General features: G+C 38.9%; 2 protein-coding genes across 2 annotated transcripts; both read left to right on the forward strand.

Moving 5' to 3' along the window:
* Positions 1-48898: 48898 nt before the first annotated feature.
* On the forward strand, positions 48899-51275 carry HOXA13 (homeobox A13; the record flags this gene model as incomplete). The annotated part of the gene is made up of 2 exons (XM_081344622.1): positions 48899-49640; positions 51031-51275. 2 exons carry the CDS (start codon positions 48899-48901, stop codon positions 51273-51275), a joined length of 987 nt encoding a protein of 328 aa, XP_081200748.1.
* A 16706-nt stretch (positions 51276-67981) lies between these two features.
* On the forward strand, positions 67982-70698 carry HOXA11 (homeobox A11; the record flags this gene model as incomplete). The annotated part of the gene is made up of 2 exons (XM_081346347.1): positions 67982-68711; positions 70466-70698. Exons 1-2 carry the CDS (start codon positions 67985-67987, stop codon positions 70696-70698), a joined length of 960 nt encoding a protein of 319 aa, XP_081202473.1. The 5' UTR covers positions 67982-67984.
* Positions 70699-72089: the final 1391 nt, after the last annotated feature.

The following is a 72089-nucleotide window of genomic DNA, read 5'->3' on the forward strand; positions in this document are numbered from 1 at the left end:
CCACTCCTCTCTGTCTTTTTGGAAAACCAGCTAAGTGATTTTCCTCCCATTCTTTCCAGCCGCGGCTGGTGAAAAAGCTTGCGTCGCGGTAAGCGGCTGGCCTCAGGTGGCGAGGCTTTAATCGTTACTCATGAGCGTCTCGAAAGAGGCCTTTTTCTCCCGTTCAGCCTAACGGCTCTGATGAAACCCCGTTTATGTCCCAGCGGTTCTCGCCGTGGATCGTGGCCTTTATCCAAAAAGAGACCCAAAGCCAGCGCTTGCTCAGAAAAAGCTGCTCCGACTTAGACGGTCTCCAGCAGCTGAGGGAAGGACGTCAGTTCAGAACTCGGCCCAGAATGCCGGAGCTGCGTCCCTTCTTTCTTCTTTCCGCGAAGAACTGAAGCCAGCCATGCAAAAGAGAACCGTTTCTACCAAGACTGCAGAATCCTGGTCCAGAGGTGGCATTATTGTGTAATACTTTCACATTGTTCCGAAATGGACTAAAAAGAAAAAGAAGATTTTAAAGCAAAAGTCAAAACACCTACTGTGCGTGACAGGTTAACTTTGCTGACCATGGCCAAGTTTGTATCTATTGTGTAATCCCTCTGTCAGGTTACCAAATGTCTATCAAAAGGAGTACAGTATGCCTCTCATGTCCTTTGTCCAGAAGGCAGAGCCTTAGAATCAAATACTGTCCCACCTCTCTTTTTTCCACTGTTTCCACAGCAGTACTCATTGAAACATTTGGGTGTTGTGACCTTGTAAATTGTCTGCTTTCTTCTTTCCTTCATGAATCTTTGACAGATTCATCAGTTAAGATTTACTTCATTTATTTCTTGATTCCAGCAATTAGTTTTAAATCTACCAGCACTGAAATCTGGAGATCACAGGATTCATCGTATGTAGTTGATTTTACATTATACTGTATTATATTGTTATAAAATATATTATAAAATATATTACTATATAGTCACTTAGAGTTGGTCAGCGTATAAATATAAGTTGTTGTTTGGTATAATAGTTAAAGCATCAGCTAAGAACAGGACTGCCTGTTCTAGTGCCTTAGGCACTAAGCCAGCTGGGTGACCCTGGTCTGTTTGCGCTCTCTGAGCTCCAGGAAGCAAGCAAGGGCAAACCACTTCCAAAAAAAACCTTGCCAAAAAAAATCTGCAGGGACTTGTTCAGTTAGTTGCTAGGAATCAAAACTGGCTCAGAATCACACATACAAAAAAAGTTATTGAAAATAAAGATTTGTTGGAAAATACATAAGAATGATTGAAACGTCATTTTTTATGTTGCTGAAAAAGTAATTTCATATACACGTAGGCATATTTTTCCCCCTGCAGGTTTCAATTGTAATGTTTGTCATGGATGCCAAGAATGTTAAAGAATGTGTCCTCCTTTTTCTCCCATTGGTCCTTCTTTCCAATTGTCCATGTCCTCCTTTGCCTTTTGGATAAAGGGGGAATTTTACCTCTGGCAGTTTTGACACATATATTTCTTACATTTCTCAGAGATCTGAGTTTCATGAAGCTCAACTTTTAAAAAAACAGCCAGCATTAGATAAGCTACAAAAATAATAGTACATTTAGACAAGAACTCCCTTTACTATGAGATTAGTGAATGCTCAGCTTATTATTTGTATTTTTTCCCTTTTACTTAACAGAAGGGCTTTGGCCTCCCAACTAATTGCCCCCAAATATAATGGAATTGAGGCTGAAAAACAGTGGGCCAGATAAGGAGAAGCTTGGGAGGTGTGTGGAATCTTTGTCCAAACAATTTGTTCCTCGGTTTCTTCAATTCCTTGAAATCCAAACGTTTGTGTGTGTGTGTGTGTGTGTGTGTGTGGTAGACCTGCAATGGTAATCTCAATATGATGAATCTCAAGAAGGTTCCTGGATTCTTTTTATTTTTGGAAAGAAAAGCGGAAACTTCATTCAATTCTGTTGGACTGACCCCTTCCATCGTATCAGTTTTTATAGACATTTACAGGCTGTGTTAATCTTTTGCACAGAACCATCAAAAAATGTTGTGGCAACCTAAGTGACAACAGCTTGTTAACAAACCCACTGCTTTGTTTTTCTTCTTCCTCCCCCCCCCCCAATTTGTATTTTGTTTGGAAAAAAGTTAAGATACAAAACTCCAAGAAATTTTTTTAAGGTAAATAACTTTTTTTATAAAAAAAACACAGAACAAACAAGACATTTAAAAAGATGCATTAGTAAAGAAAGAAAGACCCAACACATACACATATTTTCACCCCAATTGATTACTACATTACTGATTAATACATTACTACAATAAGGTTTCCACCCCTTGTGAAACAACCCCAAAAATATTTTTAATACTAAATCTTTTTATAAATTATTGACTTGTCACTTACTGTATATATTATATCAATAACAAAATAGTTAATAGAAAAAAGTAATAATAAAAAGGCAAGGTTAACTTTCAAAACTCTCTGTTAACAAATTGTTATTGTGGAAAATATCTATCTATATCTTACCTAAAAGTTAAGAGTAATGTGTCCTGGATCAAATATTCACATTTGTTTCTTAATACCACCTCTTATCTATTGTTGTCTAATCAAATATAATAAATTCAATCTCCACAATTGGTCTATCTTTTCAAAAAAGTCTACATGAAAGTGGTTTTTGATTAAGTGTGATAAATACATTGCCTAATCTTCACCAGTCAACCTGGGGAAAACCCATTTCTCACTTTTCTATTCAATCAGGCTACTGCTAATGTAAAAGAGTGCAGGCTTGAATTTCAGAAAAGTGTACGCAATCAACTCAGTTCTAAGTCTGTGCAACCTATATCTCTTTCCAGTGGGTCTGTAGTTTTCAAAAGATAATGCTTTGGTGAAATTAATTTATCTAGAACTCATGCAGCTGATTTTTTTTCCAGAGCATTATCATTTTATCAAAAATTTTAAAAAAAACTTTCAACTTAGAATTGTACATCACCAAAAGGTCTTTTTCTATATATCAGCCATTCTTGCTTGTTTCTGTGTAGGAAACAAAGAACGTGAAGCAAAGAGAAGCAGGGAAGATATTTTCTGGATATTTCAATTCAAGATTAAAAGAGAAATTAAAACAAATAGTGCTCCAAATATTCTGCAAATTAAAAAATATTTATAAACTCTGTGGTGAGAATCCAATATTAATATAAATCAAATTAAAACACTTTCATCATCCAAAACCGCATCGTGTTTCCTTGTGGAAAAAAGAAAGTTTTTTTTAAAAATAACAACAAAAATGAAAGGGGTGGGAAAGAAATAGCCAGAGGAAGAGAGAGAAAAAGAACAGCTAGAGTCCATCAGTGGGTTAAAATAAATCAACATTCTATTATTGGTTGATCAATTTTTAAAGATAAAAAGCAAAGTAAAACAGAAGATTCAAAAGTTAAGTTAAAACCCAGTTTTGCTTAAAAAATCAAACTGCTAAAAGGAAGATGGATGACCAATGAGTTTCCAATCACTTCAACAGGGAACTGGGATCCTCAAGACTTCAATTCCCAGCTGGATCCACAGCTGTCCAAAAGTCATTTTAAGTTATCCCTATGTGATCCCATTCAAATCCAGGGAATAGCACTGCTAGGGAACCAGCTTTAGCAGTAAAATCAGCAGATCATTGGCAAGACAGAACAAAATCCCTTACCTTCATCAGCCATCTTGGGGAGGAGTTCGTTGCTTTGTTTTTATGATGCTATATTATTTCATTTCTATAATCTTTTTTATTTCTCTTCCCAGACCTGAGGCTAAAACAGATGATACTATTCAAATGGATAGACTGCTTGTTTTTTGAGTACCTTACATCAGGAGTTCCAAGCCCCCAGGCTGTGGCCCATTACCAGGCTACAGCCTGTTTCAAACTGGGCCATGTGAGCGATGAACAAGCGCACACAGGCAAAGCTCCACTCGTTTGAGCGGCATACAAGTTTTTGCGAAGTTCAACTTGCGTGAGTGGTGGGTCCTTGCGGTGGGCCCTTGCATTCATGCACAAATATCCACTCACGTGAGTGGAGGACACTTGAGTGAAGGATGTCTGTGCTCTCATGCAGAGCTTCACTCGTGTGAGCAGACAGCACTCACGCATGAAATGCCATTTGTGCAAATAGAGCTTTGCAGACAAGCACTCTCTGCTTGCATGAGCTTCACACATGAACACAAGCATCCTCTTCTCATGTGAGTGGAGCTTCATGCATGAGCACACTCTTTATTCGTGCAAATGGATCTTTGTGCACAAGCACACCCTCCATTCATGTGAATGGATCCTCAGTTCACACACAAACCTCCATTCATGCAAGTGGAGAGAGTGTGTGCCCTCTGCTCACACCAATGGAGCTGTGTGCACTCATGTTTGCCAGCCACTCACATTCCTTCTCCCACACTGGCTGGGCCACCCAGGTGGAATGGTTGGGGACCACTGCTACATCTGTTCCTATAGCTGGTGGCTGTGAAAAGTTCATGGAGAGTAAACCCCAATCACTTATTTCAGATTTGTTTTTGAAGAGAGAGATATAGTAAATGAAAACACGCAATACTGCACAAATGTATTCCGAAGCTACACCTGTGGAGCTACTACCACCAAAGGAGCTATGAGTTGCAACCATAATTTCATTAAGATGGTTTACTAGATAATAAGTACCAGGAAGCTCAGTAGGAATTGTAAAAGCTGTGGTATGAATCATATCCCAATTTAATATGAATGGAATTATTTATTTAGTATCATTCTCCTTTATTGTCTATGGGAACATTTCTTCCTCCAGGAAGATCAACTACAAGCCCTCCACAGATAAGCTCTAATTAGGATGTTTCCTGCTCCATGACATGACATTCTAACTCATATTTCACTATGCTAATGCAGGATGTGCATCTCTCCCTCCTCCTAAAATAAACAAATAGAAATGAAGAAACTCAGACCAGAGATTCCAAGAAACAAAACTTTATAAACTGTTAAATGTAAAATGTAAATTCATTTTTGAAAACTTGGAAGGTTTACAAAAATGAACTTAAGAAAATCCAAGCCAGGCAAATCAAGGCTATCCAAGAAGCAGGATCAAAATATTAACATGGTAGCCATAGTGGTATAATTAAAGCTCCACCTTTTTATGTGCATTCATTTAAAATAGGCATAGTTTTGGTCTCACCATCATGGCTATCATCTTGATCACTGGTGCCCAAATCTGCAGACATCCTTGAAACAAACCCCATTGAAGCAACCAGCTAAAATGGCAAAATAAAACTGACCAACAAGGCTGAGCATTGTCCAAGTTTCTGGAATTTTGAAATGAGAGGAAGAAGAAGAAGAAGAAGAAGAAGAAGAAGGAGGAGGAGGAGGAGGAGGAGGAGGAGGAGGAGGAGGAGGAGGAGGAGGAGGAGGAAGAGGAGGAGGAGGAGGAGGAGGAGTGGGGGGAATGAAGAACCTTGGCTGGTTGGCTGGGAGCCTGACAGGAGTTCCAGTTTTAGGAAGAGAGATTACACTGAAGTCTTTACTTGTTGGGTGCTGGGGCAGCATTTTGCTTTATTTGATATTCTGCTAAGTATTCTTGTTTACATAAGGGTAACATATTCACTCATATATCAACAGAAATTTTGGAAAACTAAAAGGCCTAAAAGAAAGATTGTACACGTAGGAATAAAGATTGTTGCAAACATGTGCTTGTTTCTGCTTGATAACCCACAATATAGTCATTCTGGACAATTGTACTCCCTTTAGGCAGAATAAAGCAGCTGCCTCAGGCAAGAAATGTTGGAAGGAATCAATGGATTCCTTTCAGCAAGAAGTCATGTCATCTCATACACAATGACCAAAGTCTCGTCACTAGGTTATTTAGATAGGGTGTAGGTCTAGCACTGAAGTATCAAAATAAAAGAGAGAAAGAGAATTAGCTACTAAGCTAATTATTAACTTCTGTGTATAGATTAGGTAATGGGGTCCATTCAGACCCTGAAGAGCAATGTAGCTCTTCTCAGATTACTGTGAGTTAACTTACTATATGAAGATGTGAGTAGGCTAGTTCTATGTATATAATTCAGCATGGCAAATACCAGTCTGGCCTTTGAGGGATAGGCTAAGGTAAAGAATTAATTTAAAATGTTTAAATTTCATTAAAATCATATTATTTTGATACGTTTGGCAAATGTTCCTTTTCTTGCCTTTGAAATTACACTTAGGTCCCATAAACATTCCTGACTTGGTGTGAAATTCATGCTAACTGCAAGATAGCCTTTTCTGTTTGGGTCTGTGATACTTTTTCTGCTACTGCAGGTAATCCTCAATGTATGACCACAATTGAGCCCAAAATTCCCTTTGTTAAGCAAGACAGTTGTTAAGTGAGTTTTTCCCCATTTTACAACCATTCTTTTCATGGTCGTTAAGTGAATCACTGCAATTGTTAAATTAGTATCATGATTGTTAAGTGAATCTGTCTTCTCATTGATTTTGCTTGTCAGAAGGTCAAAAAAGGTGATCACGTGATCATAAATATATTGCAGTTTCCAAGCATCCAAATTTTGATTAAATGACCATGGAGATACTACAACAGTTGTAAGTGTGAAAAACAGTCATAAGTCACTTTTTTCAGGGCCATTATAACTTTGAACAGTTACTAAACAAATGTTTGTAAGTTGAAGATTACTTCTACTAAGGTAAAGGTAAAGGTTCCCCTGCACATGCGTGCTAGCCGTTTCCAACTCTAGGGGCCGGTGCTCATCTCTGTTTCAAAGCCGAAGAGCCAGCGCTTGTCCGAGGATGTCTCTGTGGTCATGTGGCCGGCATGACTAGACGCCAAAGGCACATGGAACGGTGTTACCTTCCCACCGTAGTGGTCTCTATTTTTCTACTTGCATTTTTACATGCTTTCGAACTGCTAGGTTGGCAGAAGCTGAGATGAGTAAGAGGCGCTCACTCTGTTATGTGGCACTCAGGATTCGACCCGCCAAACTGCTGACCTTCTGATCGACAAGCTCAGCGTCCTAACCCACTGAGCCACCGCATCCCTTTTTTACCTTTACTTCTACTACCCCAATATATTAAGGCATCCTAAGCTCATAAGAAGATTACATGCATATGAAGGCCAACACAGCTAAAGAAGTGCAGCTCTGATTTCACATTTTTGTGAATATTTATTATTTAATACAGGGGTCCCCAAACTGTGGGCCATGGCCCACATGACCTATTGGCCACCAGGCTGCATGAGTGGCTGGCCGGTGCATGCACACAGCCACACAGCCCTACTAGCACGAGCATTACTGTGAGCATCATGAATGCAGCCCCACTCACATGAGCATCGCCACTAGAGTCGCAAGTGGTCGCAGCCCCACTTGCATGAGTTTCACAGAGGTTCATGGCCCCATGTGTGCAAGTGTCATTACAGGCGTATGTGGCTCCACTCGCACAAGGGTTGCCACAAGCATCGCAGGCAGTCATGGCCCTACTGCATGAGCATCACCACAAGTATCATGGGCATTTGCTGCCCCACTCACAAGAGCACTGATGGCTCACTTGCATGGGCAATGGGAGTTCACGTGCACCCAAGCATGCCTGCATGCATTTACCCCACATACACAAACTATCCCTTCTTTTCCCTCTCCCCCTGGTCCAGGCCACCAACCCTGAAGGATTGGGGAACTCTGATATAATGATATTGATATTATCGATATCAATAATAATACCAAAAACCAAAAAACCAAATGAGGAATCTTCCAAGGTGACTTATGGTCATCTCGGTTATTTATACTTTCAATGGCACCACTAACAAGCACTTTGAACAAAACAAACTGTGGCCATGAATTGACTAAAAAAGGCTTGAAAATTTCCCATTTGCTCTATATGGATGATTTAAAACTATTTGGATAAACAAAAGCTGAAAAGCACTGAGGAGTTTAGCAGACAAATTGAAATGTGCAACAATTACTGTTAAGGCAGGAAAAACTGTTGAAGATGATGGATTCCAACTTGATAATGAAGAGCTGATAAAAGCAGTATCATGTTACCCCGAAAGTAAGCCCTAGCCCAAAAATAAACCCTAGTTTTGGCCGAGGCACACACCTAAAAAATCAAGCTAGGGCGGAGGTGGGGGTGTGGAGCTACCCCACCCACCCCACACCCTCTTATCTTGCAGCCAGACCTCTCCTTTCCAACCCACGTCTTCTTCTGAGGCCTGCATTTCTCAATCACAGGGCTTTCCATAAGGTCTGTGCAGCCAAGAACCAAGTTATGGATTCAATCCGTAGCTCAGTTCTGCAAGACCTCAGCAGCCAAGCACCAAGCTATGGGTTGAATCCATAGCTCGGTACTTGGCTGGTTAGGCCTTCTGGAAAGACCTGACTGCAAAATGCAGGCCCAAAAGCAACTACAGAACTTCCCCAGAAAAAGTGGACCAGCTTGGTGGGGTTGTCGGCCTACCTCAAAAATAAGACCTGGTGCCTCTTTTGGAGGCCAGAAAAAAGACCCAGTCTTATTTTCGGGGAAACATGGTAGTACCAGAAGAGGGGTACAAGTACTTAGAAATTTTGGAAGCTTCTGACCTGTTGCACAACAAAGTCAAGGAAGCTACTTCAACAAAATACATAAAGCAAGTCAGGAAAATTGAGGTCAAAAGCTGAGCGGAGGGAATGTCATAAAGACAATTATCACCTGGGCAGTGCCTGTAATATGATGCTCAGATGGAATAACTGATTGGACTCAGCTACAACTTTATAACTTGGATCAAAAGAAAAGAAAACTAATGACAATGCATCATGCCCCTGCACCCAAAAAGTGATGTTAATTGATTGCATTTGCAAAATCTCAGGGTGGAAGAGGTGTCTTACTGTGGAAGAGGAAAAACACTTCTTAAATGACTACACAAAAAAGCAAAGAGCCTCTGCTGAGGGAGATAAACAAGGGAAACCTCTTGAAAACAACAAGATTGAAAGCAGAATATTGAAAGGAAACAATTGAGCATCCGGTTTTTAACTGAAAAAAAAAGGCTATGCACAGTCAATATCTGAAGGACATTAAAGGAAACATAGATACAAAGCTAACATGGAGCTGGTTGAGATCAGGAGTGCTGAAGAAAGAAACTGAAGGCTTCATTTTGGCTGCCCAAGACCAAGCCTTGTAGACCAATTCCATGAAAGCAAAAATTCAACATGTCAGCAACAACAGCAGATATTGCTTATGAAACAAGAAAGAAGAAACATTGGATCACCTTATCAGTGGCTGCATCAAAATCTCACAGACTGGTTATCTACAATGTAATGATCAAGTTGCCAAAATCATACATTGTAAGCTTTGCTAGAAGTTTGGGTTCAAATGCAGCAAAAATTACTGAGAACACCAAACTGACAAAGTTCTTGAAAATGAGCAAGTCAAGAACCTGTCGAACTTTCAGATCCAAACAGCCTGACATCGCTATTGTGGAAAAGAAAAAAGCCTGGTTTATTGATATTGCAATACCAGGTTATGCACGAATTTTAAGAAAAACAGCTAAAAGAAAATCACGAAATATTGTGATTTGTAAATTAAAGTTGAGCAACTATGGAGGAAGAAATCAATGATTGTACTAATAGTATTAGGAGTCCTTGCAGCAATAGCCAAAGGACTGCCCAGATACATGGAAAATTTTGAACTTATTAGACCAGAATATTCTGGTCTTTGAAAGAAAACTTTTGGGGGGAAAAACCCACCCTATTCAGAACTGCCTATATACTCAGACACTACCTTAACAGCTCTTAGGTCCTTGATTAGGACTTGAACTGTTAAGTTTTTACCAGTCCCAGACTGTGAAGCGAATTGAAGATTAAATCTTAAATAATAAGTACAATCCTAAAATAACTGGAGCATGACTTGAACACCATTGTCATTGACAAAATAACCACTATTACCTACAAAAAGTAGCTTTACTCAGAACAGCTACTCCTGCAATGATACCAATAGGAATAGCACTTAGATTTATGTACCGCTTCATAATGCTTTACAGCCCTCTCTAAATGGTTTACAGAGTCAACATATTGCCCCCAACAACCTGGGTCCTCATTTTACTGACTTTGGCAAGGTGGAAGGCTGAGTGGGACTTGAGCTGTTGGGACCTGAACTGCTGGCAGCCAGCAATCAGCAGAAGTAGCTGCAGTACTGCATTCTAACCACCTTCAACACCATCAAACATCCACATCTGCCTATCCCAAGTCTCGGAATGGGACAATTCATCACAGCCAATGTGCCATGACCAACTCACCATGGGACAATTCGCCATGGGACAACTCACCACAGAAAAACTCGTCTTAATCCAATTAAACAATTTTATTTCATTATTTAAAATAATTTTTAAAAATACCTTAATTTTTGTCATTCGCATTTCATTTTGTCCTTCCTTTTGTATCCTTTCTTTAATGATTCTATTTTACCATTTCTTTGCTATTAAGTAACTTTTATCCCACAGCAAGTTGTCCCATGGTGAGTTGGCCATGGCAAATTGTCCCATAGCAGGTTGGCTGTGTGAGCTGGCCATAGTGAGGTGTCTGTGGCATTTTGTCCTAGACCTCCTGGTCTTTGGGAAGGACTCAATAGATGGATAAAAATGTCAAATCCAGTCTGGACATCTGGCTGACTGTGCAACAAGCCATAACAAAATAGACAAAGTAATAGAAAATTTAAACAGAATTCAAACAGGCAAGCACCTGCAACATTATACCTCAGACTTAACAATTATTAATAAGAAAGACAAAAAAACCTAGATAGTGGATGCTGCAGTATCTGAGGAAAGCAGAATAGAAGACAAAGAATTGGAGAAAGTTACAAAATATAAAGACCTACAAATATAGAGAGAACAACTGTGGCAAAAGAAAGCAAAGATAATACAAATAATAATAGGCATCTTTGCTTGCTTTTCTTAAACATCTGGAGCACTACTTGATGGTGTTTACCATCAAAATTACAAAAGGTAGCTCTACTTGGAACAGTTTACATCCTGGAGCAATACTTTGGAACACTACTGGCATTGACAAAATCACCATCAGTCAATTACAAAAAGCACTTTACTCAGAACAGCGTACATCCTGCAATTATACATTTAACATCATCATCATAAAAAAAGCAATAGCTGCCTATCCCAGTACTTGGGAAAAACTCAACATGCCAAATCCCATTTAAACATCTGGCTGACTTTCTGACCAACCACAATAATTATAAATAATAGTTTCCATGGAGTGGTAAGCATTTTGGATCTCTAAAATAGGGAAGACATACCTAAGGAAAGTCCACCCTCTATGCATCTAATTCAACCCTGTAGGAGAAGGTGTCAATTAGTTCTCACCACATTTTGTCTGAAATTGACAGGCCTAAATCCCAAATCTACTATTCACTGTTGCTGATGTTAAAGAAGAAAGTAGCCATGCAATTTGAGAACCTTCCAAAAATTCACATTACTAAAATCTACATTATTACATTTCTGCTAAATATAAAACCCGATTAAGAATATTACCTAAAAATTGTTCAACCTCTGCCTTAAATTACTTGGACAGATGGAGAGCCTCCAAACATGCAGGCTGTGTCTTATTAGCAATAACACAAGCAAATCTTTTCCATTTTTGGTAATATAAATTCCAGCTGTTGAACTCAATGTTTCTAATCAGCTTGCCTAATGAATAGCTGTTGGCATTCAGAAATTTGCAATGCTTCTCATTACGTTTAAGGAGCATAAATAGAAACTATTCTGTTCTACTAAGAAAGTTCTTGTATTCAGGCTCAAAGCTTGAAAAGTTTATAACCAATGCTTCTTGATATAGAGAAGAAGAAAAAGAAGGAGGAGGAGGAGGAGGAGGAGGAGGAGGAGGAGGAGGAGGAGGAGGAGGAGTGGGGGGAATGAAGAACCTTGGCTGGTTGGCTGGGAGTCTGACAGGAGTTCCAGTTTTAGGAACAGAGATTACACTGAAGTCTTTACTTGTTGGGTGCTGGGGCAGCATTTTGCTTTATTTGATATTCTGCAAAGAAGAAGAAGAAGAAGAAGAAGAAGAAGAAGAAGAAGAAGAAGAAGAAGAAGAAGAAGAAGAAGAAGAAGAAGAAGAAGAAGAAGAAGAAGAAGAAGAAGAAAAAGAAAAAGAAGAAGAAGAAGAAGAAGAAGAAGAAGAAGAAGAAGAAGAAGAAGAAGAAGAAGAAGAAGAAGAAGAGGAAGAAGAAGAAGAAGAAAATGATTCTGTTATTGCATAAGCTGCTTCTTGATATCACATAGGGTGGGAACATGTGTCCATGAAAAAGGAAGCATAGCCAGTTCATACCAACACTTTTGCAAATCCCTGTTGTAGTAATAAACTCAGGGAACTTTTACCAGCTTGTCTCAGTTATATTATAGTAAAAATGGGCGTTGTTAGCTCCTGAGCTGTGTATAATTAATCTTATCAGCAAAATAGCTTAATTCCTTAAGCAGCATTTGCTTCTGCTTGTAATCAAACTTAAATAAATGCATATTAATGTTTAAAATAGGCAGGATGATATGAAGCTGTTTGCATTATAATTCAACAAAATCTCTTCTGTCAGAAGCATCAAGATGAATCTAGAGGTGAAGTAAGAAAATGTAAAATACAATTTCCTCTATCTTTTTAAATGATTCTGAATTACCCCCTCAAAAAACAAATCCCTGTAAATGCTCTTTGCTATAAGCCCCATAATATCAGTTGTTATCTTTTATTGCTGGGATTTCATAGAAAACTTTTCCCAGTCACTTTACAAAGGCTGACCTCTTTCTGCTAAAACTAAGCCTTGCATGATAAAATGTCTGCCTGGACACACACAGCAGATTCATCCCAAACAGACTTAAGCTGAAAATGGGCTTTCTCCTTAGTTCATAATGAGCAAAGAACAGCAGGAAGAGTGATATGTTTAGGCATAAAAGAATGATTTGGAAAAAAAAATTCTCAAGCCAGGAGTTAAATACTCCTGATATTCCAGCAAAGTTCTGTGTTGTTTCAACAGAGACACATAGCTTTTCATTCGCACAGGGTGGCCCAATGGCCTCACCACCCTTTTTGGAAATTTTGTTAGGCTCTTCCTTCTTCCTGGCTCTAGGGCCCCATGACTAATTCCCCACACTGAAAGCACAGCATTTCTTGGCATATTTTTAAATGTAGTTTAAAAAAGGAAAAGAACTATGTATCCTACACCTGTTGAAATTACTTCTATGTAAACTAGATTTTTCTGACTCAGAGGTTTTAAAAGCACTATTTCAAAGTCTTGTTATTTACATTTCAGATATCACTCTATTTTTAATGGTTTCCTCTTTTTTTTAAAATAGTAATGTTTCTCACCAGTCAGTGGATGAAGAATTTTTTGTAAAATCCCTGACATATTTGAAAGAAACAACATGACCAGATTGTTAATGCTGCGTGGTATTAATATTTTTACTTTGAGACTATACTTCTTTTAATTTCTTAATCTAGTTATAATATTTGCTAACCTTCATTCAACAGGCATAGGAAGACAGGCCTGTCATCCACAAAATCAAGAAAAGTAGAGCATATGAAACTTAAGTGGTGGATTATCAGCTAAATAAAAAGTCAGATGATTTTAATAGGTAATTAGTACATTTCAGCAGTTAAAAATGCTTCATGCTTATAACTCAATTGTTTCTGCAAAGCAGCATGCTAGTTCCCCTCATTTTTTCAGACAAAATAGGATGGAGTCCATCCACCACAGTTGTCTTAGAGATTTAAACCTTTTACTTTGCCCAAAATTTTTGCTATATCTGACATTACTTATAATATATGTATAGCTGGAATATTCAAGGTGCTAAAAGTGGATCAATACTTTAGTGTACTCCCATTTATTCATGATTTGAATAATAATAATAATAATAATAATAATAATAATAATAATAATAATAATAATAATAATAATAATAATAATAATAATAATAATAATAATAATAATAATAAGAAGAAGAAGAAGAAGAAGAAGAAGAAGAAGAAGAAGAAGAAGAAGAAGAAGAAGAAGAAGAAGGCTTTATTGTGACAATAAATACTTTCCCCTCTAACAGTTGTATGTTTTTCATATATTCTCTGTTTCACTTTTGCTGAGGCAGGATTGGTTTATCAATCGTTTCTTCTTCAACCATTTGAGTTCCACCTTTAGAATCTGCAAAGGGAACTTTAATAAGAGACTTCCCTATTGGTGGTGCAACTAGGGAAAACCTAGGTTGGGGACTGGAGTCAGCCAAAGCAATTCTTTCTTTTCTTCCTCTTTATTTGACTTCACAGTTTTATTACTGTGGTAAGAAAGTTCCTTTGAAAGGTCTCTTTTTTTTATTCCTACCAATGTTCTCATTCATTCAATCAATCTATAAATGCTGGTTCAAATACTGAAAAGCTACGAACTCCCTTTGGAAACTTCCTACAAAAGTAGCCTACTCTTTCATCTTACCTGCCACAACTGTTTCTTTTTCCTTATAAATGGAAGAATAATAAATAATAAATGCAGGCTTGTCTCTTAGAACTTCAACTTTGTCCCCCAGTGATTCTTTTGAGATCTGGAACTTTCAAACCCAGTTTAACTTCTGATATCTGCCAAGATCTGCTAGGTGCTGCCCCCTACTGAGAGAGCCAGGAGCAATCTAATGTGGGCAAGAAGGGAGCGGGGAGGCCAGTACTGGAGTGAGAGGTTGGCAGGGGGGAGGGGGAGGTTGGACTGCCAAAGCAGTTGGGAACATTAGGGGGTTACAGAGATTAAAGGACAGAAGAAACGTGCACTTGGGGTATCTGTGTACAAATGACTGGACAGGGTGAGATGATTCTGGAGAAGCCTTTGTGTACCTGCATTAGTCCTGCCAGATGGTGGGGGACAATAAGTATGGGACAATAAGAATGTGGAGTGAGGTGGGAGAGAGGAAAGGTAACAATAAAGGAAAATATTTGTAGCTCGGGGTCCTTGGTGCTTTCTGAACTTGGTTTGTTTTCTTACAAATGTTTCATTCCTTAGTTTGGGTAATGAAATATCTGCAAGAAAACAACCAAGCTCAGAGAGCACCAAGGACCCCCCAAGAAGGAAATACATTGGGTTTGAGAAATTAATCCTGAGCGCGAGGAAGGCTTGTTCTCTGCCTTTGGGTATATACAGAATACCTGCCTCTGTTAAGCCAACCCCCCCATTCCTGGGCCAGGTATATCTTGCAACAAAAGGAATGAACGAAACAGGATCTGGCTGTGTATAAGTAGATGCAGATGGATAAACGTAGGCTGTGGTCCTATCAACGTGTGATGTATTAAGATGTGAAACAGACAATGTTTATTAGGTAGAGCATAGCTATTCAGCCATTGTGTATATGTTAGATGCTACAGTTTTTGGTGTAATGAAATAAGGGAAATTTGGGTTGTGAATATTATTTGGGATGTTAAAGGCTAAATTTGAATGCTATAATTAAAATTAGGTAAAATTTAATAACAGGACATAGATATATCTCAATGAAATTGAATTGACAAATTATTTAACTGACCATGCTATTTCTAGAAATTCATTAGTTTAAACTTGTTGTATGAAACGTTAAGGGAAATAGAGAGGGATGTTTTGATAATTTAACCTGAATTATGTACTGAAAACTCTGTTAGTGAATCTCTGATTACTCAGTCACCATGATGCTTTCTCAATATGTAGATTTTAACCGGAAAACCAATAAAACTTGTTTGTTTGTTGGTTTGTTTTAAAAAAAACAATGAATTACATCCATTTTCTCCCGATGATAGAGTCAACTATTTGCAACAGAAAGGAAGTGTTTTTATAAGAAAAACAGTAATGAGTTGCAAGAAAGGCATAATAAAATTTAAAAACAACAACAACATTCTTCTATAAAAGGAAACAGAAATGCTGTCCAGATTCCTTTTATTATTTCCTTTTCTAGCTGGTTTTCAAAAAGGCCGGCTTCTCTGCTGTAGGCAAGCCTGAACTAAACCACGAGCACAAACAGAGATGTACCAAAATAGGGGGGGGAGGGAGGCTTCTTTCATAATGAAGCTAAATATTAAGGAGAGAAAAAAAGTCAATAGCAATGGGAGCTCCAGCCTGTGAGGTCAGGTCTGTTTTGACTGGGTAGCCCTGGTTTAAATTAGCACTCTTCTGAAAGGGAAGATAATCAGCATGGCCTTTTTGAGCACCTACAACAAAAAAAGTTTCAACTGGAGCACCTAAAAGCTTTTTCTTTGCATTACCCGAATTTATTACTTGGAAACTAAATATTTGTTCAAAGTACCTCTGGAGGTGTCCAAGTACACATGCAGTTTCCTCTGCTCCTGCCTTATTCAGAGAGACAGAGGAGGAGGAGGAGGAGAAAGCTTAGAGAAAGTTCTTTATCATGGCATGTTCTCAAATCCTTTGATAAACACAAGGCATTTTTCAGCAGAGTGCTCTTCGGTGGTGAATTTTTATGACTACTGCAAGATCCTTTTTCAAAGGCATTACAGTGCCCTTTTCGCTTATGCACTTTAGGAGAAATGAACCTATTATCCCCATTTTTCATTTGGGAAACTGAGGCTGTATTGTCCTTTTCATTATTTTTTTATCCTACCTTTTATCCCAGCATACCAAGGGACGCGGTGGCTCAGTGGGTTAGGACGCTGAGCTTGTCGATCAGAAGGTCGGCAGTTTGGCGGGTCGAATCCCGAGTGCCGCGTAGCAGAGTGAGCGCCTGTTACTCGTCCCAGCTTCTGCCAACTTAGCAGTTCGAAAGCACGTAAAAATGCAAGTAAAAAAATAGGGACCACTGCGGTGGGAAGGTAACAGCGTTCCGTGCGCCTTTGGCATCTAGTCATGCCGGCCACATGACCACGGAGACGTCCTCGGACAAGTGCTGCTCTTCAGCTTTGAAACGGAGATGAGCACCGGCCCCTAGAGTCGGAAATGACTAGCATGCATGTGCAGAGGAACCTTTACCTTTACCTATCCCAGCATGAAGCAATGCCAGGTGATCATCTGGGTAACTGACATCCAGTTATAAAGCCAGTGGTGTACCCCCATAGAAGTTTTGTATATAATTACATGGATTGTGTGTATATGTTTACTTCTCTTCTGTCATATTCTCATCATATGCTAAATAAATAATAATAATAATAGTCCCACAACTTAAATCACCATCTATGTTCTCTGCCTCTTCCTTCCACTCAACAATCTTATAAGGAGCGGTTAAGATGGTGATGTATCTCAGCAAGAAACCTTTGGATGGATGCTCTCCATTGGATCTCTCACCTCTCCAGTCATGGTCCAATATGTTAACCACTTTGTAGAATCTTATTGGTGTGCACACACATGCGCACATGCTTTTTCTGTGATGTGGTCAACATACTAGACAAAAAGGGAAATTTTAAATATATAACAGCATAATCTGAAAGTAATATTAATTATATTTAATGTTATTTTAAAATAAATACAATAAATGAAATAGGGGGATAGTTTATTGATAAGCAGAGGGATAGTGGTAACTATTAATCTGAAAAAAACCTGTGGGAAACCCATAGTAGTAAAGAATGCAATCTATTTTCCATTACCTAGGAATACCTTGGACAATTTTTTCTGGCTCTACTGACCTTATGTTTTCCTCCTTACCTCCAAAATAGTTTTGTAATAGGACTGAAACTCTAAAAGATTCAATGGTCTGAAGATTTTTTTAAATTGTCAAGGTGATTATATTTGCATCTTGACACAACTGAGGCATAAAATGGCCCTACCACCACCACCATTCCCTTTTTTCATTGGAGAAAAACTTTGGCATGAAGCAGGCAGTTAAATATATTATGATTGGTTGCAGTCAGCCAGATGTTTAGATTGAATTTGGCATTTTTGGCATTTATCAAACTATCAAGTCCTTCTTAAAGACTTGGGACAGGCAGATTCGTTGTTTAATCATGTTGGAGTTATTATTGCAGTATGTAAACTGTTCCAACTAGAACTCCTTTTTGCAATTGACTGATGGGGTTCAAGTGGTGCTCCAACTATTTTGGGATTGCTGTAATAGTGCCTATTATTAGTAGTACTATTTTGCTTGCTTTTGCCATCATCATTATCTGCTTGAATCCTAAAGTCCTAGAGCACTTTAGCTTCTTCATTTTCTAATACATGGTTCATGTTGTGGCCTCACCCGTTCCTGATTGCACACAAGTGATATTTCTTCCAGATCTTCCAATACACTGATTGCTACTTTGTCATATTATTATTTGTAGTCAGTCTCTGTGAAATTCTTGCAGCAGTTAACTAAATAGTGTACTGTTTATTCAACTTATTATTATTTCTAAAATGAGGTAGGTATATATGAATGCTTAGAGTCAGATAGATACTATTTATTTATCTGTAATATTTATTTATTTATTTATTTATTTATTTATTTATTTATTTATTTATTTATTTATTTATTTATTTATTTATTTGATTTATATGCCGCCCTTCTCCCGAAGGACTCAGGGCGGTGTACAGGGCAATAAAAATAAGAATACAGGATACAAGATTTAAAGTTAAATGATTGTGCCCAATGTAGTAAGTTAGTTAAAAAAAATGTTAAAACCCCAAACCCATCAGACCAGGCCGGCTTGTTCGAATAGATAAGTTTTTAGATCAGGCCGGAAGGAGCAAAGGTCGGGGGCCATCCGTAGTTCAGCCGGTAAGCGGTTCCAAAGGACTGGTGCGCCCACCGAGAACGCTCTCCCCCTGGGGGTCACCAGTCGACATTCTCTGACCGGTGGTACCCTGAGGAGGTCCTCTCTGTGGGAGCGTACAGGACGGAGGGAAGTTGATGCCGGCAGTAGGTGCTCCCGTAGGTAATCCGGACCTATGCCATGTAGGGCTTTATATGTCATCACCAGCACCTTGAATCTCACCCGGAAGGCAACTGGAAGCCAATGCAGCTCACGGAGCAGAGGTGTAACATGGGAGTATCGGGAGACCCCCAAAAGAACTCGCGCGGCTGCATTCTGTACCAGCTGAAGCTTCTGAGTGGTCCTCAAGGGCAGCCCCATGTAGAGAGCATTGCAGTAGTCTAAACGAGAGGCCACAAGTGCATGAGTGACTGTACGCAAGGCATCCAGGTCCAGATAGGGTCGCAACTGGCGCACCAGATGAACCTGGGCGAAGGCCCCTCTAGTCACAGCTCCTATATGATCTTCTAAGGAGAGCTCCATCTTTCTTCTGGGAACTCAGGGCTGCATAGGTAGGCAATAATGCGCCCTTATTGTCTCACCACCCCCATATTGCTGTGGGATAGGTTGGGCTTGAAGAAATGATTGGTCCAAGACTTGCAATATATTTCAGGTGGATATTAAATCCACTGTGACATAAGCACTATTTGAACATATCTTAAGTTCAACCTGACCAGAACAGAGTTCTTTCTGTTGCTGTGGAAATTCCCATGTTCTAACCAGAACCACTAGTATGTCAAAGAGTACTGCCACATTGTAAAACAAAAGAAAAAGTAAATATGGTTGTCCTTCCAATCATAAAAAGTGCATAGGAAAAGGGAGAAACTTTACAGTCATTGTGAATAAATGAGTTCATTATAATTGCTAGAGATGTTTTTATGTTCTTGGCAGAAGGATTTTAGTACATTGAATTAAGCACCTGACATGTGGGCTTTGGCCCTTTCTAGCAGACACACCTGTATGGAAATTTGATGATGCCAAAGTTTCACTTGCTATATTTATTTTTTCAGGTGTAAAATACATAGAAATCTTGGACACAGAAAAATCTCTCCATGGAACTTTCATACACAATGTCAGGTTTTAGTCAACCAATAATATTTAATAAAAACCTTATGCTTTTTTTAACATTTTCATTTGCTGATCCTTGTGGGTGCAGATTTGGTTTCCCACAGTTGCCCATCCATTTTATGTGTTAAATTCTTGTATCTTTCAATTCATAGTAGCCTTTACTAACACGTTTTATTGTTCTAATTACTTCATTGTCTAATGATTTATAGGATCATTAAATCATCACTGTTGATATAATAGTAATAAAGACAAATCTTACATTGCCACACAGTGATAGTTTGCTGGCTCCAGAAGAGGTACTATATTGAGGATTTAATTTAGGCATCCCCCAAGGTTTTCTCCAAATGGAATAATCTGATTTTCTGAAGCTAAGCCTCCTCACATGCTCCTCCTTTTTTAGAAATGCCCAAGGCTGACTACTTTTGAAGGAAGAAGGAAGTCATCAAAGAATGATAGGAGAAGGAGTCCTGGTACTTCCAACTTCCTTATGCAGGCCAATTCTATTTCTGATCTTATATTTATCTTGGTTTCTATCCATTCATTCCGCACTAGAATGAAACAGAAATAATAAGAAACTATTAATTTAAAGGAGTTGCCATTTTTTTAATGTTTTCTTTCCAAATAATTATCTCAATTGCAAGGAACCTCACAATTATTGGGAATTGGGGGGGATTAGTTTTGCTCAGAATACATGTTTGAATGGGGAAAGTTTAAAAGTAATAGAAATTTAATATTGTAAGTGGACTATTCTTGAACATGGGGGGATGACTGGTCAAAAAAAGAACCTTCAGTTTCTATCCAGTTGCTGCAGATGGAGTGTTAGAAAAATGAGTATAAATCCTGCTTGCAGAATATCTATTTATTTGTCAAATCCATACCTCACATTTTTTAACAGTCAAAACTAGAAATTAATATGGCTTTTATAATGGAAAATAAATCCAAAGACTTAAAGAGTGAGTTTCTTCAACAAAGACACTGCATGTTTAATCCAATTACTAAATTAACTCATTTTGAGGTTTGGAAAATACACTGAACCATATATTAACCAAAATTGTTGGGCTGACACAGCTTAGTTCCCACTAGCAGCTCATTCAGAGCCTTGGTGGAGCAGTGGGCTAATGCCTCCTTAAGTAACACCAGCTGCCTGCAATTAGTGCAGGTTCGAGTCCCACCAGGCTCAAGGTTGACTCAGCCTTCCATCCTTCCGAGGTAGGTAAAATGAGGACCCAGATTGTTGGGGGCAATTAAGCTGACTTTGTAATAATGCCGCTTGGGGGGGGGGGAAAGCCCTAATAAGCAGGCATATACATAGAATGAAGGCTATTGCTAAGCTTGTAAGCCGCCCTGAGTCTTCGGAGAAGGGCGGGATATAAATGGAATAAAAATAAAAATAAAAAAATTCAGCTCCTACCATGGAAATCCTTCACTGATAATGCAAAACTTTGCTTTAATTGCATAGGGCTTACCTTGGAATTATATACCCTATAGATGGCCAGCTGATGGATTCTTCTAATTTCATAGATCAGTGCTTTTAAATTCTCTGAATGGAAGTAACTCCTTTTGAAATGTCAACAGTTCTTTACCATGTAATGATTTTAAGAGCAAGTAAAAAGAGAGGAACGTATAACAGAATATTTTGTTGGCACATTTGGCAGGACCTCCGTTGTGCACAACAGAGAGCATACTCTTATTTTAATTGAAAAAAAGAGAAATTCCACCTTCAGACTATCAACCCAGCTCAGATTTATCAGGAAGCACCAGTGAAGTTAGGGGAGTTTTATCCTAACCCATGTCAAGCTAGTTCTGGTGACCTTGTGTGCTTGAAGTTCTCTTTCCAACAATACGGAAGTAGCTTGTCATTGTCTTTTCTGGGATATTTTTTTTCAAATTTCTAGTCTAACTTTTCTGGTATTTCCTGATAGTTTCCCTTCCAAGTACTGATCATGACCAACTCTCCCTAAATTAAATATAAACAGGATTGAGTTGTAAATTTCTCCTTTGACATCAGTTAGAAACGCAGCCAGTTCTTGAATATACAGTATTTATTTCAAGTCAGTCTCAACAGATCCCCTAAGTTTTTACTTTTTTTAGAAATTTAATTAGCAATTAAATTAGCAATTTTAACTGAATCTGTTGGTCAGAATTGTACAGCTGTGTTTTTTCTATTAAAACAAGTACAATAAAAACTCTTTTATATTCTAATATGTGAAGTTAAAGGATCTAGCTGTGCAGGATCCTGAGAAAGCTATTTGTAACACCCCTTTCTCCCAAAAAAGTTAACGTGGTGATGGGATAACAGGAGGAAGAAGTAAAATATATATAAGGAAAATGAAATAAATCTTCTGTTACAAAGTATTTTGTTTTTCCTTCAAATTTACGTGATATATTGTATGCTAATTGATTTACCACCTTTCTGGAAAATAAATGTTTACTTTTCCTGTTTATTACTTACATATTGTCTTTTTCCACAATTCATTTTTCACTTGTCCTTATGAATGTAGCGGAAGCAAAGATTGCTAATGTTGTATTATACTGTTTTACTTTCATTCATTTATTTTACTATGAAACATTTGTGTACATGAGGGAACATTGGTCAATCCTTCATTCCTTTAATTAGTACATCTTGGAAAATTAGTGCAGGGACAGAGTATTCCAATAGGTTTTTGCATTTTGCTCAGTATTACAAATACGTTTATATTTCCATATTATGTAAAGAAACATTTCTCTTACTTACATCAGCTCTCTCCAGCTGGTCCCCGTCAGGCTTGCTGAACTATAATCAGGATCATCCTATCATGGAATTTGCAGAGTACGACTTCTCTTAATGTTTTACTTCTCAGCCTGTACAAATGCAAAGTGAGCCCATAGAATAGCGTGGGAGAAGGAGCTAACCTAAGAGCTCTACTATTAATGCACTGAATTAATGCACTTTACTTTGATCTTGTTCCTAACAAATCTCTTAGCAAAGTCTGAGCTGCTAATTGCCTTGGCTTTAAACCCTAACTGTGCTTGGATCTTAACTGTGAGTGAATTTATGAAGTCTGATACAGAAGTAAATATGGCCTCATAGTAAAAAGCTAGACTGAAATCACAGCTTGGCTACTACCCCTATTAAAGAGAGTCAGCACTCAGTGAATTATTTCTTTTATTGCTTGAATGCTATTCACTTACAAACAGTGGATAACTTAACTTACCACCTTTTGAAAAGTATTTTTTTTTTTACAAAATACGGTGTCTTTAAACATTATCCTGCTACTTAATTAACCCGAACAAGAAATATTTTGATCTGGAATACACTTTAAATAGCACCTCTATTATCCAAATTTAGATAGACTACTAGGATACTAGGATAGACATCTGTGACTTGGATCTAAATTTATTCATAGTGTTGATTAGAGACTACTGGGGAAAAAGCAGAAACAGACTGTGATCATTATAGATGTAATAACAACACTAAACAAAGTCTGATATTCAAGCTAAAAGATCTTTTTTAATTCATTAGACTTGCTCATACTTAAACCCAAATAAATAAAAACTTATTTACTTTTTCTTTGTTTCAATGGATTCACTGATTGCTTACAATGAAGCATGGGTCTTAGACCAATATTTCAATATGTGATTAATTGATTTAAATGTAACTATGTAATCATAGATTTAAGATCTATGTTCTAATTTGTATAGTGGGGAATTCTTCCTATACTTTGCTATTTTAAAAGTATATATATTTTCCAATGCTTTGAATAACATTGCTGACTCCCAAAGATGGCCATGCATGCCAGTAAGCATATTGTATAGCACAGACATGTCAAACACAAGGCCCGGGGGCCAGATCCGGCCCGCGAAGTGGTTTCATGTGGCCCGCGAAACCATCCTGGAAACAGTGAGGGAATGGCCCCCACTGCCTTGGCCCTGGCCCAGAGACCCTCCTTCTGCCAGAGACCCTCAGATCTGTCCCACTCCTGCCCAGGCCCCCATAGGCACCCTTGATGCGAATGATGTATAGCTGGCCACGCCCACCCAGTAGGCCATACGCACTCTAGCCACGCCTACCCAGTAGGCCATGCCCACCCTGGCCACACCCACCCGGCCCCCTGAGGGCAACCGCAATGCTGATGCGGCCCTCAATGAAATTGAGTTTGACACCCCTGGTATAGCATGTGGCCTCCCACTATGGTGGACGTAACACTGAACTGAACTGAAAAGAAGCAGAACCCCAAACTAAAAGAGGGAAAACCTGGTTCAAATCATTCTCAGCTTTAAGACAAATATGGATTAAAAATGGAGACTACAAAGAATAAGGGAAGCTGGGCCCACTCTTAAAAATAAATAGTTCAGCTTGATGGGTATGATGGATATTGTTACCATAACTTGGGTGGGGCAGAATTTTCGAAACGCTAAGAACAATAACACCAGGCAATTACTTAATATGTGGACTTTTTTGCACCACTTGAAACCAAACTGTGGAATAGTTGTTTTTCTGTCAGCTATCAAGGGTACAAAATTTCAGACAGAAATGGCATATATCTGCAATGCAAGTACATACCACAAGCATGAGCATACAAGAATCAAAGAAATCATTACTAACACGAATGGAGGTGAATATAGATAGATGAGAGAGAGAGAGAGAGAGAGAGAGAGAGAGAGAGAGAGAGAGAGAGAGAGAGAGAGAGAGAGAGAGAGAGAGAGAGAGAGCTTTTTTGTAAAAGAAAAAGGTGCTGGAACTCACACGTCATACAACCCGCCTTGCCTACCCTACAAGGTTCCATCCAAAAAAGGTGCCGGAACTCCGTTCTGAGCATTCTATGACAAAAAAAGCCCTGGGTATAGATATAGATATAGATATAGATATAGATATAGATATAGATATAGATATAGATATAGATATAGATATAGATATAGATATAGATATAGACATAGACATAGACATAGACATAGACAGAGACAGAGACAGAGACAGAGACAGAGACAGAGAGAGATAGAGATAGAGATAGAGATAGAGATAGAGATAGAGAGATAGAGAGATGTAGAGATATAGAGAGATATAGATATAGATATAGATATAGATATAGATATAGATATAGATATAGATATAGAGGTATAGATATAGATATAGATATATATATATAGATATATAGATATATAGATATATAGATATAGACAGTGCTTTTTTGTAAAAGAAAAAGGTGCCAGAACTCACATAAGTCATACAACCCGCCTTGCCTACCCTACAAGGTACCATCCAAAAAAGGTGCCGGAATTCCGTTCTGAGCGTTCTATGAGAAAAAAGCACTGGATATAGATATAGACATATATAGATATATAGATATACTGTATAGATAGATAGATAGATAGATAGATAGATAGATAGATAGATAGATAGATAGATAGATAGATAGATAGATAGATAGATAGATAGATAGATAGATATAGATATGCGTGTCCCAGGATAATGTTGCAGGATCCAATCTGGGTCGGTCACCAGGAGGAGAGGTTTTGTCTTCCGAGCTTTTGGACTTGTGCTGGAGTCCATCCTCAAGGGAACTTCTCTCTAGCTAGAGAAAAGTTGGGTTAGAAAAAGAGGCTAAGGCTAGAGAGAAGTTCTCTAAAGATGGGCTCCAGCACTGGTCCAAAAACTCAGAAAACAAAACATCTCCTCCCGGTGACTGACCCAGATTGGATCCTGCAACAGTATCCTGGGACAAGAAAATATATTCACCTTCATTCGTGTTAGTAATGACTTTTTATTTATTCTGCATCATTTTTAACAGTTCTGGGGAAAGTTGTTGATCAAATTCCAAAATCAGAAAAGACTGACAAGAATGACATATTCTTTACAAACTTTAAATGTTGCCAACTGAGAACCAGATTGTGGTAGTGGTTAAAGCTGGCAATCTGCCTTCAGCCATAGCAGTTCCCTGGGAAACTTACTTTCAATCTCCCTCTCTCAGCCTAACCTACTATAGGAGATCGTAGTTAGGAAAAATAAGAGGAGTGTGTAATGTACACCACCACGAATTCCTAAATGAAAGGTGGCATGATATATATCTAAAAATAAATAAATAAGTGGAATTACTTTGAAATCCGCAGCCTATAGAATAGGGGATTTGCAGGGCATTGGGTAAAATTATTTCAATAACTCTATTGATAGAAGATAAAACAACATTTTTTTACTTAGTCAGAGCCTTGGGTTGATTCTAGCACACCTCTAGATGATTACCCTTGTTGTTGTTGTTTCATAAAACCAGGCAAAGGACAGGAAAGCAGGAACAGTTAGCAGACTGCTTTCCCCAGCATTTTGGAGACATTTTAGGGTGTCTGGTCTGGATCTTCAGATGGAAAGAGAATTGCAGGCCTGGAATGTATTGCTTCCATATCTCTGCCTTTCCCCTGGCACCTCTCTATCTTATCGAGGATATGACGGATGGTTCTCATTCTGAACACAAAAAGGCCACATTCTCCCTGGGTAGGAAGTCAGTCCCACAAGCTTAGTGGGACTTACTTCTCAGGAAAACATCTGGCACTTCCCAGACTGCAGCCACTGCTGTGGGTAGACCATGTAGCCTGCTCAATTCAAACCAAGTAGAACCTCCTCAGAGAAAAAAGACTGACAGCTCCTGTGTGTGCTTACAACACCAAGGGACTTGTATTCACCACAAACATTGATCCTGCTAACATCTCTGCAGCTAGGTTATGCAAGGGCTATATAATATATATAATGTAATATATATATATATTATTCATAAAATGGAGAATACCATTGACGGAGTGCCCACAGTCTTCTCTCCATCATAGTACTGCGAAGAGAGTCCCTCTTTCTCCAAGATGCAGGAACTTTCGGCTCTGTAGAAAAACTTTCAAAGTAACAAGATAGGATTTAGGAAGATGAATAGAAAAGCTACCCATTACTTTCCCAAGAAGGTCCATTTTTAGTGCGCAGGAGGGGGAGCACAAATGTCTCAAGACTGTCAGGAGATTCTGTCACCTAATTTTAAATATTCCTGCTTTAATCAAAGCCAAGTTGTATTAATGGTTTGGATTTTTTTTCTTCTCTCTCTCTCTCTGTCTCTCTCTGTCTCTCTCTGTCTCTCTCTGTCTCTCTCTGTCTCTCTCTCTGTCTCTGTCTCTCTCTCTGTCTCTCTCTCTCTCTGTCTCTCTCTCTCTCTCTCTCTCTCTCTCTCTCTCTCTCTGTCTCTCTCTCTCTCTCTCCCCCTCCCTCCCTCCCTCCCTCTTTCTTTCTTTCTTTCTTTCTTTCTTTCCTTTTGAAATGGTATAGGGTTTCCTGCCTGAGCAGAGGTTTGGGCTAGATGACCTCCAAGGTCCTTTCCAACATCATCATCATCATCATCATCATCATCATCATCATCATCATCATCATCATCATTATTATTATTATTATTATTATTATTATTATTATTATTATTATTATTATTATTATTATTATTATTATTATTTTTAGAATGAGAGTTCATGTCTCTCTTTTTAAAGCAATAATTTTAAACGAAGCAGCATGAAATAGTGACAGTCTTCTGAATTTGACAGAAATCTTCTATTAATAACAAACAAACGCTTTAGTGATCTGTCCTGGAGTTTAAAGCAAATTCCAAACACGGCTTGAACTAATATTTCCATGAGACAAAAATTGGATTCTAAAAGGGCCCATAACTTTGTGGCAAAAATTGCCTCCTTACTTTTTCTTCTCCTGGTTTAAGTCTCTTCCATCCGCCACTCCGCACCTACTAGTTTTCATCAAACTGGGTCTCCGAAAGCCGATCGATCCCCGAGACAAGCGGAAAAACTCGGAGATATGGGAATCCTGGTCTACAACATTACTACTTCTAATTCCTTCTAACAGTGGTCGCCGAGAAATGCTCATTTTAAGACGGAAGAATTTTGAGGACTTTGCTTGGGAATCTTTTATCTTTTGGAACAGAACTTGTCTCGCACGTTCTTCTGTATTAGTCAACCGCATTGGAGTATGGATTCTCGCTCGCTCGCTCGCTCGCTCTGTGGCTAAAAGGATGGGATACCGCTGCGATAAAATGAGTTAAACTCCTTCGCCCGCTTGATTTTTATATTAATGTAATATTTTTATATTCTAACTAGAAGTTGTTGGTTAGAAATACGTGTGTGTGTACAGCGACTGAGTTATACCGTAGCTGGGTCTGATTTCAAGGCGCAGTCCTGTACGCATTTTCCTTAGAAATAAGCCGTACAAAAATGAGCGCGTTTAAGTTTCGGAGCAAAAAGGGGAAAAAAGTAGCGTGGAACCGCTCACAAGGATAAAGTGAGAAATGCCATCTTTTTATTGAGTGCTGGCAATATCTTTGTTGATTCTCACATTCATTTTCTTCCGGATTCACCGCATCGCGCAAAGTAGGAGCAATGGTCTTTCATGAAGTAAAACGTCATTCAGTGCTGAAGTGATCCGTTGTTGTTGTTTTTTTTAAATCAACTTTTCCCCATCCCTGTGATCTCCATCCATCGATGTTGCTAGCTATGGGGATCAAAACAATTCTCGTTAGATCTCAAGTTCACTTACAAGAGAATTACACTACAGTCCTAACCCTGTCAAACCTACCGGTACTTGAAGTTGAGTCCAGTGATTTCCAGGCTTCTGATCCTCAATGAACAGTTTTATAAGATTGCAGAACTCTGTTCTAGCCTGCTACAGAAGAATGAACAAATTTGGGGGGTTCTGAGGGTGCTATTCCTATGCATGAGGACAGGAATTTCTGTTTTGCTGACGGGGAAATGATGATTTGCTTGTTGAGCTATGTCAATATATCTGTTTGCAGTGTTGCTCTAACACTTTTCTCACAGAGAAAAATGGCAGAGGTAGACAAGGCCATTCTCATATTAAACCATGGTAGATCTCCTTATTTATATAGGCTTTTAAAATTGTTGGTGAGATCAATAGGATGCAAGGGCATTCCAAGCTTACTCCAAGTCCATTGAATTCTATTAACATTTTGGAAGAAACCTGCTGTGCCTCTCCACATATTTGGAAGAAAGTCACACCAGGCACAGGCTTCCCCACCTGTAGGAGTTGCAGTCCAATGCAGATGTAGAGCACCATGACTGGGAAGGCTGGCCTAGTATCATTTATCCTTAGGCTTTCCAAAAAAAAGATATTTCTTATGATTACTATAATTTTTTAGCCTGAGATCTTTACTTCAGTGCCTTATACTTATCTCAGTGACAACAATCTTGTGAGGGACGTGAGCTGAGAAATATAGCAAGTCACCCGGTAAACCCCTAAGCTGAGTGAAGGTTGAGTTTCCTTGGTCCGTTCAATACCTAATCCAAAGATATAAAAGGTGTGGTGTAAGTGGCGAGGATGAAGATACATAGTCTACCAGCATCTCTTAGACTGTGTGAGGCCAAAGACTGGGGGGGGGGTGTTAGAAAGTTTTAAGGCACAAAAGAATCCCTAAAACCCAGGAAAGTCTTAGTCTTAAGACACCCAATTTACTAATTAAAGTTACAGAACCTTTCCAAAGATGGCCTTTGCCCCACACTGTTTTGACATATAGCCATAACATGCCCTGCAAAGTCTGGTGCCTCCCTCCAGCAGAGGGGCTAGAGGCTCAGCTTTGCCCAGGTCCTGTGTATACAGGATACGTGTGTGTGTGTGTGTGTGTGTGTGTGTGTGTGTGTGTGTGTGTGAGAGAGAGAGAGAGAGAGAGAGAGAGAGAGAGAGAGAGAGAGAGAGAGAGTAATGTAGTATACATATTACTCTGGAACTGTCAACATTCCTTGGTATTTAATAATCCTGATTTAGGTTCAGGCTGCTGACTTCTCTCTCTAACTTGGCATCCTCATGAAGAGAGGAAAGGTTCCCCATTTATAAATTTCATGAAGTTGCATAAAATGTACCTTGTTGCTGTAACAGAAATTAAATATTTGGAATCTTGGTCACCTACGCAGAAATTTACTCAGCCCACACCAATGCAGCTTTTTTTTTTAGTTATGAACCTACCTCTCAGCTAAGTTTATAAACTGTTCCTGCAGAGCAGCGTTTCCAGCAGCATTAGGCAGAGCTTCAGTTCATTGTCATTTCCAAACTGGAGCACATTTCGCCAAGTCACTCAGTCTGGCTCAGAGATGAACATAAAATACTTTCCTGCCTCATGAATTCTACTTATTTTGTGAGCACTCCAGCCTGTCAACCATTTCTGCTCCCCTTCTTCTCAATCTCCTTATCCTCCTGAATCGAAGCTGCAGAAGATGGCAGAAAGCAGAACTCCACCTAAGGAATTCCAATTAACCATAGCTGGATAAGAATGAATCCCTACTTTCCCATTGATCATCTCCATAGTGATGGAATAGTGGCTTCTAAAGGTGTAGCGAGAATAACTAGTACAAGCAGCCCATTGTTCCTGACTTAATTCTTGACAGATCTCCCCCTCCCCCAAAGTTTGTTTCTCAAATAGCTGCTCTCCTCAAACTTTTAAATTGCAAAGGACAGATTGATGGGACGCCAGCAGGTCACAGCATTTCGTTTTTAGAAAGCTTCTTATCGAGAGCAGAGTAAAAAGACATTTCTCGTCCAGCCACCTCCTGATTTGTCGCTAAGTTAAATAGGAATTGAAACCACCATTATTTTAACATAAGGTCATTATTTCTATGGCTGACCCATAGAATGGCACTCAAAAGGCAGGAGACGGTGGCATAAGAGCAGAACCGTAAGGAATACATCTAGCTTAAGTGTCCTTCAGTTTCTGATCGTTAGGGATTCTTTTATTCTATTTTATGTAATTACTTATTTACACTCTATTGCATTTATTTTAATCAAAAAACATTTTTAAACGGTTGATCTTTAGCAAAGGAAATATAAATATTTTATGTTGAAATGTATTATCAATCATATTTTAATCTATCCGCTAAATTCCATGATGTGAAGGAAGCATAAACCTAAAGGCTTCGGGGTCTTTCTTAACTATATACGGAGTTCTCAAAATATGCGATGGATAGTAGTGCTAATAATAATATTATATTTTTGTAAGAAAGAAATTTTCAGATGTTAAGACCTAGCGATGTCAATAAAACACTTGGATGACTCTTTCCAAATTCTCCTTCCAATCAAGAGGATTTAGCTGCGTGCAAACGCCGGAGTTTTCAACTTACTTTGGAAAAATGGTAGAAAAGCAGAATAGAACTTACTCCAAATTTAATTGAAAAAGAACCCTGCAATATATTTTACTTTTCTTGTTCTCTGGCCATCTTTATGGTAGGAAAATCTTCTTACTTTCTGCCGCATGAACCTTTTTCTAGATCAAGAGAAAACACGATAGCATTTCCAGCCTATGTGGTATAAAGTCCCAGTCGCTTTAGAATCAGACAGTATTCACTCCTCGGTGCCTCCTGTACCAGTAAAAAAAAACTTCTGTAAAGTAGATGTGAAGTATTTAGGAGCTGTGTTTATTTGCATTTTGCTGTGCTGCCTCTATTGGTCAGTTTTCTTAAGAAAATGGATGTTAATTATGTATCCCCACCGGTTCTCTTGCTTAGGTTCCCTAGGAACCTAAGAAAATATTTTATAAGTAAGAAGGAGCTCTTTGTCTATTATGTTCTACCTATCTACCTACCCACCCAAACCTAAAAATCTCAGGGACACTATAGCCATTGCATATAGTGTAGGAACACGTGGATTATGTGCGTTTATTTTAAAAAAAAAACATGTTGAAAAAGAACAAATTTATGGTTAATCGTGGGAAGGGGAAAGAGAAAGGGAGCAAGAGAAACATGCAGTTTTTATCAAATGATACATAACATATACATTGTGTAAATTGCAAAAAGTGCCATTGAAATTCTATGTTCACTTATCAGGCAATAGCTCCTCCACCAAATGTAAAGATTCACCGTGAATTTTTTAACAATTCACTGTCAATTAGCGTAATATGTTGCAATCAGGATTTAAAACATTGCTGCACTCTTAAGAGTCTCAACATCTTTTTCATAGTGTGGTGACAAAAACTGGTTTCATCTTGTTACAAAGTAAGGCTAGATATTTAAATATTTAAATATACCATGGCCTGGATTGTGATTTGAAAAGAACCATTCATAGAATTTGAACGTAACAAATATTACTTTTTTAGAGTAATAAAAGTAATTTAAATTTCTTTAATGAATGGGGTGTTATTCAGCTGAATGTAAGCTTCTTGATGTGCTTAATTTATGCACCATAGAGACATTTATGTTTTCTTCTAAGTCCTCACTTGAATACTTTTATTAAAAAAAGACCTGTGTGCCAGGATGTTAACTACCTGCCTGAGTCCATTTTTTTTTCTTTATAAAGAAGGCTAAAGGTGTCTATGAAGCTTGTAAACCTTTTTCATGTATCTTAAGTGTTACACATTTATAGATTTAATTAGAAATATAAACTATTTTCCTTTTAAGGAGGCTAAAGTAGACATGGTGCATTGAATAAGACATGCCTGGCAACCTCATGGTTGCACCTTTAAGGTAATAGTGAAAGCAAGTTGATCTTTGAACCAAATATTGTACTAAAGTAGAACTTCCAAAGTAAACTCATTTATTACCCGGGTGTCCTTGACTTCAGCTGTTTGAAGTGTAATGCATCCTGTGGAGTCACCTTCTCCATGTCATTTCCAGACAATTACAAAGTAATAATAATAATAATAATAAAGTATATTCCAGTTGTGTAAGAAATCACCACTACTATTTCCTTTGCCTCCCCTTCCCCCTCTCCCACAAACAAAGATGACAGGATAAACTATTTCCATTTTTTGCTTGTGTGTGCGCGCGCCCGCGCGCCTGCAAGGGCATTTTACCACTGTACAAAAACAAAAGAGACATATTTCATGGCCAGATCGACTTATTTTGTTCTCCATTGAGACTGAGAAAGCCAGATCACTACAGTAAGTACGGTATCACTAACTGGGAAGACATCTAGCGGTAACATCCTGGAACTGCATCTCCAGGAAGCTGACGGTGATCCGGTAAAAGTAGCGGCTCACAGCCTCCTTTTTTATCTACCACCGACTGATTTCATGGTTTCCCTTTCATTCCATACATTAATTTATTTATTGGCAGGAGCATGTCCATCGCATTCCAGGAGGTCTTTGGAAGTTCTCTACCGTCTCCTGATTCCATAGTGAGTGAAGAGCAGCTTATCCACCCCTCCTCTCCTCCCATTTGAATGCCACCAGTGTCCTTACCAACACCACACCAACGCCCAGCTATTCTCTGATTGTACTGAACTTTAATAGACCAAAGCAAACACAACGTAAGAAAACAACTCCTGTTCTGACAGCTACTAGTTTTTGAGCGGAAGTGAAAGCGTTTCAACAAAATGCATACAGAAGAGGAAGAGGAAGAGGAAGAAATCCTAAAGGCTGATGGAATTCTGATTCTTTAATTTCTATCTGCCTTTATTTAGCAGTCATACTCTGTGCAACAACGTAAGGTAACGTAACAACATAACATCATAACATTATAACATAACATATATAACATACATAACATACATAACGTATATAACATATGTTACATTATGTTACATTAGTTATGTAGCACAGGGTATGACTGCTAAATAAAAGCACATGGAAATTCAAGATATAACACATAACATAATGCAATGTGATGCAACTCAATGCAACACAGCACCGCACCGCACCGCACCACACCACACCACACCACACCACACCACACCACACCACACCACACCACACAACACAACACAACACAACACAACATAACATAACATAACATAACATAACATAACATAACATAACATAACATAACATAACATAACATAACATAACATAACGTACTTTATTAGTACTTTATTATGATCATAGACCAGCAAAGACCAGCATAATAAGGGTGGAGTACACTACACTACAATATAGTAAAAGCATAGAGGATATATCTCTGCAGAAATAAAAATCTATAAAAATTGTGAAAAGCTAGAAAATATAAAAAAACATAAATTAAAAACAGAATATATATATATACAAACAAGAAACCTAAAATAGGACCATTATGTAGATGGAGAGGTTTTGTTTTTCTTTGACTTACTTACGTCTGATCCTCAGAGACTGCCTAGACAAGTTTCTGTAGATTTCTTGGCAAGGATTTTCAGAAGTGGTTTGCCATTGCCTCCTTTCTAGAAAGACTGGCTAAGCTCACATAACTGGCTTTGTGCTAAGATGGGACTACAGATCATTATCTTCTGGTTTCTAGCTGACACTTAAACCACACCAAACAGGGTCTCAGGGAGGCATAAAATGTTAAGAGCATTTCAACATGGCAAATTAGATACTCATTAAACAAGTTTATATTCATCACCCTATATAACCTACTATTGTAATGTATAGTATGAACACAGAAATCATAATATATTTTCCCTCTCCAAAGATATAATTGCAAGTTGTTTGTTGTTGTTTGTGTTTACAATTTGTTGCTATGATGCTTAGTGAATTATTTGGTCATAGTAAAGAAAAAGAAGGCTTACCATGTATATATACTTTAAAACAATGTAGACAACCTGAGATGGGAAAATGAGCAGGATAATTCTGATAAGCAGGGCATCCATGGATGATATTTAAGCTTTGAAGTTATCTCAGGATTGTAACAGATCAACTGATAAGATTAGAAAGGTGCATATGTCTGAAGGTCAAAATGTGGTGTGTTTTTCTTTTTTTACTGTGCAAAGAATCTTGGGTCTAAGGAGGAGATGGGATATAAACCCTGACTTCTTTGTAACCTCATTTTAGTTGCAATTACTAACAAAGCATCAGAAATTATCTCAAATTATCTTGATCCACAAGTGCCTTCCACCTTTGTTTCAAACAATCTTGGCAATCTCCAGCAAGTATGACCAGGCCCATCACAACACTATATATATGCCAAGGGTTGGAGAAAAACTAAATTAATGAAATTAATATTTTCACATTTAGTAAAAAAAGAATCGCCTAATCATCTGGCAAACTTATGGGCGGGGGGGGGGAGAGAGAGAGAATCACAAGCATTCTCAGATGGTATTTGGGAAGTCCAGCCATAGTTATTGATTTCAATATTTGTGGTAAAGATTACTGAGATAAAAAGTCAAAAAGATTTGGAAAGTGGAAAATAAAAGTGAAGATGGAATGTGAAGATCTGACAAGAAAAAGAGAAATGGTTAAAGTGATAAAAAGGACCTCGTTATTAGCTTTAAAACCATTTACACTGCAATATCAAGATTTATCTGGCAATATCTTGACAGAAGTGAATCTGCCCATCAGGTACAGTGATTTAGGGAGGACCTGTAGAGAATTCCCCATCTGTAAGAAGCATCAGGTGTGAGCAAGGGCACAGATCTTCTCAATCCTAGCCTCCATCCTCCAGAAAATAATTCTAGAAAGGTAGGGGCAGACACAACATTTCCAGCATTTCATAAGTAACTGAAATTTGTGCTGTTTCCAGACCCCCTGCCCTCTCTGATTCAAGGCATCTTGAAGGATTGATTGATTTAGATTGATTGAATATGTGCCATCATGTTGGGTCAATTCCGAGCAACCCACATAGATTTTCCCCATAATAATCTGTCCCTAATCTGGATCTTTCAGATTTTCCAACCGTGCACCCATCACCACTGTAATTGGGTCCATTCACCTTGTAGGCATTTTAATGCTTTTCTCTCTTAATTATTTGGTTTAGAAGGTTTTGAGCTTATATTCTTGCTGTTATAATTGTTGATCCCAAGCTGGTATGAACTAGATAAAGTCCTTTGTAAGTAGGATTGGGGTTTTGTGGATCAGATTGAATAAATCTCTATTTTCCCCCCTCAAATGTACATTTATTGAATACCTGAAGGAAAGGACTACAGCTATAGATATGGAATAGAAAAGATGCCAACATCAGAGGCTTATCTACACATAAATTCCACCTCTCCACCACCTCCAACTAGTTTCAAATATGGTTTCTGCCATTTACTGTTGGATGCTGTTCTTAACAAACAGGGCTATAAAGAAAAACAAATGAAAAAGACCATTTAAAAATGACATTTTAAAACAACTTTGAAAAATGGAGGAATAAATAAGTTATTGGAACAGGTAATCTGAATTAGTTACATAATAACAACAGAATCTAAATTATTGGATAGAACAGCAAAGAACATGAGCTTGTACCCTGCCCAAAGAAATCAAGGCATGGATAGTACTATTTACTTATTTATTTTGCAATATTTATAACTAATCCTAACTCTGATTGACTCAGGACAGCTGACTCAAAATTAAAACTCAGTCTAAACATTTAAAATTATATCGCCTCAAAACTATCCATAAATATTATAAATAGTCTAAAATTAATCTTACCAAATGGCTGGTCGCATTCTAGAATAGATCAAGTAACATTTGCTTATGAAATGCCAGCTAGATTTATGGCCATTTGTAACCTGGGCCCAGAGTGTTTCACAGAGGCCTTCTGCAACATGGCCTCTCTTGATGACATGTCCACAGAAGAAGGTTCAATTCTAGAAAGGCGTTTCCTGATATTGTGCCATAATAATATTGCATGCAATATTAGCTGGCAAAGTTATTTTGGTACATGATCCAAACATTTCATAAACACCTTTTCCCATCCGTGGAAATACAAAATAAACTCCATAGGCATTCAATTTTTTGGATTGATATTCTAGTTTCTCATTTTTATTTTTCCTAAAAAACACAGAAATGTGAGGTAGGTGGGTTGAGAAAAAGGGATGGGCTCATGGATACTTAGTGACCATCTGCAGCTGAGAGTGGACTTGAGTCTGGGTCTTCTCAGTGTCAGCTCAACAGCCTTTTCATAACACTGAAGATATGCAATTGCCTCATTCTGTCTTATGGATAGCTGACTAGGCCTGAATAACTGATGCACTCAGCTGATATAATCTGTCTCTCCTAAGCAAGGTTGATCTGGTTATTACTAAATCAGATACTAGCATTGTAAAATAGTTTAGGCAGTCCAAAAGAAGGCAACCACCTAAGTATGGTTGCCAGGAAAAAAAGGTAGATGGATTCATATACTCATCAGGAGTGGAATTTGAAGAAAGAGTCCAGGAAAAGAGAATTGAAGAGAATTGTTGAGGAGATAGTTTAAGAAGAGAGGATTTAAGAAGATTTTACTTACTTTTCAAATAAAGGAATCCAGATCAAATTTCTGATTTACCCAGATAATGAAGAATAAGAAAGGTAATCAACCCTAGTCAACTGAACAGGAAACATTTTTGGAATGTTTTGGGAAACATTTTAGAAGTAAAGTCCCTGAGTCTCAGTTCCTCAAGTGATAATTTGCTCTTACAATATTTAAATCATAAACCTTTGCTGCATCCTACATAATCAGCATAAAATTATCAACAAGAATTTGTTCAATGCATATGGTATGAATTAACACTACTTCCAGCATGCAAACACCAACAGGGCAAGCAAAAATTCATTTACTTTCTTTTGCTAATATCTAAGCTGAATTTGTTTTTTGTGAAGTACAGAAAATACTGAAACAATAACATATACATCTCTTCACTGAAACTGTCTTGATCTGAAAAATAAAGAGATGAATTATCTGTAAATGAATTTCCTTGGAAACTAACTTTAAGAAGAAAAACATGAGAGATATTTATGTCGTGAAAGACATTGGGTTAGAATAGGCACAAATATATTTGCTGAATTTCTGGATTTTTGCTTAAAAGCTTAATTCTTGGCATATATTTTTTTTGTAACTTTGTACCTCTGTGCTATGACTTGATGAGCTGCATATAACCCTGAGCTTAGAGTATGTTTGTTTTTGTTTTAAATTAAGCCCTCTTATAAAATTGATTATAAAACTGATTAGGTTATAAAGCTGCATGAATTTTTTTTTGCCTGAAGTCAACTCTTAGAACCATTTCTATGGAACAAAGCTGTTAGAAATATGGTAAACAGGAAGGCTGTTTCCTAAAGAAAACTTGATTGAAATAATAAAGTACCTACAACTTTCAGCTCCAGGATCTTTTACCTAATTCCCTCCATTCCTGATGAACTTGCTAAAGGCAGGACTTCTTCTATTTAAGACCAGACAGGATAGCAACTCCCAAAAGAGGAGAGAAATATATTTGACAATCACTGGAAACTTTCAAACCTACTTCAGCTTTTTTATCACAGTTAAGAGGAGGCAAGAGAAGGTGTGTTGCACCTGCAGAGAACAATCCAAGAAAATGTTCAGTAATGAAAGGATCCCCAAGTTCCAGCAAGATTCCAAATGCTTATCCTGAAGTGATCTTTCAAGTGGCTTTAGCTTGAGAGTTTAAGACAACAGCATATAATATTTGGTAATGTAGACTTGGCCATTTTGAATGTTCACAGTAAGAAGCATTTTGACCTCTTCTAGCCATAAATGAGCAGGGACTCCTCCAACTCCATGACTGCAGGATATTAAGAACACCTACTGTCTGCCTTTCTTTTCCTAACTCACTGCAAGGGCAGCAGCTTACTTTCGAGCAAGTGCTTAGATTCTCTCTAACCCACCTGATGTTTTCTAGCCAGAGGCAGACATGGAAAGGAAGGGGAGCCCAGAGATTAATTGGGCTGAATCTCAAGCTCAAAAAGGTAATCAATTTTGGGAGGGAGAGGGGGTATGGACAAAAAAACAAATCAAGCTGGTGGCCAAAAACAATACTTGAGGGTCTGCTCATTTATATGTATGGGTTAAATTGGTTTGATTGATTGTTACATTTATTCCTGAAGCTAAACACTAAAATGTCCTGCTTTACATTACAACCGAGAGATTATTCACTTACTTAAGATATTCATAAGCCACCTTTCTTTGTAAAGATCATACACAAGCTGCCTTACAATAACATGAGTATATATATCACAATGAAATGTTTTGGATTGGCCTGCCCCTGCTAGAAAAGGTTGCTGCCTCTGTTGAGAGATGTTTTCCAAAAGTGTTTTATTAAAGCCAGAACACAATTTGTCAGGGAAGATGGCTGAAACCTTTGCTTATTGAAGTCCAAAATCAGAACCCAGGGTTTTCGTCCCTTCTCTATTCTGCCCCATTACCTTCATAAACCAAGATTAGTTAGCAATTTGATATCACACAAATAATATTCCACATAAATATATTGATAAGTACTATCAGACTCAAGGGAAGCCAAAAAAACCCCCTGCTACTCCTTTATTAGATTTATATTCTCTCTCCACATGAGGTTCTCCTTTCATTTTTATACCCTCAACAGCAGTGTTGTCATATAGGCTGAGCTGAAGCAGAGTGACTTCCCCAGAGTCACCCAGGGGTTTACAAGTTGGGGGAAGAGTTGAACTTTGTTTTTCTGCCTCCCAGCTCCTAGATCAAAACTTTAACTTCTAGAGTTCTTGAAAAAAGAAAGGGGGGGGGGAAGAAAACTATTCCTAAATTAGGCAAGAGAGCATAAACACATTTATGCATATGCACCTTCATCTTTCCCATTTTAGACTTTAAGCCATATTACACTGAATTTATTATTTATTTATTTATTTATTTATTTATTTATTTTTATTTATTTATTTATTTAGATTTATATACCGCCCTTTCCCGAAGGACTCAGGGCGGTTTATATAGTGTTTTATATAGTGTTTTGTAGGGTAAACAGACCCAGACCCTTACTATAAGGTAGGGTAGTGGATGTGACAGCGAGAGGTATAGATATAATTTCCCTGATTGTATTTGAGAGGCGGCCTAGCAATTCTGCAACCGTGAAACTTCGCGGCGCTAAATGTCACCACAGGACCGGAGAGCTGTAGCCCTAAAAGACCGCGAGGCTGAGCCTGCGCGCCGAACGTCAAGCCCATTGAACGCAAGGGTTAGGAATCAACTCCTGGAAGGCCAAGCTCTGCGTCAACAGCGATGCAAATTCTCCCTGTGTTTTGACAAGACTGCGTTGGGCCCTGTTCAGCTCTCCAAAGTGTTCCATAACAACAAACTTGTTAAACGGATCCTCGCTCTGCGATGGTAATCTGTTTCAGAAACGATCTCCACCTAAACGCTCGGTAGAGCACAACTCGGTGCCAAGGGTGGATCTGGCGCTGCGGAGTGGCTTCAGTGTGTTTATAGCCATTCAAGAATTCCGGCGGGGGAGCTGCTTGCTTGCTTGCTTCGTGGTGGTTCTTTGTCATGCTGGATGGAGATTCCGCGGCACTTCCTGTCAACTGTTTAATCGTTCTCCATCCTCACAAGAACGGGACGTGCCGCTTAAGGAACGGCCCTTATGCAACATCCACTCCCTCGTTTGATTTAAACAGAAATAAGGTGGCCTGCAGCAAGCCATTGTATCAGAACAGGTCACACTGAGTTTTAAAATTCCTGTTTATTAAAGTAATACTATAACTCCTTGTGAGATTGTTTGGAGCTTAGGTCCTGAAGGGAATGCAGGAAAAGTCTGCTCAGAATTAACTCCCACTAAAACCAGTGGAATTACTCCTAAGAAGTCTTACCAATGCACATGAGAAATAGCATCTGCAAAGTTGGGCCCTTCCGACTTGGAAGGCTATGCTAAATTAGTAGGGTGGTTTATGGTTCTGCATATTATGGGAGCTCAATCATCTTCTTAGCATCTTGCATGAAGGGAGCCATCAGATTAAGTTTTAAGATGGTTTCAGCAAAGAGAGCATGTATCTGACACACAAATTGTGATTGCTGTAAGATCTAAAGGTACAATAGTAGTCCCACTTCAAAATCCTCATAACATCTTTTTCAATCATAAAACTAGACACTGGAAGATAATTCCGCTGATTTTATTATTTTTATGGGATGTGTGTGTGTGTGTGTGTATTTGCATGAGGGAATCTGCACCAATAATATTTTGTTTATTCAATTTTTTTTTAAAAAATCCCTGAATCTGTGCACTATTCAGTCCCTGGGGTAAGGTGGGGGACTCTAGAGCAGAAGGCACTTCTATCCTAAATATATAAATAATTGGAATTTTTACTAAAATCAAGAGATCTTGCTTCAAACAGGCTCTCTCAGGTTCAAAAATACTTGTTCAAAAAAATCACATATTCTGATACAGAGAAGTCCCATGAGGATGGGGCTCCAGCATGAGTCTGAAAGCTCAAAAAAACTAAATTTCTGGTCCCGCAGTTTGGATGTCGCAAAAATACTTGTATGGTAGATTGAAGAGGTTTGTTATTGAGGCTACAGGTTGCTGAATGGGTGAAAATATCCGAAGCTGTTCAGACATGCTCATATCTCAGTAGCAAAAGAAGATACGGTTTTAATACAGTAAACAACCATAGTTATTGAGAACTACCCATATTCTATGCAACTTTGTTTGTATGGTGTGCACTGCCTTTTAGTAATGAATTCCATCTTCATAACCATCTAATAATACTGACCACATTCAAAGATCTATTTGGGTCAGGGACAATAAGGGAGAAAGAAAGAAAAAGGCAGCACCCTTGTCTTTCTTATAATACTTGTCCAATGTACATCTATCTCAGCTCAAAGTTTATGATACATCGCTCAATTAAATGCAGTTTCTTTGTTCTCAAATCCTCCCTCTCCATTATTCTAAGCTCTCTGGTAATTGCTCTAAAGTACCCTAACTTAACAAATATGTTGGTCTATATAAATCCACACTGGATGGAAATTAGAGGAGCTGTAATTGCTTCCCACATGTTTGGAAGATACCAGATTTTGGAAGGTGACTCTGAAGTATTTTATTTTAATATAATGATTAAAACCATCTACACTTATGGATTTTCTCCCTAGTTGTCAATCATTCTTGTAGGCAGTAAGGGGTTCCCACCCCTCCTAAGAGAATGGAAGTGGATTTAATTTCTGTTGAAGTATCTTGGGAGAGCCACCCATACATTACTACTGTTTTGCCTGTGTCAAAATAACTATACTACGATCACAGCTCCTTCAGGAAAGTTACTTCTGCTGTCAAACCCTAAATGTTGTCTCTGGACATAATGGGAGCAAGGCTATCATCCGTCAGAGTCTCCAAGGACATATAGCTCAGGCAGCTGTGAGGATAATTCCCCCTTACTTGGTTGTACAGCGACTGTTCACACAACTCTTGGCCAAATATTCTTCACATTCCAGTGAATGACCTGCTCACGTAGGATTATAGTTGGAAACATGTTCGTGCAACCATTGCGGCTTAGTTCAATAGAAAAAGTTTCTGCTCAGATTAATGGGACATTATCCCCCCCACCCCCCCAGGAAATAGAGAATTGTGACCATTATGGGCATTTCCAATTTTTTGTGATGAAATCCATCAGTTAGCATGATTCTTCCATTCCTTCAAAGAGGAATTTTTCCTGCTTCTCCATATTGTATCAGCCTCTCTATGGAGGAAGGAGAAAGCGTTCAGATATTTCATAACAGTATCATATCTAATACAATGTTCCTCTCTCTTAAATTCTACATTAGAAGTATCCACAAAATAAAAAATGTTCACCTCTAAAGAGATTAAAATAAACAAGAAAAGATAACACAGCATAACTTAGTATATTCTAGCACAAAGGAGTACTGTACACTCCTGATTAATGTATACTTTTAGTTTTAAAATATGGCTATGCGTCTTTAATGGCCAAAGCTCATATACTTTAGGTAAATTCTAAGGATTATGAGGAAATCTGAAGTGGGATAAAGGAGTTTTGTGTAATAGGTTCAAGAAAATTTTATTTTATTTTACAGCTTTCTCTCTTGCAATTGGGATCATATCTTGGTTTCAAAATTGACTTCCAAACAAGTTTTAAAAAGATTTTCTATAAAGTATGACCTGATAAAAAAGATTTATTTTAAAATAATTTTAAGAATACACAATATATATAAAAATGTTACTTTTAATATTTTTCACAGATATTCACAATTAAGTAGACATTCAGAAATAATTACAAATAATATCAGAGATCTATTTAATTATTTCTCTGCAACAGCACATTCTGCAATAATTGTGAAAGAAATTAATATAAGCTCCAGGTACAATCAGGAAAAGGAAAACATGCTTGCAATTGCAGATAATGTTATATTCAAGAACGTTTAATTTTCAAATTAGTAACTTTTGTACCTTTTTTGCATATTTGATTATTGAATCAGTAAAGTATATTGATATATAGCTATTATCAGTCAGTCAATTAAAAAACAAATCTTTTTTTAAAATCCTGGTTTTATTTTCTTTCACTATAGTTCTTTCCATAAACTGCTGGACTGACATCCTATTTTCCTTGTGAAATAGTAACGATAATAATAATTTTGATTTACATCAACTTGCTCATCCAAGAAACAGATCCAATATATGATTTTCATCTAGGTGTTCATATTAAATCTCCTCCCCCCCCCCTTTTAGCACAATGTTGATGGGTTAAACTTACCTCTCAGCTATGTGGCTTAATAGGAGAGAAAAAAATTAATCTCATCCATTTCAACTCAATGTTTTCATCATCAGATATACATAGAAACACACACACACACACACACACACACAGAGAGAGAGAGAGAGAGAGAGAGAGAGAGAGAGAGAGAGAGAGAGAGAGAGAGAGAGAGAGAGAGAAAGATTTTCCATTAATATCTAATTCACAAATTTCAGATAGTCTATATGCAGTTATGGAAAAATGACAAAAAATTGATAGAAACATGCATCATATGTTTTGTTAATTCTAACCAATAGGCACCAAGTCATCTCCAGTCTTTGACTTATTTATATTCCCTAAATGTTTTACACATTTTTTTGAATTCTGAATCAAGGTTCATAAAATACTCATTTTTTAAATCACAACAGTCAAAGACCGGTGAACATTTTCTACTATTTGTTTTTTACTTTACCTGTGCTTATTTTCTTTTTATATCTTCCTTCATACTTAAGAGAAATCTACATTTGGGTGATCCTTCTCTACATCTAGGTATCTTTTGAATATCTTTCTTATTTTCCGATTCCCCCCCTCTCTCTCTCACACACACACATATACCAAAAAAATTAAAGCCCTAACACTCAGTATGCAAATGCTGCGGTAAAGCTGTTTAGTTATGTGAGAAACACATTCTTAAAATTGGCTCAAGAATGTTGTTATGGGAAAAATTACAGAGAAAATAGATCCTTCCAGCTGACCTGGGGGGAAAAAATCAATGGCCAATAAATTGAAAGTTCCTTAAATTCAATTAAAGGGTTTTCTGACTATCATCCAAGAGTTTACTTCTTTTCGGGGAGCTAGATTACTAGGGAATTTAATATGGAATGCATTTATACATGCAAACTGTTACTACGATTGGAGATCATCAAATGGCAAAGCCCAAATTAATTAAAATGAACCAGATGCATGCTGCTGGTTACAATAAGAGTACTCAGTCTAGTGAAATTAAAAGTGAGATTTTTTTCCTGTTGGGCTTCATTACAATGCAGCATGCAATGCTTTTGAAATAAAGCTTCAAATTATCTCTGTGTAAATCCTAGTGAAATCAATGGAGCTAACTTTCTGAATTGACACATCCAGGAAAGTAATAACAAGTTTGTTAATTTCAGTGATATTTCAGTATAGTTTTTGGAGGGGCGGATGGGGGGGGGGAGAAGTAGGACACCCTAATTCTATGCAAATTCCCCTTATTAATACTAGGTAAAATTTTGTGGCACTTAATTATCATTTTTAATCTGGCATTAATATTGCACATGTTGTTAAATCTTGACATCATATTCATTCATGTAGCATGAAAACTCATTCCAAAGACACCACTAACTGTGCATGAGTTGAGGACAGGACCTGCACTTCACCCCTGGTCTTTTCCCCCTAGGATTATAAAACTCCTACTGTCTAATTTTTGCTATCAATATTTTAATGTATGAGAAAGACTGGGAGGACAAAATCTCCTTTGATCCTCAGTTCTTCCTATTTTCTGACTTCAAGGACAAGGAACCACTTCGCTCTCCTTATTTTTAAAATCTTCAACTACTCCTGGATAAATATAATCCTTTAAATTTTTAACTAATGTTGAAGACAGGACAGGACAGAAAATAGTCAAACACTTTTTGTTCCATGGGGTCCCTTGATGTTCTCTGAGCTTGATTCTCTTCTTGCAGACATTTCATTACTTGACCATCATCACTTTTTGTTCCAGATAATTTACTTTTATCTATAGATTTTGTCCAAGGGGATAGATTAGGATGTGGTTATGAAATAATTGCTGCCAATTGTGCTGTGACTACTTTTCTTTTCCTTTTATTTTTCCTTTCCTTTTTCTTTACCTTTTTTCTTTCATTTTTTTCTTTTTTTCCTTCCTTCCCTTTCCTTATATACACATGCGGGGAAGGGGAATGGGAAATAAGGCGCAGTCCTCACCATCGCAGGACAGGATTCATCCAAATTTTTTGTTGTGGTGCCAGAAAACCATACTCATCAGCAGTAAGCAATTCTCTTTCATCTTGGAAATAATGCTTTAGGCCGCTTATTGAGAAGGACGATTCCTGATGGGTCCTGATAGCAGCGGACGATTCCTGATGGGTCCTGATAGCAGCGAACAATTTTTTACCAAATGAAAGATTCCGGCTTAGAGAAAAATCTCTAACAGGGGTGCAAGTTAAACTGGAGTACGTATTTATATATTTTCTGCAAAATTCATATCCATCGTGAAAGAGCCCAACAACACCTATACAAATATTTGTATTAACCTCCCAAGCGCGCGTGCGCACACACATACACACACACATACACACACACACACACACACACACCCCAGATTCATACGCCAAGCAACAGCGAGAGAGGGAAGACTTGGTGTTGAGGACTGGTCTCTTCTGCACTGTGTTCCAGTTCTCACCAGTGCCCTTTTATCCACCATCCCGATGGATCTGAGTGCTGAGTAGAACAATTGAGAAGCGAGGCCAGTTGGTCCTTTGTGAGAACTTCACTTAGGAAATCAGAGAGGACTTCTAGCAGATTTTGACCTGGACCAGTCAGGTGGGATAAAAGGGAGCAAGGCCCTTGTGATAATCTTGCCCCAGGCTTATGACCCCACCTTTCCTCTCACTTTTAGCTGGGTAGCTTTCAGTGCAGTCATTTAACTACAATTTAAGATATACCTTTGCTCAATTATTTATTTACTGGTTTCTAATTTCATTATGCACATTATTAAGTTGAAATTTGGGGCACTTTTCCAACAGTGATGAAATCTAGTATCCGCATGAGGATCTTCCTTTTCTTTGAAACCACTTGGAAAACATTGCAGGTGCTGTTAGGAGAGAAAGAAAGAAAGAAAGAAAGAAAGAAAGAAAGAAAGAAAGAAAGAAAGAAAGAAAGAAAGAAAGAAGAAAGAAAGAAAGAAAGAAAAAAAGAAAGAAAGAAAGAAAGAAAGAAAGAAAGAAAAGAAAGAAAGAAAGAAAGAAAGAAAGAAAGAAAGAAAAGAAAGAAAGAAAGAAAGGAAAGAAAGAAAGGAAGAAAGGAAGGAAGAGAAAGGAAGGAAGGAAGGAAGGAAGGAAGGAAAGAGAAAGAAAGAAAGAAGAAGAAAGAAGAAAGAAAGAAAGAAAGAAAGAAAGAAAGAAAGAAAGAAAGAAAGAAAGAAAGGAAAGAAAGAAAGAAAGAAAGAAAGAAAGAAAGAAAGAGAAAGAAAGAAAGAAAGAAAGAAAGAAAGGAAAGGAAGGAAGGAAGGAAGGAAAGGAAAGAAGGAAGGAAGGAAGGAAGGAAGGAAGGAAGGAAGGAAAGAAAGAAAGAAAGAAAGAAAGAAAGAAAGAAAGAAAGAAAGAAAAGAAGAAAGAAGGAAAGGAAGGAAGGAAGGAGGAAAGGAAGGAAGGAAGGAAGGAAAGAAAGAAGAAAGAAAGGAAGAAGGAAGGAAGGAAGAGAAGGAAGGAAGGAAGGAAGGAGGAAGGAAGGAAGGAAGGAAAGGAAAGAAAGAAAGAAAGAAAGAAAGAAAGAAAGAAAGAAAGAAAGGAAGGAAGGAAGGAAGGAAGGAAGGAAGGAAGGAAGGAAGGAAAGGAGGAAAGAAAGAAAGGAAGGAAGGAAGGAAGGAAGGAAGGAAAGAAAGAAAGAAAGAAAGAAAGAAAGAAAGAAAGAAAGAAAGAAAGAAATCATAACCGTCTACATGCATACATTTGGCTATCTGCATACGTGTTTTTACATGCACACATATTAAGTGCTTTTTCCAAGGGAGGGGCAGGAGAGAGGATCGAAGCCTCTTTTCAGGACTGCTGATGCTTCAAGGGCTGCAGCTCCTCGTTGGCATTAGCCGGACCCCGCAGCTTTCAACTTGACCTTGGCCTCTAGTCAAGTTTAACCAGTATCTAGAGGAACGTTGAATCTTCAGTCTGCGCGAAGGGGGTGAAGAACACTAGGGGCTGGTGTACTGTGCAGGATAGTTGCCTTCGGTCCGGCTGCTTTACAATTGAAGGAACGCGATTCCCCAGTTGGTCAGGGACAGTAAAAGCTTTCCTCTCTCTCTTCCGTGGAATAATGCAAAGATGTCGAAGCTCTTATTTTTCCGAAGCATTAGACTTTTGAGAAGGGAAGGAAGGGAAGCGGGCGGGTGTGGTGGGGGGATTGAAAACATGCTAGGAATAAATATTTGCCTTTGGCCATGAGAAAGAATGCGGAAAAAGATAATCCAGGAGAGGTTGGGACTGGAGGGGAAAGAGCCCTTTATGGCTACAATTAAAAGAATTCGCTGAAATATTGTTCAGGGGCAAACTCCCTGGATTGCATACCATTCTCAGCAAAGGGCTGGCGAGACTTGGGGGGCCCCCCGGGGAACTGACAGATCAGTTCCTTCCTTACAGACCAAGAGAGAAAGGGGGGAAAAAACCCGCTGAACAATGCAGAGTTTAAAATGCCAGTCAGAGAAAATAAGTGTGGTGACTCCCACAGTTAGCATAGCCATTCCTTAGTATGACCAAAAGTGCATCAAAAATTAAAGCAACTCCCCAATAATAACCAAAACACCACCACAAAACCTTTCTCCTTCTTTAAAGAGTAGTGAAAGGGCAAATTTCTGACAGATCTCATTCAGCAAAGACCTTTAATTTACTTGTTTACAAGGAATGTGTATCCTCAATAGCTCTGTTTACAATACACATTTCCTTGTATAATTTCTTCAAATACATGCACACCTTCACAGACAATGGGATTTTTAAAATAGAAAAACGGTCTTAAAGTTGCAGCTTCAGCAGCATTTTCTTGGTTTATATTATTTTTTTACTGAATATGTTTAGATTAAATGTGTAGTGGCGGTAGCAGCAGCAATATTAATTCTGCTACTATTAAGGAACCTCGGTAGACACTCATAGACAATAAATTTTCCCAGTTGTTGGTTTTGTTTTTGTTGTTATAATAGGAGATGATTCAGGCAAAAATTACAGGCTCTACGTTTTACTGTTGTAGGAACGAGTTAGGTTACTGCGGTTTATTCATTTCTGAGGTCTCTTTTAACCCCTTATGTTCTGTACTCTGGCAAAACCAATCTACAACCTGCCCTGCTAATGATTTTCTCTGGAGAGGGGTAACATATTGACGTAAAAGAGAAGGGTAACATTCTCTATAATTTTTGGAAAGTAAATCAGGTCTGCAGAAGAAAGCGTGCTTTTGCCAAAGCATTGCCATGTTCTTGTGGTCTGAAAGTAGTTGTTTGTTTCTTTTTTAAAATATGGTTCTGGTAAATGTAACTGTAATCAGAACAAAGCTAGATTCTTCTGCAATTCCGGTAGGTAAGAAGATACCAATTTGTCGAGTGAGTCGGGGTGGGCGGAATGGAAGATCTAAACAAAAAAACAAAACATCCCCTTCCGCCAAAAAAAAAATATACCATCAAATATATCAGCAAGGACGAGTTAGCGAAAGTTTGACATCAGGACCGCGGATCTCCTGCTAAAAAAATGCCCTATAGACAATGTCCTGAAGAGAGGGGAAAGGGAGTGGGGAGGGGACAGGCATACTTTGGAGTGGGGGGGGGAGAGAAATACCTGTTCTTAAGCACCCCCGTTCGTGCCTCTCTTGACCCACAGAGTCCTGAGTGGAAGGGGCAGCCGCGTGCCAGTGCCGTCCGCGTACAGGAATTCCAGCCCCAGAGCGATTAGGACATTATTGAATTATCTGCACTTTATTCCTCTGATGTTTATCATCTGCTTTGCATATCACGTGGGGAATGCTGAGCCAATGGGAGCCAGCCTGGCACGACACTAGCGCGTCAGCCCTGGTCAACTCTGAGAGATTGAATATCTCTTTTTTCAGTCTTTGGGGCTTTTAAAAAAGAGCCACTGGTCTCAATGCGGATCGGGCTATGACAGCCTCCGTGCTCCTCCATCCTCGCTGGATCGAGCCGGTCATGTTTCTCTATGACAACAGCCTGGAAGAGATCAACAAGAACATGGAAGCGGGGTTCCACGCGGCGGCCGCAGCCGCGGCTGCAGGCACCAACTTCGTGGCGGCCAACCAGTGCCGGAATCTGATGGCTCACCCAGCCTCGCTGGCCGGTCCGGGCAGCGCCGCCGCAGCATATCCGTCGAGTGAAGCACCCAGCGCCGCCGGAATGGCAGAGACCGGGGCAGCTGTCAAGCAGTGCAGCCCTTGCTCGGCCGCCGTGCAGGGCTCATCAGGCCCCGCCGCCCTGCCGTACAGCTACTTCAGCAGCGGCTATTTCCCCTGCAGCGTCAACCACCACCACCACCACAACGCCTCGCTCAAATCCTGCGCCCAGCCAGCCTCCTCCTCCTCCTCCTTCGCCGACAAGTATATGGAGACGGCGGCGGCGGCGGCGGCCTCCAGCGAAGATTTCCCCTCGCGCGCCAAGGAGTTCGCCTTTTACCAGGGCTACGCCGCCGGACCTTACCAACCCATGCCGGCGGGCTACCTGGATATGCCGGTGGTACCCACGCTCGGCGGCCGCGGCGAGCCCAGGCACGACTCCATGCTGCCCGTGGAAGGCTACCAGCCCTGGGCCATCCCTAACGGCTGGAACGGGCAGGTCTATTGCCCCAAGGAGCAGAACCAGCCGCCCCACCTGTGGAAATCCGCTCTGCCGGGTAAAGCACCTGCGCGCCCCTTCCCTTCCATCGGAGTAAGCGTGCAGCACCCGAAGTAGCTCCGCAGCCCAATTGTCAAAGGGCGGCCGCTGCTTCGGTGTCTCCCCGCTCCCCGTCCCCGAATTGCCTGCCATTCCCTTGGTTCTGAGCCCACAAAGGAAATGGAGTCCCTTCTGCCCTTTCTACCCAGTCAGATAAGGTCGGAAGAAGACTTGAGGCTTCGATGCCCTTGGCAAGTCTGGTTGGGTCTGAGGCCTTCCTCAAGTTGTCTGGACTCTTGAGTTGTGAGTCCCGAATCCGGTGCCCCAGCATTTTCCCAGACAAGGCTTTCTTCTCTCGGGCATGGATGCCAAGAGGTCTGAACTAGAAGGTTCAGTGGAAAATCAGGCATCTTGATCCTGCAAATAACTGAGCTTTCATAGCTCCCATTTTCACCCAGTTTCCAGAAAGAAGGATGGGTGTTTTTTTAATGTTTTGAGCCCATGTTTGTCAGGTTAATAATAATAATAATAATCAGCACAGCCGTAGTAGCAGTCCTCTTAGGTAAACTCCCAATTTCTTATTAAATCATGACTCTCAGAAATAATATGATTATTTTGATTACTTCACAGAACTATAGCTTCTGCCTTCTGCACATGAGTGCTCTAAAAGCCATCTTAAATTGGAGTTTCCATTACTTTTGTCTAATGGTGTGCTTTATATTCCTTTCCAGCTTACCACCTTCTCCTTAACAATCTGGGCATTTTGGATTTATTTGTATTGTTTAAGCAATTTGTATAGCTACCCATCTCATAACAGTGACTCTTGGAGTTGTGCTGTCATCAGAATGCTGGTCTCCACTCTTGCTGTCCTCAAGAAAGATATTGCAGCCTCCCCTTTATTTTCTGACATCAAAATGTAGCTATCAGCTCTGGTGGCTCCATCGCTAGATTATGTGGTTCAGTATCTCCCTGACTCCCATTGCTGTTTTGCAGCTGTACTGAAGTTAGATGCCAGTTGTCTTCACTGTGAATGCCAGGATAGTGTATTGGTTTTCTTTGTAGGTGCCCTAAGAGAGGATAGGCAAGGATCAAAGAGGCTGCTGAGCGTATAAAGTTAGCTGAAAAAAAGTTTTTGATTCACAAGGGTCTCAGTTGCCACCTTGTAGGTTATGGCAACTGCGTATGATTTTCCTTACGTGATAAGCCAAGAAGTTTACAAATAGTATGACTAGTCCTAGAGAAGAAATTGCTTACCTGAAGAATTTGTGCAAATCTTGATTGAACTTTATTTAACCCAGCCAACTTACAAAAAGATGGTCCCTTGATCCACAGAACTGATGTTTACAATGTGTTTAGGGATTGTGAATAATAATAGCACCTGCCTTCCTGTTTTTGGTTTTCTGTTCTAGATGTGGTTTCACATCCTTCTGATGCAAACTCCTACAGGCGTGGAAGGAAGAAACGAGTGCCTTATACAAAAGTTCAGTTAAAAGAACTGGAGAGGGAATATGCTACAAATAAATTCATTACAAAGGACAAGAGAAGAAGGATATCGGCCGCTACAAATCTCTCAGAGAGGCAGGTCACAATTTGGTTCCAAAATAGAAGAGTGAAAGAAAAAAAAGTCATCAACAAATTGAAGACAAGCAGTTAATGGATTTAATAGAAATGTAGCTGCTTCGAGGCCTCAAAATTCAATTTTTCCTGCCTGGCCTAATTTAAAATACTAATGAAAAATACAAAATAATGAACTTTTCTTTATTAAAAAACCCTTTCTATCTTTGGATAGATGGCTTTTGAACAAGTATGGTTATTAGACGCTTTTTAAGACGCTGTCTGGAAAATCCAAAACGCACCACTGCAGTGACTGATTTATAAAATCCAAATGGACCAGGGATATTGCAGTTCAATTTTTAAAAGATAACATATTGTTGAAAACAGTGTAAGTATTATTTGTGACTATTTTAGAATGCTTTTGGATGATAATTGGGAAGATTTGTTTTTAAAAAATACACACACACAAACATACAAGTATTCCATTGCTTGTATTACGATCCCAAAAAACACGTCAAATAGTAAATTGGGTGCAGTAAAGAATGTACAGTTACTGTTCATTTAAGCAATATATCTTTTTTTTTTCTTTTAAAGAAAGGTACTGATTAAAGATTTTGGCAGACAGCGATGAAACAAATTTTATGTAGGATTAATCTTGAGTTAAAAGCAAGATAAACTGCTAGATTTTTTTTTTTGAAAAGCTGTTAGCATATTTTTAAGTAGCTCATTTCATCATGCATAAATTCAGTGAAGAAACAGGATCTTCTATAGTTTTGTAAAGAAACTTTATACATTTCAAAGTCAATGACTAATTATCAAGTGATAATTAATTACATTAATTAAATATTAAATACCATACATTATTCTTTTAAAATATGTGATACAGATAAAAATTGGCAGCACAGCCCTATTATTTCAATGAAAAAGTTGTTTTCTAGAAGACAAATATCTGCAAGAAGCCCAGAGTGAAAATTATGTGTTTCCCAGAAGTGTTTTGATTTCTATGCCGATCTTTTGATCTATAAGTAAATAGTTTCCTATCTTTGTTTTACAGTTATAAGGCTGCATTAGAAATACAAATTCATTTTACATCTCTTCCCCCATTAAATCAATTATTTCAACCAGCACATTCTATGCTTTTCCCTGCTCACTAGATGACACAGTACTATCCTGTAAATAATAATAATTAAAGTAAATTCACTGTGAAAATGTATTTCTGCACCCCCATTTTTTATATTTTTACCAAAAAATAAAATCTAAAATCTATAGATAGATACTAGCAATATGCCTGTTAATAAAATAGTCACTATAATAAAAGACTGATTAAATCCTTATTTATTTCTTCCATTGCTATATAAGTCTTGTGAAAACTGGGATTTCTGGTAGATGTTTCTTAAATCTAATACTTTTTTTAAAAAACGCTAGGTTGCCTAAGCATAGCACGAATACAAGAATGTTAAACTGTCTGGTATTTTGAAATGGTGGGCGAGGTGGGGGGAAGAAATATAAAAACATGGCCTGGATACCTACCTACCTCTTCCATAATGAAAAATAGTTAAGACTGAAAATGTAAGGACTGCTTATATTTATGATCTATTAAATGTTGGAGCGGTTGCAGGTGGATTTTAGTACTGGTGAAATGAAACCAGTAGAGATACTTCAAACCTTGACCTTGATGGGGTGGGGGAGGGAGGAGACAGGCAATTTGTGACCTTGACTTCTGACAGCTCATGGCTAGTCTTCTTCTGGATTAGTAGATCAAGGGCGCCACCTCGTGTCCTTACTTCAGGTCTGTTGGCATTAGGAGTTATATTCAGGAGTCCTGGAAAAATCAAGGAAGGAGGATCATCTGGCAAGTTTTTCTTCACCACTATTGCAAGGTTTCTCTTGGTCATGGTCTCCTCAGCTGAGTTGATTAGGAGGATAGTTTGCTGTGTTCTAGTCCCTAGCTCATGGCCCCCTCTTCTACTCTAGAATTGGAAGGGCAGAACCAGGGAATGTCTGGTAGGGTGTGGACCCTGTGAAAATGTCTCTGCGCTACCCTGGAGACAACTTTAAAGGCACACAAATAGGAAAGTGTGTGCTAACAGCAAAACATCACAAGCTGCTTCAAGTACTAATTTGCCTAGAGGATACCAAGACAGCTGTCTCTCTATGTATTGCATCCCTACGAGGGCACCCTAATTTCATTCACCTGTAAGGTGTCACAAAATCATTACTCACAGTCCTCTTCAAGGCAGAATCAAAGCTGTACAATATGCTGAGTGAGATAATTTGAGAAGGGGAGGGAAAATTGTAGGAACTTATTAAATATCCACGTATTGTAATATAGAGACTTGTTTATAATAGCTTATGCCACAAGAAAAATGCTACAATCTTCCTTTGGTTAGCACGTTCTATCTCTTCCTTTCCCTAACTGGTAAATAAATAGGGTTCTCTCTTGTTGTAAAAACAAAGTTGGTGGAAAAGGTGAAACTGCTAATCCATTTTCAGGAAAGTGCATGAAGGTAACAGAAATAACTAAATGAATCTGATGAGTTTCTTTTCAGAAATGTAAAATTCAAAAGCTTTATTACTGTGTTGACAAAATACCTAGCAATTCAGTATTCTATTTCTTTTCATCTTTTTTAAGATTACTTCACCTGCCTATGACAAGTTACCAAAATGGAAATAATCCAAGTAATATTTCCTGCCCCCATATTTAAATTTTGAAATATTCAGTTGTAAAAGAAGTATGGGACTAAGCACTCGGAGAGCTCTGATTATATTGTTTTATTTATTAAAAGCTTTCCATTATTTTTCTTTATAGTATATGATAATTTTTTTTGCTGCCCTTTAAAGAAAATGAAAAATCAAGCAGGAATATTTTCTCTGAATTTTCTCTGTATTTTTAAAACACTAAGTAGTGCTTTAAAACACTAAAATATAATGCTATGAATCAGTAAAAGTAAAATCCTTTATCTATAAATGTAAAATGTAAAGGCAGAACATAAATTATAGTTTGAAATAGAATGGGCTTTTTTGAGGGTGTGTGTGAATTGATTTGCTGATTGCTGGGGCTTTAAATTACAATTCCTGAGAATAAGAGATGTCTCAAGGGCATTTCATAGACAGAATCTGCTAGAATCTCAATTCCAGCAATTGAGGGGGGAAAAGTCCTCATTGTGATTATCCCCCCATCAGCTTATTTATTGAATTTTTCTAATATATTCAAAATCCAAGTGCAAACAGGTATTCGGGACTCCTTGAACGCCCTAACCACTCTACCTACAACTCTGTTCTTCAACTGAACTTTTCCAGGGCTCTCTTGAGCCATTCCCTACCTGCACATAAGACAAACAAAGATTTCTTGGCCATGTCCTTCTGTTCTGTTGCCTAATTCGTTGCTTTTATCTCATCACCAGTTGTACTACTAAGCTCCATCATTGGTAAAACAGCATTTTCCACCTTATGCTGAAGGTGTGCAAAATCTGCTGTCCTTTCATACCTATTACCTTGGAGGGATATCATTGGTTTGGGTGTGTCTGGGGGGGTGGGGATTGGCATTAGGGACAGCAAATGCCATTCTAGAATAATTTTCTGCTGAAGGAAAGGATTGGTGGAGAGGAGACTTCAGCTCAAGAATGGGCAAAGGTTTTAGGGAGAGGACAAAGTGAGTCCAGATAATTCCTTGAATTACTCCTAACCACCTTTTGATGCAGAACCAGGTCTTCACATTTGAGGCATAAAGAGGTAACTGTTCTCTCTGTCTCCATAACTAGGCCTAAGTCATTGTACCCAGTGCTGCTTAGTGCTATTGCTTGTGTTTGTAGCCTCCAGTTCCGAGATTTTAAAAATTGTGTTTCTGAAGATAAATCTTTTTGCAAGCTCAGATAGAATGCAGTGATCTTAACTGTTAGAAGTCTGCTGGACAATTACCACTTACATGTCTGCGCATGCTAGTGTTTGTGTGCAATGTGATGTGCAAACAAAATGTTTGCATTATAAAGGGATCCTATGTATCCTGGGGGGAGGGGTGCAGTGACTTAGCAAAGCTAGGTTAAATCAACCAGAACGTTGGCAGTTTGGCACCCAAGTACAAGGTGAACTCCCATTCTTAGTTCCTGCCAACCTAGCAGTTTGAAAGCATGCAAATGCAAGTAGATAAATAGGTACCACTTCAGTGGCAAAGTAACAGAGTTTCATGCACCTTAGTATGGCCACATGACCCCAGGAGCACCTTCGGACAATGCTGGCTCCCTCAGTAGGAATTGGAGATGAGCACCACCCTCTAGAGTTAGACATGACTATACAGGGGAAACTTTTACCTTTTTAATATGTCCTAAGCAAATGCAGTATGAGAGACTTCATTATATAAACTGGAATTTAAATATCTTATACATATATCTCTGCATTGACAAACCATTTTCCTTCTATTGCATATCTGAAAATATAATACATGTTGCCTTATAGGGGGGAAAGGGTTAAATTATAAGATGCTACTCAACATACTACACATTGTACACAACATGCTATATTTATTTATCATATTTAGAGACTGCCAAACTTCCTCATACAGCAACTCTAGGCAGTGTACAAATAGATACGCTATACTGTATATGTCATACAACAAGCTAAAGGTTATGCATCATGCTATGGAATACCTCTTCCAACATTGGGAGGGTAAGCTTTGTATTTAAACAGAGAGCAAACACTACTGCTTTCTAGCTCTGAAGATGTTTCCTAGTTAGGTAATGAAATATCTGGAAATAAATAACCATGCTCAGAGAGCACCCAGGGCTCCTCAGCTCAGTTATGAGCTACAAATATTCTCTTTTACCATACACTACAGGTAATCCCAATTTACAACCATTTGTTTAGTGACCATTCCAAGTTACAATGGCAGATAAGAAGTAACTTGTGACCATTTTTCACATTTATGACCGTTGCAGCATCCCCATGCTGACATGATCAAAATTCAGATGCTTGGCAACTAGCATATATTTATCACTGAATTTCTTATCAAGGGTTATTAGAAGAAATTAACAGAACTCTTCAGATGTGTCTCCTAAATTTTAGAATTTGATGGAAGTTTTCCTCTTCTTCCTCCTGTTACCATGAACATGACACACATTATGGTTCACCACTTAAATACTCCATACTTAGATAGCAAATTGCACACACACACACACACACACACACAGAGAGAGAGAGAGAGAGAGAGAGAGAGAGAGAGAGAGATTATATATAAAATTTCCATGATTGTATCTGAGATCATATAATTCTTGTAGCTTCCTTTTTGATATAAATAATCTAGTTAGATTGGTTTTGTTTCTCAGCATATCTCCTTGAAGTAATTCCCAAAAGCAGAAATTAAAGATCAAGGTACAGAGTGGCTTTCTTTTTCAGCCTCAGATATATAAAGGTTTTGCTATTATAATATACATTCAACTGTAACAGATTCTACTGCCTTTTCCCCTAAATGAGGGTTTCTCAGCCTTAGCAAATTTAAGATGTCTAGATTTCAATTCCCAGAATTCTCCAACCATTGGGAGTTGAAACTCAGACATCTTAAAAGTTGCTAAGGCTGAGAAAGACTGCTCTACACCAATGTTTGTCTTTCCAACCCGTTGCCCTTTAGTCTGCTAACTGGGAATGATAGAACCTTTAATTTAATATGTTCGAAAAACACCACATTGGAAAAAGTTAGCTTATATTAATATTTGGGAGCTGTGAACTAGATGTGCTCGTAACTAACCCCATTATCTTCTAAGGACTTATTAAAGATAATGCAGTTCAGAGATCAACAACTACAACTTCCAAACCAATAACAAAAATAGCATCAATGTTTAGTAGAAAAGGTTATTTGAGAAATAAAGTTAGATGAATGGTGCTTGTTCCTTTTTTGTTTAAAATTCATTATTTCACATAGCTACTTTGTTTTGACCTGTCAAGAAAAATTCATCAATTTTCCTATATAAAGCAAATACCTAATCTTTTTCTGTGGAGGAAGATAAAAAGTTCCTAATGTTTATTATTTTAATTTAGATTTTAAATGTTGGTATTTATATTTCTTAATGTAAACTGCTGTTGTATATCTTATTTTCTTTTTTTCTTCTCATTTGGACTAAAAAATGTGTGTGTAGTACTGCTTTACTGGGCACATATAACACTAATAAAATTTGTTCACTAGCAAAGATATATGTCTTGACTTCATAGCACATTGCCATGGATCATTTTCCAAATAAGATGCTATAGTTGTGAATTCTCATACATGTAGTTAAACTGACCCAGAGTAACCTGTAGATTTAAGATTTTTCCCTCCTTATTCTAAATAGACTTGAGATCAATTTCTAAAGAACTGAATCCTGGCTTAATTTCTATCCGTTGTTTCTTCTTTTACTACTTCTACTATCCCTCACTCCCCAAAAGGAAACATTTGTGGTTACAGAGAATGTTCAACTTTTTTAAATTAGGAAATAAAATAAATGTCGACTAAACCATTGTATTATAAGGAGTTCTATGTAGCAAAGGGGTGTTTAATGGCTTGGAGGAAAATTATTTTAACAGTTTGGGTAATTCTCAACTACTACAGATCCTTGAAAATTACAGGCCTCCCATTTATCTGGAATTATTATCTAGTATGAATATCTAATTCCTTCTCTTATTAAAAGTATCATTTTAGAAGCCTCTGGGGAAAAAAGACAAAATATGTTTTGTTTGAAAATAATGTACATTTAAGCTATCTCTCCATTTTAACTCATAGAAATAACATGTTTTAAATTTGAATTTATATTTATTTTTATACTGAAAAAAATAATGCTCAGCAAAAGGAGTTTTTCCAAAAAGTGTATCTGAGAGCCGTTTTTACAGTATGTGTCTTTAAATATACTTTAAATATACTACCAAATATTTAGCATTTACCCCTTCAGCTGGAATCTATCTGTTATGCTTTACTGGACCAAAGTTTTGTACAGATAGATGGATGAGATAGATGATAGAAGATATTTAGATAGATGGATGGATGGATGGATGGATGGATAGATAGATAGATAGATAGATAGATAGATAGATAGATAGATAGATAGATAGATAGATAGATAGATAGATAGACAGACAGACAGACAGACAGACAGACACAGACGGAGGGAGAGTGAGATTCTGTAACTCTACATGGTGCATTTGTGAGCTCCAAATATTAATGAAACTTTGGAGGTGCATCTAATTTTTCTTGAAAAAGTGTTGTAAGTGACAGAGGGCCCTGAATAAATTTCACCCCCAAAAAGAGGAGAGTACTGGGAACAACCTGCCAGGGCTGAGACGTTAGGAGCACCTTAGAAGTCCAGTCGCTCATTCTGCAGTGTCGAAAAAGTCCCCAAAGAGCGCTGTGTCGCCGAAAATAATCCACTCCCTCCCTCAAAAGAGGCCACGTCTCTACTCTCACCCTCCCCTCCCACCAGTTCGTTGATCTGGACCTATGTTCGCCCTCCGTCCTCTGAGTTCTTTTCGGGGAAATGAAGACGCCCGAAGGGACCTATTAAGAACGGAGGCTTTCTAGGCCAGATCTAGAGCTATATTTCCCCTTTCTTCCTTTTCTGGGAAGCAGCCCTTTCTAGACCATTTTCCTGGGGTGGAGGGTATCCGATTCATGGAGTTTACAGGCTCTGGAGGACGGCGCGGGGCGGGGGGGGAACATCTCCAGGCGCTGGTGAAGTCGACCAAATATGGCGCTAAGCAAAACTCAGGGCCGCTGCCTTCCCTTCCCCCGGTTCCCGACGAGAAGTCCCCAAAGAGAGCATCCTTCTCCGCCCTCCCTCCCCCTCCCTCCCCGTCTCTTCCTGCAGCGTGAAAAAAGAGCCCCTTTTCCACTAGTAAAAAAGGTCAAGTCCTACGACGCGCGATCCACGGTCATTACTGCGCCCTGACCCCTGGTGAATCGGGGAAGCAGTGCCTGGGGCGGGGGGGGGGGAGAGGTCTGGCTAGGAAAAGCAGCGGGTGCTTTCCAGACCAAGACCGGAGAACAGAAAGGGGAGGGGAACAGAAACAGGAGATTCGTGGGATTACATAACCCTTGAATCTGATTTCCCGGACTTCGTTCAGCTTAATCATCTCTGCCGCCGGCTGTTTAAGCAACAGGAGCGAGAAAGAAGCCGCCAACAAGCCGAGCGGTTGGGGGGGAACGTTTGGCCTCAAGTTCGCGGCGAACCGGAGAGCCGCGGGCTTCCTGAGCGTCGGCGGAACCGGTTCCGGCACTGTCGCCTTCCTGCAGAACCGACTTCGGTTGTTGAAATGGGGAGGCGGCTGTCTCGCCTCGGACCAACCTCCCTGCCGGCCAAGTCCACCCACCCCCCCCGGATGTTCTGCGCCCCGACACTGGATCCAGGAGACTGGGGTAAGAAAACAGCACGCGAACCTCCAGCCACTGAGTGTGAATAAATGTTGCATGGCTAAGAGGATTCAGAGGCCTCGTGCCCGCTGCGGCAAAACAACCGGGGGGGGGGGGAGAATGCCATTTAACTATCTTAAACATAGCTTTCTGCGTCTCCCTCTTATCCTACTGTGCGGTGTTTTTTACTCACTGTCTGCCAACTCCTCCTGTAAGACACAAATCGGTTGGTAAAGCATCTCAAAAATATGTTAGGGCGCTTTGAAGGCAGGCCCTGCAGAGTAGAATGATGATGATGATGATGATGATGATGATTCAGCATTCCTCTACAACAAGAATCGTCACAAACTCCCTACTCCCACTCCCAGTAAAAAAAACAAAAACCCACCCACTCACTTTGCATAGAATAGCCTTATAAGAATAGATTGGGGGAAAACCACGTTAATTTTCCAGGCTTGGCTTATAAACAAAAATGCATTTAAGAGATGGAAGGGGGAATGTGTCGTAGCAGGCAGAAATTAATGATGTTCCACTTGGCCTTGGAACAGCACTTACTTCATCCCCTTATAGGCCAACCTATTTTCTGTGGACTGGAGCGAAAGGAAGTTTTTCCAAAGGAGAAGAGCATCCGTTCCTTTCCTGCAGCTGTTCATATCATTTATCTTGAAGCAGCTTTTGGTTTTTTGTTTTGTTTTGTTTTGTTTTAAAATTGTCACACTTCCACCCTAATCATTTTTTCCTTTTAATCATTATCCTTTATTTCCTTTGGAATTCAAGGGATATCCCACGGGGCCTACTAGTAGTTTTAAAGTGTTTCTATTAGCAGTCAGATTTGGTTGCAAATACCAGATTCTTTGCTGTGTACCAGAATTAAATGGCTTTGGTTGGCCTAAATCTAATTTACATGAACAAAACAAGTACTTCTAAATCAAGGCAGGCAAGAGGAAGATAGAAGATGGGCTGTAACCAAGAAAGAAATCAGCACAATCTCTCCACTTGGTTTTATCCTTCTGGTCATTTCTCAGGCGCTTCTGATATCAATGATGAATTAGACTCTAATGCATCATTAGCGGATGCACACCCTCTCAAAGGCCAAAAATGGGGACTGATAATGTGGTCTTCCAGTGCAGCATCAGAACAATCCAGGGATTCTTTTAAAATACATTTTAAAATGCATTTAAAATACCAATGTATTTCAGACTAAATTATAATCTGGATCTTTCCTAATGCTCCTACTAAATGAAACTATATGGTATACCAGTTCAACTCTAAGGCTATCCATTTAGCAGGAGCACTCCGGTAATTATTTGTGGTGGAAGTTACCCCAGACTGACATGAGAGCAGAAGGAGGCTTTGCCAGAATTCCCACTCGGCCAAATGGCTCCATTACATGGAATTTATCCCTGCTTTGCTTCTCTTGTTTCTGAAGTGGACACTGCAAAATACAATTCTGATATAATTTGTCATCATACCAGCCATAAAGCTATTATTTCTTGCCATTGAACCTTATTTATATCCATCTCTTCTGCAAAAAATAAAGATGATACCAATCACATATGCAAATAACATAGAAAGGTAATAACCATATATCCTTTTCACTTCTGCACAGAATTAGCTAGTGGGCTGGAGGAAGAAAGGAAGTTTATGCTGAAAGTAAAATATTTGCAGATAGTATCAACCATATTAGACTGCTTTAAAGGTAAAGGTAAAGGTTCCCCCGCACATGCATGCTAGTCCTTTCCAACTCTAGGGGCCGGTGCTCATCTCCGTTTCAAAGCCGAAGAGCCAGCGCTTGTCCGAGGACATCTCCGTGGTCATGTGGCCGGCATGACTAGACGCCAAAGGCGCACGGAACGCTGTTACCTTCCCACCGTAGTGTTCCCCATTTTTCTACTTGCATTTTTTACGTGCTTTCGAGCTGGGACGAGTAACAGGCGCTCACTCTGTTGCACGGCACTCGGGATTCGGGATTCGACCCTCCAAACTGCCGACCTTCTGATCGACAAGATAAGCGTCCTAACCAACTGAGCCACCGCATCCCTCTTAGACTGCTTTAGGAAGATGGAAAAAAATGTATTTTTCTTCCCTTCTTAACCCGGTTAATAGCAATAAGCAGCAAGCACCAGACCCATCTTTATCTAATTAGTAGGTTTATTGTCCAACATGAAACTCAGTTTTAACATTATTAAGTTAAATTCTTACAGTGAATTCAGGGAAATCGGGGAATGTTCATAAGACTGAATGATCCAATAGGAATAAAGGAATACAGTTGCTTTAAACCCTTTTGGCACAATGTTGTGGTTTGTGGTTTAGCCTGGTTGAGAAATTGTAGCATTTAATTTGGATATCCAGATGTTTTCTGACGTATAGACTACAGGGCTAGTAAGAAACTGGATGCAAAATATGTATGATTATCTAAATTATTTTTAGAATAATTTGTAGAACTGCAGAAAGCGAGCTCTTGTGTGCTTGGCGCTATGGAAAAATAGAATATAATAAAATGCAATGGAAAATATTATAATTGGAAATCCACTTCTGCAACTGTTTAAGCAATGTATGGATTATATAGGAAAATGATTCTAAATAAAAATTGTAATAGCAATTTTTAGCTGTAGCTGCAATAAGTAGAATGAATTATAGTGGTTTTCTTTGGATTTAAAGTAAGAATTTCATTGGTAAGGTTAGTGAAAAAGGGGGGAAGAAAGAAAAGGCATTATTTCTATATTTTGTTTTATTTTTAAGAAGTTGTGATCTATGCAGGAAAGTTTTATTTTTATGAATTTCTTTGATTAACAAACCTGAGGTCAAGTTCAAGGCATCACTTGTGTCAATACATCTAAATATGTCAAATTTGGAATGTTGTCCATTGATTGTTTCACTTGTTTAGAAACTTGGGACAGCTTCCCCCCACCTCAACCAGGCAGAAAAGTTATAGCCTTTAATTGTTGGGGTGTATCTCACTTGTTGCAGAACCCATTCCTGGATTTTTATTTAGGAATGTCTCAGTAAAATGATTCTTTAAAGTTAACTTGGTGGCCACTCTGGATTTTATTGTTTGAATGCAACAAATTCCCAAGACAGAAATGGAGATATCATGATGTTTTGAAAAAGGTGGTTTGATATATAGCATTGCAGCTAGGAAAGATTGGAAGTTCTGTTGCATGTATTAGTAATTATATTAAGTTGGTGCCGGCTAACCTTCACTTGAATGTGGAAAATATTCTGTATAAGAATGAATTGCCAAAAGACTTTTTTTCATCCAAGAAACTCCTAGAACTGGACTGGGTTCTGGGATGACTTGAGAGAGATCAGGAAAGGTTATTATTGAGCAACCTCGTGAAAATTACCCTCCACCTTGAATTTTACCAATGAAAAAACTAGGAAAGGGGGAAGAAAGAAATGACCTGGAATTTTGTATTAAAGACTTATAGTCCACTTTATTTCTATTACTTAAAATTAACTCCAGGTTTAGAATATTTAATTATGAATTTAAGTAAGTAAGGAATGTACTTGTACAAGTTTGTCAAACTTGAGGGGTTAAATAAAAATGAAGTTTAAACAAAACAAAGCTTACTATTTTCTCAGCCTGATTGAAAGAATCAAGTTGTCAGCAACTTAGTGCTCTTGCATCAGTAGTTGGAAATTGACATTTGAATATCTTGTCCATGTTTTCATTGGGACTGTGGCGGGGGGGGGGAGGAAAAATGGTGGGAATTGCCTTTCATATTTGTAGGGATAAACCTCCCAAATTTGGGGAGTTTTTTAAATAAAATTTAATGTGGAGAATCTTCACATTAAAATGTAATGTGGAAAATGTCAGTATTATGCATGCTCTGCTAATTTGAAATATACTATTGATGTCAATAGGACTTACTCCTGATTAGACATATATGACTTCTCCTAATGATTTTCTAACCATTATAGAAGCAATGATCAGCAACAAGAGAGAACAAATAAAACATATTTCAAGAAAATTAAACTTGGGCAGGATTTGTAGAATGACCAGAAATATATATATATATATATATAAAGCATAATGGCAATAATAGAATCTCCAGAGGAAACTAGAAGCTATTAGGCATATGGTATTTTATGTCTTTCAAGTATATTAATTTTAGCAGCATTTATACTTAGTTTCATTAGGATTACACTAAGCATCTCATTCCCAAAAAAAATATTTTGTTTACATACTTTTGTTGCAGGGGAAAACAAAAAAAAACATCCGAACATATTAAACATTTATTCTGATGGTGAATCATTTTGCTCTCCACACTTAGAACACATTTGAAGAGTCAAACCATCTAATATCCCATTAGAGCCTTATTTATAAAAAAATATTTGAGAAGTTTATATCTCGTTTTAAAACAGCAAGTTTGTAAACAATAATACTATGAAAGGATCTAAGAAAAGTCCTGAGAGAAAATTTGACAGAATGGAAATACTACATTTTAAAAAAAATATTTGATCATTTAAGCTATATTGCACTGATAAGATCTGGTTTCATTTGAGAAAGGGGATCAGGAATATGAAGAAATATGAGTCAGCTTTAAATCCCAAATGATTATGACACTTTTCTCTTTCTGTTTGTACCCATTGCTTAAAAGTCTGACTTTTAGAAATTGCAGAAGTTGTAGGTCACATAGACATTAAGAGAGTTGTGTGAAACCTACACATGTATTCACATCTCGAAATTAATAAAAGGTAAAAATCATGAGATGGGAACAATGGCAGATGGAAGACCTGTTGTAACAAACTCATTTCCATAGACATGTTGCAAACATAGCTGACTTAAAAAGGAAAGGTTTCCTATGGAATGCTCTAGTGTATTTAGACACCTGACATAATCTTATTTTATAAAGCCACTTCTAATTAAGAAAATAGCTGGGCATTTAAAAAAATAATTTATATCGGAGATTACAGAGAACAAAGGGAATATTTTAATTGTATTCTTTCAAATACAAAATTTGTACTTTGTGTAGGTTCTACATTTCTCCAACAATGCTTAGTTTGGGTGTGGATTATCAACGTTCTTGATTTCCTGATTTTCCTTGGTTTTTCTCAGACACCCCTCCTCAAACACAGAAGCCGCATCAATTTTCTTCCTAAATGGGACTGCCTCTCTTTATTGAGCTGGTTTCCAACGAAGTAAACTGAGGCGCTGCTGTGCTCTTTCGTTGCTCTTCTCACCCGTTCTCTGTTTCAAGCTATATGAAAACTCAGGAATATTTCCGAAGGAGAGGCCTAAAAATTGGGGAGAAGGGGAAGGAATGAGAGAGGGAATAGAAGAAAGACAACCTTGGGAGAAGTTGGTGGACTATTGGGAAGAGTCTGGGCGTTCCTTCGCTACTTTTCACCTGGCAAGGAAGGGGGCAAAGACGTCTGCAGAATGACACTCCTTTCAAGGAAATCTGCCACCCATGTGGAAGCTCAGCAGGAGGCTTTTTATGCCTTGCATTCGGATGCACCTTCCCCAAATCTCCGAGCGCCCCACTCACTAGTTGCGTAAGCCCAGAAGAAACAAGCTGAACCAGAGAGTGGGGCTGCAGGTCACCCCTACCACTTTCTCCATTCCATCTCTGTCAATACCACCACCACCACCACCCCACCCCTCTGCCTTATCCCTTCCCCAGACGGAGTCTTCTTCGTTTCTCTTTTGTCTGAAAGGAATACACAGACGCCCTGGGCTGCCCAAAGGAGCCGTTCCCATTACTGTGGTAGAGCTTGCTTTCCAAGTCTGTTGCCCCCTTTACCCTTAAAGGACGCTTTTTCTTGAAAGCTTGGGAGGAGGTGGTCAGCTTTCTCTGGCGTCTGCTGGAGAGACAAGCTGAAGTTGACTGCCAAAAGTGCTATAAAAGCCCAGATCAGTTGAGACCTTTTTTTTTCCGCCCCCTTTGTAGACGCGCCGGGTTCCAAGAGCGCCTGAAAAGCTCATCTCGTCTTGCAAGGGGCAAGGAAGCTGTTTGCTGTAGAGCAACAGAGACGGAGGCGACTCTGTGCAACGGTGGCGCCTTTGTTATCGCTGGAGTTGGAGGCGTGGGGGGGGGGGGAAGAGACCCTTCAGAAAAGGAGAGGAAACGCACTTTTTATATCAAGAATGGGAAAGGATGGAGCACGAACTCAGAGGCAGGTATTTTGCTTGGTTCGGGAGAAGGAAAAAAAATAAGGAAAAACAAAAAGGCTGTTGTTAAGGTCAACTTGGCAAGCATCCCTGTTGCATATTTCTGTAAAAAAAAACCCTCAAGAAACACAAAAAGAAAAGAAAAGAAAAGAAAAGAAAAGAAAGAAAGAAAGAAAGAAAGAAAGAAAGAAAGAAAGAAAGAAAGAAGAAAGAAAGAAAGAAAGAAAGAAAGAAAGAAAGAAAGAAAGAAGAAATAAAACCATTTTATAGTCCCACACAGACGTCCTTTGATGACACTCTTATCTCCTATTTTCATCAACTCTATTGGCAAATGTGACAAAGACGGAGATTAATTAATAATTTCAAATTCAGTTTACAAACGTTGAAGGCCCATAAAAATTATTCCAGCGATCCAAAATAAAGAGTTCATTAAAGGGATACGTCCAAAGTGGTTGATTTGCGACGGTTACCCTTGTAAAAAAAAGAACGGAGAGCAGAAGAAAAGAGGGGGAGCATTAAAAAGTATATAAACATTAATGCTAATAAATTAGTGTGTTACATTACAAAGTACTTACTAGATAATATTGATATTTACAAGTTGGTATACCTAAATCAAAGGTAAAGAAAATACATAATCAAGGTATTTTTCTGCCAAAACCCAATATTGTTGGACATATCATTCAGTCAGTTAGAATTAATTCAGTAATAAATAAACAAATCGGTCCCGACATTTAAATCCTAAGCACCCAGAATCCAGAGTAAAGATTTTCACATTCAGGTTTATTTTCCAAGGAGGGGAGAAAAGAACTGGAAATCATTATTTCGGCTCCCAAGAATTCTACTTTTCTTTTCTCTAATATTCAGAGACTGGATCACTCTGCCATTAGGAAATCTGCCCTATTTCTTTGGGTAATTTTAGAATCAATTGCCCCTAGTGCAGCCATAGATCAATTTTCTACCCTAGACACACCAGAAACACACAGAGAGACACATACACAAATGCACACAAGTTTCTAATTAGTTATAGCCAAAAAAAGTTTATTTTCTTTTTCATCAGAATAACTCAGCCGGCAGAATTATGATGTTTGTTCCCTGGGAGAAGTGTGTTGTATAGCAATATTTTTCTTTCTCTCTCTTTTGGCTCTGGCGTTGTTTTTACTGTTAATTTTGAGCTTGAGAAGCAACTCGTTTTGGGCACCCTTTTGAAGACCTTGCTTTGGGCACCGCTTTTGAAGACCTTGCCACCGGCTAGTGAAGGGTGTTGGGGAGAACACAAATCCTCTGACTCGGTGGAATGCCATTTTTACTCAACCAGTGAGCAAAACCTAGTTCTTACTTCAAAGTCACAGCTTCCAGGATTGGAGAGAAGGGGTCGTTCAACCTGGCAGCTGTTTCTCTGAGATTAGGTCCTTTTCCTGATCACTTGTTATCCCCAAGACCTCTCGGTATGGGAAGTCAGGACAAAAATCAAGAACGTGAAGGATGAATGAGAGAGAGAAGAAAGGAATGAAACTCTGGCTAAAGGCACTTAATGTACAATTCAACGTCCAGAGCAAAGATCGGGTGAAAATTCCCAAGTTAGCTGAGGTGAATAGGTACCCACCAGGAGGAAGATACTAATGGACCTTTGGAAGTAAACCGGAATAGCAGCACGCCCACCCCGTCTAGCAAGAAAACCACTGTGCAGACTTGACCCTAGCACACGATGGTCAGCCGAGGTTTTCTGAAAGGCTTGGAGGTCTGGAGGATTATCTAATCGAGAGACCTTTCAGGAAAACCCCAAGAGGTTGTGGAGTGGCGCAGCCCAGAAGACAGACCTGCTTGTGCTAAGGAGAGGTGTGTGTGTGTGTGTGTGCGCGCTTGCTTCCAAGTCTATCAGAATGGGGTCCAGATAGCTTAATTCGGGGTGGGGGGGGGAGTATCTGGTGAAAAAAAGAGTACGTACGCCTTTTCCTTTTTTCCCTAGTTCCAAAGTCAGATAGGTATAAACTGCATTTAAATCTTTGTGTTTTGGTGTTCTGTTTTTCTGCGGTTGGGAATCCTAGGGACGATCTGTTGCTTCTCTCGAGTTGGCTCCCAAGGAGGGGAAGGAGAAAGGCGGAGGGGGGGGGAGGGGAGGAGAGGAAGAGGGCCCGTACTCATAGCTTGTCAATTTTAACATTTGGTCACGTGAGCAGCGCCTCCCTGCTAAGGAAAGGGAAACTTTCCACGTCAGCTTTACGTCTCCCAATTTCTTACTTCACGGCTCAGCTTCCAAGAGACAGCTGCATTAGAGCGTCATGTTAAGCTCGGCTAATGCGGTAAACCCGAGGTAGCCAGCCTCGTTATGGATTTGGACGAGCGAGTACCTTGCTCCTCGAATATGTATTTGCCCAGTTGTACTTACTACGTTTCCGGCCCTGACTTCTCCGGCCTCCCTCCCTTTCTGCCCCAGAGCCCGTCTTCTCGCCCCGTGCCCTATTCCTATGCGTCCAACCTGTCCCAGGTGCCACCCGTGCGAGACGTGACTTTCCGGGACTATGCCCTGGAGCCGGCTAGTAAGTGGCACCCCCGCAACAGCCTCCCCCACTGCTACTCCGCCGACGAGCTCAGGCACCGGGACTGCCTCCCGCCCGCCGCCGTGGCCGCTGCCGCTGCCGCCGCCGCCGCCGCCAGCCGGGGTGAAATGTTCGGGAAGACCGCGGCAGGCGGCGCCTACCACCACCCGGCCACATCCGCAGTCTCCGCCGCGGCTGCGGCCTCGTCCAGTTTCTATAGCACGGTGGGCAGGAACGGGGTGCTGCCCCAGGCTTTCGACCAGTTTTTCGAGACCGCCTACGGCCCTGCAGAGAACCCCTCGGACTACGCGGGCGACAAGGTCACCACCGGAGAGAAGAATCCGCCCGCAGGAGCCCCCGCCGCTTCGGGAGTTGCTGCAGCTGCGGTGTCGAGTTCGGAGACGGCCTGCGACCGGGAGGCGGCGGGGGAGAAGGAGAGGCGGAGAAGGGCCGAGAGCAGCAGCAGCAGCCCCACTTCGTCTTCCGGCAACAACGAAGAGAAATCCAGCAGCTCCAGTACGTATAAAGGCAGCGCCCTAGCGCTTTTTATGAACGGGGCTTGGAAATTTTAGCGCGCCGCCGCTATTAAATTTTTATATGCTGTTTTATAAGCAGAGGAGGTTTATGAAGGGCCGCTAGATTTCCCCCAACAAAACTTTGTTGTAAAAGGCGAGGTCACGTGGCGAGGACTGAAATTGGCCGTGAAATGCCCATCCGCCAATGGATGCCTTTTTTTAAAAAAAAAAAAAGCAAAAAACCGCAATCCCACCCAAACTATCCCCCCTCAGGTGGCGATTTTTTTTCCTTCCTCTTCTCTAAATCATTAAACAAAGGACTAAGCAGAGAGAGGAGGGAGTGCTCCTTGTTCAAACTCCCCAAAATATAATGCAGGTTTTTCGCCTGTAAAATTTGTTCAAAAGGAAATTTCAGAGCCCTTTGATAGCCATGTAATCCTGCGATTAATACACACAAACACTTACACACATACTATAAAAGTCATGTGTGTTATTCTTAAAAGCTTAGTGAGATACTTGGATTCAAAGCCATCCCAGATTTTATGGATTGCAGGAGAACAGGGTCTAACAGATGAAGGGAGGGGCCTGCAACTCAGCTGTGTATTAAGAGCAACAACATTAGCTAAAACTAGCTCTTTTGTCTAAAAGAATCAGTTTCTCCTAAGCTCTATTTCAGTTAAATGTTGCCTTGTGTCCAACAATTGGTTTCTCACGACTGTTCTTCAAGCTGTCAGAGCTTGATCTTTCTTTTTTTTAAACCTGCATTTTTTTCTCTTTGAAGATTTCCTCCAGCCACTGGGGGAAACCGTTCTAACTCTAAACAGCTAAGGGAAACTTGACAAGTTCTTATTTAAGTAGGAAAAGCCAGAATATTTATATTTAATCCCTTCAGAGTTAAAATGAGGAAAGAAAATACAAAGCTTTGTTTTAAGGAAAATAGGAATGGCTTAAGAGGTGTGCGTCTAGTGTAGCTGAGATTGACAGGACTGGGATTTTGAAAGTACAAAATAGAAAGTTCCCTTGGTAAGAATCAGTGAACTTGGTGGTTATCTGGGACAGTGAAAAGGTTGCTATTAAAGAAAAAGGACATTGCAAAAACAATTCGTTTCATATTTAAATCCTGTTGACATAATAGATTGACAAGTGAAGTGAATAGAGAGAGAAACATTAAGATTTTAATCAGAGGATCCAGAAGTTAATGAATTCTGGAAGTCGCATGGGTTTCAGTGGGATGACTAAAACTAGAGCCAGCCCAGAAACCTTTTTATTATTATTCTTATTATTCCTAAGTTTTGATTGTAAAAATGTGATAAAAGCATTGCACTGGGTCAACAAGCAGCAGTCGAACCCTAGATACATAAAACTTTTCTTGGTAGAAAATAGTGCTCAGGACCAGTCAGGCAGAATCTGCAGAGACATTGCCCATTCTCAAGACCATAAAAGGTCCAGTCTTAAGCAAACGTATTCAGAGTAGAGCTTGAAGTACTATTGTTTGAAGCAGGGCTTCAAAGAAAAGTCTTTTTGAATTAAGGCAGCACCTGCAAGCTATTTCCCAAGATAAAGTGAAATTAATATACACAGCTGCTGAGTAGGAGAGATCACCACTGTTATGAGACTTAGTAATAATGAGCCAAGAGTTTCTGTCTTAAAAGAGAAACATATGGATGCTCTTGATTCAAGGTTAGAAAAAGTCCTCCCTCTAGCCACATCTGATTCCAGACTTAATGGCGTCTGCCTTTATGTTTTGCTCCACAGGTGGACAACGCATCCGTAAAAAGAGATGTCCATACACCAAATACCAGATTAGAGAATTAGAAAGAGAATTCTTCTTCAGTGTCTATATAAACAAAGAGAAACGTCTTCAGCTCTCACGAATGCTCAACTTGACCGACCGTCAAGTGAAAATATGGTTTCAAAACAGAAGAATGAAAGAGAAAAAAATTAATAGGGACCGACTGCAGTATTACTCAGCTAATCCAATACTTTAAGCTTAAAACTTGTAGTGTTTTTCTATATGATATTGGATCCAGATGTCATCCTTGATAAGGTCAAACCACAGGGTTTCCAATAAGAAGGAGGTGTGCAGAGGCTAAGAGGACTCTGAAAAACTAAGATGTTTTTCTACCCTACCTCCAACATTGACAAACTGGTGTTTTGTTTTGTTCTGTTTTGTTGTTGTTGTTGTTGTTGTTGTGACTGGGTTTTCTTTTCAAGTGCTTTTCTTCATCTTTACACATGAAGTGGAATCCATTTAACTCTTGGACCACCCTTTGCAAAAGTCATTGTATCCCTACAACTTCTTCCAATTGGGGTGAGCACATGTGAAAAGCCGGGAGCGAATTCCTGGCTTCACATTGTGGTTGTGGATTGGAAACTATGTTACCTTAATTGTGAAAGGTCTGTGGGAAGATTCCTCAGGGCATCATACATGCTGGAGGACAACTTCAAAAGGAAATGTCCCAAGCCCCTGCCGTCTCTACTTAGGCAATCCCTGACCAATCTATTTGTCCCCCCCCAATGACAAATTATTATTTCTCTCCAAAATTACACCCCTGCCACTCAGACAGAAACCATTTCCTTTTGAACAGACTTCAGGTAATAATTTGCCATATATGGTAAGAAGCAATCACTGAGAAGACTTGTGAAATAACTTCCATTTTAATGAATAACAATATCGGAGACAAATCATTATGCCATTATTTAAATACTAAAAGGGAATAAAAACTTTCTTAAACCTGTGTGGGAGGAGAAAAGACAAAAGATTACAATAATAGTTCTAAAATGAGAAAGTTAAAATTTAAAATGAGACAGAAGTTTTTGATTTCTGTCTCAAAAACTTTCTTCAAGAAATATATCTAGGAAAGTACAGTTTGGCAGATATCAAACCATGTTTAATTGTAATTTAGATATGTGTATTGCACTGAAATCAAAGAATGAAAACCACTAGTATTTCATAAGAAGCTCACTAGAAGGCAATGTAAATAAAGGGAATTTGTTGTCATATCTTATAGTTAGCCTCATATTCCTACTTAGCTGTTAAGCAGCAAAATTTAAAAAATTAAGAGATTTTGGAGTGTGTGTCTATGTATATATGCACACACCTACATGTGTACACACACACACATATATATATGTGTGTATGTGTATGTGTATATGTATATGTATATGTATATGTATATGTATCTCTGAAGGAACCAAAGAGGGTGTAAGGGGGAAAGAGACATGGTTTTAACAGAAAGAAAGCTATTTAAAGTTCTATATCAGTTTACAAAGGATATGTGTTTTATTGTAAAGGTCACTTACTGTTGAGAATATCTGAATGTATGATTCATACCATAATGGTGTTTTATAAAACTTATATGATTTTAAAATGGTTTTG

The sequence above is a fragment of the Vipera berus genome, assembly GCF_964194415.1.
Source record: "Vipera berus genome assembly, chromosome: Z".
NCBI classification, from domain to species: domain Eukaryota; kingdom Metazoa; phylum Chordata; class Lepidosauria; order Squamata; family Viperidae; genus Vipera; species Vipera berus.